The 72,089-nt window shown below is 35.1% G+C and overlaps 2 pseudogenes; both read left to right on the top strand.

Moving 5' to 3' along the window:
• The first annotated feature begins 33,505 nt into the window (after window positions 1–33,505).
• LOC118900527 lies at window positions 33,506–35,504 on the top strand (annotated as a pseudogene).
• A 2,539-nt stretch (window positions 35,505–38,043) lies between these two features.
• LOC118900526 lies at window positions 38,044–54,515 on the top strand (annotated as a pseudogene).
• The last annotated feature ends 17,574 nt before the right edge of the window (window positions 54,516–72,089 follow it).

Raw genomic sequence — 72,089 nt, 5'->3', positions numbered from 1 at the left:
ATTTATTTATATTTTAATAGATATATGAATACATATTCATATTTATGGATTTTAATATATTTATATACATATTTTTAAATAAATAAATGCATATATATATATACACACACAACCTATTGATTCTATTTCTCTGAACAAACCTAATATAATAGTCAATGACAAAATCATTTACAACCTATTAGAAGACATTGATCCAGTAATCTCTTGTAAGTTTCAAAGACTCCTGAACACATCTGAATTAAAATTGGGACCTTTTATGGACTGAATTATGTCTCTCCAAAATTCATATGTTGAAATCCTAACCCTTAGTACCTCAGAATGTGACTGTATTTGGAGATAGGACCTTTAAAGAGGTAACTAAGATAAAATGAAGTCATATGTGAGGGACCTAATCCAATATGACTGGTGTCCTTATAAGAAGAGATTAGAACACCAACACACACAGAGGGGAGGACCATGTGAAGACACGAGAAGTCAGCCATCTAGAAGGCAAAGAGTGGCCCTAGAATTCAACCTTGCTAATACTTTGATCCCAGACTTCTGGCCTTCAGAACAGTGACAAAACAAATTTCTGTTGTTTAAGCCACCCTATCTGTGGTCTTTTGTTATGACAACCCTAGCAAACCAGTACAGGTCCCAAAATCATTTTGGGTAACAGGACAATTATTCCCTGACCCATATCACAGAGCTCCATACCAAATTTAATCAGCAAGAGATGTAGGTATTGAGTAGATCTGAGGCAGGAGACAGATGGGCCCCAAGGGCAAACGGTTTGAGTTGGTTCCTTGTGGACCAATACTCTGAGACAGAAATAACAGGACAATTGAGAGAGGAGGCTGGGCCCTGCTCAGACAGAAGATAAGAGACCACACATTCCTCATTCTTGAAGTCAGGAGACCTCCCCGACTACACATGCGCAGAAAGGCACCTTGGAGGTCAAAAGGGGAGTGATGCCAAGTGATGGCAACTAATGCTCACTACCCATAGGCCTCTTCGGTAGAATCCATCTTGGCTAAGAGATGCGTGTGCACACGTGGGAAAATTCTGAGCTATACCAAATACGGACTTTGAACCAGGAAAATCGAAATGATTGGCCAGAGGAAACCTGAAAGAAATGCCCCATAAAAGTTATTCCAACTGCCATGAGGGTGTGACTCTCTCTCTGAGCCCACCTGTCTGTCTATCCACATGTACTGTTTTCTTTTTTCTCCTAATAAATATTTTACTTGTTTCACTACTTTCCGTCTTTGTGGGAATTCTTTTTCTGCAAAGCCATAGGGCCAGGGCCTTGTCACTGACCACTGGTCTAGTGGCTAGGATTCGGTGCTCTCACCGCCGCGACCCGACCTCAATCACTGACCGGGAACTGAAACCCTGCTCCAAGCCACTGCAGGCCGAGGCCGCCTGAGATCAGATCCAGCAGTAAATAGTAGATTCTGAGGCTGTTTAAATACGCCATTTATTTAAGACATAATATATTTTAAAGCATACAGTTTTTAAGTTAAAGCCTTAGGTAACACGCCAAACATGTTCATGATAACCTCTGTAAGTACAAATTGCATGCAGATTTCACTGCCTTCTCCTTCAAAACATGGTCTTGCAGTTGGACTGAGGTAGGCAGGCAAGGCTACCGAGAAAACGATAAAGGATGACCTGATCTTTATGATCTGCTATTTAAGGAATTGCTACTTATCATTTCTGAAGCAGCCAGTCCTTTTCCCTTTAAGATGAAACAGTAAACATTTGAATCACTCTCTTGACAGCCCTCCTAATATCAAAATATCTTTTATTTCCCCTGGTTACCTGTCCTACTAAGGTTTATAAAATGTTTGAAGCATTTAAAGGTCTCACGTGGAACATACAAGTCGCTCTGTTTGTTGAATGTGCCTAAGAAGACAAGTGATGTATCACTGCAAAAATTTTATAGGAAGATTATTTATTTAATGAAACAGCCCTGAGTGTAAAAGTATCTCTCTCTCTCTCACACACACACACACACACACACACACACACACACACATAGAAATCTCAGTATCACAAGCTGTAGTTCTAAATCAAATGATCTAAAATATATTTAGTGAAAACTTTTTTTTTCATGAGTTTTGAGCTTTCATTTTACTTTACTATTGAGTATAACTTCAATCTTAGGAAATGTTTATCATTTAACTAGTAGCATTTTCAAATAAAGCCATACACAAAATACAGAATTGAACCTGACTTCTTCCAATAATCTTTCAATAAAACTTTTCTGTACTTCAATTTTGCAGGAAATCAAACTAGTTTGCAAATACTGACATAAGTAGCATTATGGAGTATATCCCATCAAAAAAATTTAAGATACCTTTGTGTATTAGAAAATGTACTATTTAACAACATCATAAAACTTTATCGTTTTACTAAACATTTTCATTTTAATTAACCTCTTCTGATTTTTCTAAAATTAAACTTTTCCTCAAGAAGTTTACTGCTTTTCAATATTTCTTTACCCTAAAACTATGTCTCCCACTACATTCTAGTCTATTAAGAATGTTAGTTCGCAACTCCCTCTTAGGGGTTTTTAAGGAAAAAAATGAAATACTTATTTTTGTTTAGATTTTGCATTTAAGTTAAAGACATTTTATATTGTTACAATAAATTTGAAACCTACAGTTCTTAATAGGCAGTCTGAAGTAGGTTTAGAAGTTATAACGTTTAAAGTCTGGTATTTATTTTAGTGTATCCAAACCACTAGACTAGCTTATTCAAATCCTGTATGTAATCAGCAGCATTTTAAATGTAGTGCAGGAAATGACTAGCTTTACAATTTATTGTACTGTCCAGGTTATTGTATTATACAGAATTTCTTTCACTTTTTTTGTGACACTTGCAGATATTAATGACTAATTATTAGCTTCAAAAAATTAGATCCAATACTCACCATCTATGATATTTGCTCTTCTGTGAACTTACTGAATCATTTCGATTAAATCACTTAACTTCTCTGCGCATTTCATCTTACTTCCATAAGAAAACTCCTTAAATAGATTAAATAAATGTGGGTTCATCTGTTTTAAGACTGCCGAATAAAATGTACCAACTTATCCTATATAGAGTTTATAACTAAATTTAAGGTAATTTAATCATGTCTTGTATCAGTTCAAAGAAAATCCTATGAGCAAAAATCTATTATGGTTTTTACCTTTAGTTTAAAAAAATTACATTAAAGATTTATTTATGTAAGTGCTTTTTTTCAATTCCTGTTGACTTCATAGAATCCAAACATTTAGTATCACTAGTTTTGAAAGTTGTTTCAAATCTGTTATATAAATTAATTCTGCAAAATGCATACTAATAATGCAGACATTATAATCTTTGTTAAATAAATGATTAATAAGTGAACTGACAGCTCAATAAATAAGAGGAAGAAAAAGTAAAATCACTATAGAAATGAAAGGTAAATTGAAAGGAGAATTAAGGAGAACAAACATTGCTGAAAACTGAAGTAAGGTAAACAGTGGATAGAAATGAAAGAGAAAGGAATAAAAGTTAAATTCACATGACTAATTTGGAATAATTTGAAAGATAACTATGATACATAAAAGACGTCAAGGATAGAAAAGCCAATGTACTCATAATTGTTATTATGAGATAATCATATTGATGATGAAAAATATTTACAGTTATAATCAAAGAAAATATCCCAGAAATGAAAGAAAACATGAATCTATAGACTAAAAAAGAATATTCCATATGTCAGGAAAATCTGACCATAGGCCAGTCAGAGAGAAGCTATTAACAGGTTGAGAAAATAAGAGAAATAGTATGGCTTGTATGTTGCTGGGAGATGTTGAGATTTCAGTTTGGGAATGAGAAAGTTCTTTTTCTTGATCATAAAACATTGCAGTAGAAAAAGAAACATGACTCAATGAAATCTCCTTACAAATATGCTAATAATATTATTGCCTGGGAAACACGGAGTAGAAAAGTCATTATCTATAGAATGTATTTAGCAGAATGTACTTCGAATGAACTAGGATAGTTCATAAAATTTAACCCTGAAATCTATGGATTTATGGAAAATGACTTCTTGGAATAATGTTATTTAAGGTTTGTTAATTATCAGTGAATAAAATGGGGATGTTTTATGACCAAATTAGTTCTCCTTTGTTCTTCATGTGTAATTTAGAGTCCTCATACATTAAATCTGTGCCAGAATGCATCAAGAAAGACTCTAAAGAACAGCACTGGTGGTCCTGGATATCTCTATCTTGTTTTTTCAAGTACCTATATCCTTGAAATGATAGAGTTTAACACTGGGTAAGATCTCTGATCCATGTGAATATGATTCGACAATCCAGTCTTCATATTAACTCCAGTTGGCACCGGAAGCAGAATTTTCTTTCAGTCCCAGGAATCATAATGGCTAGGCATTTTTGATAAAGAAAAATAAAGGATTTGATGCCAAGATGGCTGTCTAGCTAATCTTTATTTAAAGTAGACAAATTCTTTGTTCAAAGCAGCAAAATCTTTGTTTAAAGAGGCAGAATATGGGGACAAGTCTTTCCAATGGGATTTTGAGGAAACTGACCTAGAAACATGAGACTGGCTTACTGGATAGTTAGAGTGTGTTAGGCAGAAGGAAAATTAGTGAAAATTTCTATTACCTGTCTTTTGCTAGCAGCCTTGATAAAACCTAAACCAAAGAAGTAGGAAGCTGAAGCAGTGGCAAAAATAACAGTAAAGGCATTTTTTTCCTATTTCTGGAAAGTCTTTTCATGCTTCAGTGGATAGCTAGGCAGATGTGATTTTCACTCACAAAATAACTCAAGACCATTGATTAATTTAAAAAAAAAAAAAAGCAATACCAAAAAACTATACAGTTTGTGGTAGCCCCAGCCAAATACCCATGGAATCCTGAGAGTATACTGATAAATGTTAAGATACTTACAAAAGAGATCAACAGAAACTTGATTAATCATTATTGGTACAAGTTCTGAGAATTAATGATTAAAGAGACCATCACAAACTTTAGAGACTGATAAATGACAACAAACTTTTGTGAGCAGATGCTTCTGATGGTATGACAACAAACTTGCTAAAATGAATGAAATAAGGAGTTTGGCAGACTTAACCTGAGAGAGTTAAGTCCCACCTCTTGTCAACTCTAATGGAATATTCCTTCCTAAGCAGCAAGAATATCATGAACACAGTAGATCCTACCCTACACTACAACCAGATGGATGGATATACCTAATTTAGTGCCCTTGATGTTATGATATATACTGTGATAGTCACATCTCTAGAGCTACCTTAGCTACCTGAGTTCATCAAATCTGTGAAAGTCACATCCCCAGAGCTACTTAACTACCTGAGTTCATGAAATAAGCAAGCATGTGAGTGCTTTAGTTTATGCACTAATGGGAAAAGAGAGGGAATAACTAATGTGACAAAGAACTTTCCCAGTGTCAATGGAAAAATAATTGCTTGAAAATGGCCATGGGACGAATTTACCATGGTCAAGGGAACTGGCATATCTGGCAAGTGAATTTTGTTGGCCCTCTATTGCTAGGTTCAAATGACTGCAAAGTGTTAGCTAGGATTAACACTCTAATCTAGGCTTTCCTTACCATGTGTAACAGAAGCAATCTCAGAGAATATTGTCTAACTGCATATATCACTTTTGATGACAATACATAGTTAACTGCTATCAATTTATATAAATGGGCAAGGAAATACATTACACAACCTACCATTCATCATCAGAGCAGTGGTCTCACTGAAAATTGGAATGGGCAACTTTAAAACTAGTTATTAAAACTGGTGATAAAAAAGATCCGAACGTTTGGCTTCATTGTTTAAAAAACTGTCATTAGGTTGAATATGAAGAGAAGTAAGATAGAGACTCCACTAACATGATTTCTAAAAATAAGTAGTAGAAATAAGGGGACTAGGGAGGAGGAAATTGCATATCTTTATTCTCAAGATTCACAAAATCTTTGGCTTTGTTACAGTATACCCAAGGAAGGTGATATAATGGTTAAGACACAATATTCATATCATAAAATTTGATATCAAATAATTAATGTATTTTAGGATGTGCCAAAAATGTTACTCTTTTCACCAGATTAGGACAAATGTTGAACTTATTCTATCAGCAAGCAGTGAGAAATCATCTTGTGAATTTTCCCCAGTCAGATTTAATATCAGCTCAGTGGTGAGGCCAAGGAGAAATGATAGTGAGTCTGCTATAATTGTAAACCCTATTGTTAAGTATTATGTTAAGCTATGCAACCTGACCAAAAGAGAACTTTGTGGCTCAATTGAAAATATGCTGATATTATAGAAAACAGAAGAGGCGCTTATAAGTGGATCATATTTCCTGGGTAAAATGAACTCACACTATTTCTATAAGAATGTTCCAGAGCAAGAGAACAATACTTTTTGCTATATCTCAGATCTGGTACTGATTATTGGCTAAGGTGGGAAAAACAAACAACCTCTCCCCCCGAAGACACCTGTTTTCCTCAGAAAGGTACTGGACTCATACTAATTCATATATTTACCCAAAAAACACATAGAGTATTGGAGAAAAGTAATAACTTAATGATTTCAATAACATTCAATAACTCAATTTACTGATAGCCAAATACAGTAATCATTGGACAAATATTTTATAGGCTATATTTATTATTATGAATATTTTTCCAGATGACCCAAGAGAAATTACCAGTGAATCATATAAGATGGTGGATGTTGAACAGCAGAGTTTCTGAACTTTATCAAGTCATAATTTATGATGATATGTTGCTAAGACAGTAATGATAGGAAATGGATTGCTGCTGCATGGTCAATATATCAGAGCTTGACTTGCTCCTTTTCATATACCAAATGTACATAGGGATGGAATGCATTTAAGGAAGGTATAAATATCACCATGGCATTCCTAGAAAAATTACACATACAGTTAAATATCTACATCAACACATACTAAAAAGTTTGAATAACTACAGATGACGAAAGCAAAAGAATAATTGAGCTGGAATTCTTACTCCGCATTAGGAGTAAGTTGGATAGTTTAAATACTAGTGTTCAATGGAATGTTTGTAAGATTATTATTTTGCACAAAATGTTTCAGAAAAATGGTGTAAAAATTATTAAAATAAACCTGAGAAATATGTAGCAAGGAGATATTGGCCAAGATAAGAGTTTAGACTGGGAAAAATAAGAACAAGACTGCAATTTATTCTTTCCCTTCATTGGAAGACACCTGGGTAAGAAAGAAAGACAACTCAGACAGACCCCTGGTAAACACACTAATAACAGAAACCTCCTGGAAGACATGCTAATTGTACGGACTAGCAGGAGTGCCCTTATCTATGGAATACTTAAAGCAAAAAGTACCTGAGTCCTGGCTTTTGGTAAATGTCACATAAAATACATAACTCTAAAAAGAAGATTACTTAGTGACTGACAGTGCTCCCTTTTAGATAAGTGATGTCCGGCATAATACATTATGGAGAGACCTCATATGTTAAATCCAGGCCAGAGCAATTCTAATGTAGGAAAATGGATCCAAGAAACTCTGTTATGATAACAGATATATCCATGTTTTATCGATGTCTCACCCTAGCAAATTTTGATACTTTGTGAGATCTCTTTTCTTGCGGGTCTGATTTGACCCTCTGATCATTAGTCTTGTGTAATGCTGTGTAATGGGCCAACCTTGTTCACATACCATGCATTCAACTGAGACAAGAAAGGCCATGCCTTGGATATAAAGCTCATGCCCTTGAAGAAGGACTACTCTAGAGTCATTCTTCCAAAATGCCTACAAAACTTAGTTAAAAGGAGTCATTCGTTAGTTACAAGAATTTAAAAGATTCTTGCTTTATAGGCAGAGCCAGCTACATAATTTGCTGGCCTCAGTGCAAAATGAAAATGTGGGGCCCCTTATTCAAAAAGCAGGAAAAATGCCATTAAATGTAATAAAACATGAAACTTAAAAAAAAAAAGAATTTAAAAGATTCTTGTTATTACAAAATCAGGTATTAGTAAGAGCCTTTTTACGCTACATGTTTTGCATCGTATTCAGGTGTTATGGCTAAATGACATTCAAAAAAAATAATTCAGTTCCCTTGTGTGTGTTTTATTTCTAAGTATTTAATAAAATTGTATTGAGATATAATGACACCACTATCATTTTAACTGAAAATCTGCTAAAGATATTTTATAGCATCTTTCTTTCTTCTAGACTTGCTCAGCATAAAACATTACATTTTTAAGCACCTTAAGGCTTTCAACAGCTCTACATCCTTTAGGAGGAAGAAGTGGCCCATTTAGCCTAATTCTATTGATTCACTGAAACCAAGAGAGCAGTGAATCTTGACTTACTTTATGCCATGGTATATATCCCTGCATTACATTACCACCTTTCTGCCAGAGACATAATCCCTCCAACCCCCTGGCTCCTAGACAAAAAGTTCTACAAACACTTTTATCTAAGTAGCAGCTGCTCCCCATTTGAGGTTGTGGACCTCTGGAGTTTATATATGCTGCCACACTTCTTCCCGCAGCATAACAAACAGAGCTGAAGTGCCTCAAAAGGCTCTCAGAACAAGGCAAAATGCAGCTGTTTAGAAACAAAGGGATAACTGCTGCTTTGAATGGGACAATTAATGATCTTCCACTGTTATGTAAATATTAATAAGCCCACTTGCCTAAATAAGTGTTAATTTAAAAACGACAGTCCACACCTCTTTTATTATCTGTCCCCATGCTTCTTATAACTCAGAACGCATGTCCTTCTACTTGTTATGGAGTATTCTCCACTTTAAGTAGCTTATTCTTGGTTTTAACATTTATGAAGTTCCTTTATACATACACAAAACAACCATAAGGAAATGCAATGGCAACAATTACACTGGGTATGGTGCTCTCTAGGTTTTGATCCCGAGTGATCCACTTTATTCATCTGGTATCTGAAAACTCCCCTCCTTTTTTCCAGAAATTTAATCATTAGGACTCAAATCTTAGTCTTTAGTTTAGTGTGTCTTGTGTTACAGACACAAGTTAACTCTCCTCTGCACACCAATTTGGCTAACAAATTACTGAAAAACCAAGTCTTTGAATTATGGTTGACTTTTTTTCACAAGTACTTCCATGTTACCAAAAAAACTTAGCTGGGGATTTTTCAAACCAGCTTGATTCAACTTTAATTTTACATGTATTTTACACTTTAGACTCTAAACCTTTCTCAGATATTTAATGCTTTTCATCATGTGAATGGATGAGGTTTCCCTTGGAAGCATGTTACCATTTTCTCTATTTTTATATACTGTATCTGAATCTGAATCCTCCTCTCTGGAGGCAAAATCATGATTAACCATCTTCAATCTGAGTGTAGTTCTTTGTCTACAATTTTTCTGCTTGTTATTGGGACATTGGTGAACTGATCATTGAACAGATATATTTCGGAAAATTAACCTACAGCAAGACGTTTGATGATATTGCCAAGGGCATATATTATAGTATTAGATTCCATTGTCAAAGAGGGCAAAAAGAACATTCATATATATATACACACAAACACATGTATATACACACACATATAAATAGCTATTTCTGAAAGACAAAAGTCTTTATCACTAGAAAATAATTTATTGGGGCATAATACACATACCATAAAATTCACCATTTGGAAGTGTACAATTCACTGTTTTTTAATACATTCACAAGATGAAACATCTCCACCATCTAATTTCTGAACATTTTCATTACTCTAGAAAGGAACCCTGTACCCATTAGTAGTCACTTCCCATTCCTCTGCTACTAACCCCTGACAACCACTGATCTAATTTCTATCTCTATGGATTTGCTATTCTGTACATTTCATGTAAATAGAATCATACGATACACGGCCCTTTATGACTGGCTTCTTTCATCCAGCATAATATTTATACGGTTCATTCGTGTTTTACCATGTATGAACGCTTCATTCCTTTTTATGGCTGAATAATATTTCATTGTACAGATGTATCACATTTGTTTATCTATTAATCAGTTGATGGACATTTGGATTAGACTGTTTCCACTTTTTGGTAATTATGAATAATGTTGCTATAAATATTTGCATATAAGTTTTTGTTTGAACATCTGTTTCTAATTTGTTTGGATATATACTTAAAGAGTGGAGTTGCTGTGTCATATGGTAATGCTAATCTTTTGAGGAATTTCCAAACTATTTTCCACAGTTTGCACCATTGTACATTCCACCAGCAATAATGAGGGTTCCAATTTCTCCACTTTCTCACCAACATTTGTTATTTTACTTTTAAAAAATTTTATAGCCATACTGGTGGGTATGAAGTGGTATCTCATTGTTGTTTTGATTTCCATTTCCCTAGTGACTACTGATGTTGAGTGTCTTCTCATGTGCTTATTGGACATTTGTATAACTTCTTTGGAGAAATGTTTATTCAAATCCTTTGCCCATTTTATACTTGGGTTATTTGTCTTTTTCTTAAGTTGTAAGAGGCCTTTATATAACTGGCTATTAAACCCTTATCAGATATATGATTTGCAAATACTTTCTCCCATTCTTTGGATTGTCTTTTCACTTTCTTGATAATGTCCTTTAACATGCAAAACTATTATTTGTTATTAAAGTCTAATTTACCTATAGTTTATTTGGTTGCTTGTGTTACTGCTGTCAAATCTAAGAAAGCTTTGGCTAATTCAGGATCATAAAGTTTACCCCTATATTTACCTTTAATAGATTTATAATTATAGCTTTTACAGTTAAGTCTTTGGTCCATTTTGAATTAATTTTTGCATATAATGTGAAATAGTAGTTCAAATTCATTCCTGTGCATGTGGATATCCCAGTACCATTGGCTGAAATACTATTCTCTCCTCATTGAATGGTATTAACACCCATGCCAAAAATCAATTAGGCACTGATGAGTTTACTTCTGGACTCTCAATTATATTCCATTGATCTATATGTCTATTCCATTACTATCATGGAACCATAGTAATTATGACAGTCATGGTAACTATAACTTTGTAGTAGACTTTAAAATTGACAAGTGTGAGTCTTCCAACTTTGTTCTTCATTTTCCAGATTGTTTTGGCTATCCTGGGACCCTGTTTATGGGTCAGACTTTCTTATTTCTTTTCATGTCTCATAATCTTGTTGAAAACTGAACATTTTAAATAGTACAATGTGGCAGCTCAGGAAATCAGATTATCCCTAGCCCAAGGTTGGTTTGTGTTGCTACTTGTTGTAATTGTTGTTGTTTGTTTAGTGGCATTTCTGAACCAATCCTGCAAAGACTGTATATTTGTCAAGTGTGCCACTAGCATCTGTACTCAGTTTGCTTAGTAGTCAGTTAATAATTGGACAGAGATTTCCTTACGTATCTAGAACCAATGAGTTTCTGAATCTTTGCCAAGGGGCTCTGGGTGGATGTTGGGATATGCTTTCCACACTCAACCAGGTAATTAACAATTCTTTCTTAGCCTCTACTTCCTGCTTATAAAGAGCACTTAGGTCAGTCAAAAGTAAGAGCTTAGAACCTTCTCAGATCTTTCCTGCATGTGTACAAACCTATACGTGGACATGCATGGCCTTCTAGATTCCCAAGAATTTTGAAGATTTCCAAGACACCTATGAACAGCCCATTCTCAGTTTAACCTTTTTGGTTAGTGTACTGTTTGCCCCACTCCCTTGAAGGGCTTAATGTCAAAACATTCAACAAACGCCGAAGTAGGAGAAGATTTTAACACAGAGTGAATCTGATAAAGTCAAATAAAGTCAGTTCTTTCATGTGGAAACCTCCAGGGAACTACAGAACAGGGCAAATAATGACTCCTTCCTCAGAATAAGGCTTTGAGAGAGCTCCAGCTGTGCTCTGCTCCTTCCAAGACTGGGAATGTGAGCTGTTATTTTTCAAGGCTGCTGCAGAGCTGAGGAGTGGGACATTGAACTAAGGCAAGTTAAAACACCACAAAGCTCTGTTCTAACCAAAATTCAGCCAGTTTTTTTGATTAAATGGTCCCCAGGCTGCTGCAAGCCTTTCATTAATTTCTAGAGTTCTCTAAAAGTTGATTCTGATCACTTTTGCCAGGTTTATTTTGTTGTTGCATAAAGGAGTGAACTTTCTGGGGTCTTTGCCATTTTCACTGATGCCACCACCTATAACTTTTTATTCCTTAAAATAATGTATATATTATAATCTTTGAAGTCAAATATTCATCTCTTGGTTAAAGACCAACTCAAAAGATGCCAAAGTCTTTTTGAGGGTAGAGTATGCATAATTAAAAATAAATGTTTTTAGGAAATTTTATTCAGAATAAATTTAAAAACTAAAGATTTCTATTAGAATTGTCACCTGAAAAGATAATCTATATTCAGACGGAATTTGGATGATATAGTCAGTGACTCTCAGTAAGAGTCTTCATAAGATGTTTATTTAGTAATAAATATGTCATCAAAGCCAGGCATAGAATATTTAAAAGAGTTGCAGTAGAGCTACATGATTTCCATAGGGGATTCAGAACCTTTTAAGGGTAATTTTGTCTGACATTTTCTCTGTCAAGTTATTATGTATGCCAGATAACTGAAATATTTTACATCCATATGGCCCTCGGATTTTTTTACAAGTTCTAAGTTATTACATGCTGAGTAAATCATCCTTTATGTTAAAGCCAATCATACAAAAAGCATAAAAAGCCCATGTAGAACCTAGGGATTTTCATGCTTAAAACTGACACATTACAATATTTACTGGGAATCTTGAAAAAAATCCAGTTCAAATTTTTTGTCTCTTCCTCTAAATTTAGGCACTATGCTCTACGCTGAGTAAGTAAAGATGATTGATATAGTTGATACTTTCTGAGAGCTTCTAGATGGGAAGACAAAAAATAATGTCATTTAAATATAAATCATTTATTATAGGCATTCACTATATCCTAAGTGATCCCAGAAAAAGGAGTACGTGTCATGAAACCAGGAAAGGTTACACAAGGGAGAAGACATTTAAGCTAAATTTTGCAAAATGAATAGAAATGTGTAATCAAAAATCAAGCCAAGAGTATTCCAAAAACAGGGAACGGTATACATATGTAAAATATTATTGTTTTCTTATGCTGCAACCATTTATTTATTTTCCTCCTGAAAAACCTGATTTTGTTTTCAGATACTTACCCCACTTCCATATTGTCTCATGGGAATCTGAACTAACATGTACCTAGAGAAGTGGGCCTGACTGATCTAAGTTTAATGAAATGGAAAATGTGGCCCAAGTCTGACCAAAGAGATGCAAAAGAAAGTTTAATGAGGGGCTTCTCAAAAAAGTTTGGTAGTTCCTAAGTGAAAATCAAGGGAATAATAATCATTTTTATTCCTCTAGAAATTGTCATATCTGAATATAATGTTTAGAATTTACGCAGCATCTTGCCATGCATCTAAAATTATAGCCAACACTGAAATTGATGAAACTGAGAACAGAAAAAATACTAGATCCTCAATGATATCTTTGAAGCCTGAATCAATCAACACTGAAGGAACCCTATCTCTGGACCTCTATATCTACTACTTGATATCCTCCTAACTCATATATGCTCTGAAATACACACACACAAGGATATATATACACACATAAATAGGGATATATATGCATATATTTAGGGATATATTATGTATATCCCTAAGTAGGTATGTCCACTGGTATGCTAAATGAGGCAAAAGTTAATTATAATATTTTTTACAAAGATAATTTGATTTCACATTGAGCAGAAGTCATAATTAATTTCAATATCCAATGACAATACCCTATTTCTTTTTGAATCAGTATTGGAAAATCTCAGCTGATAACCATCCCCTCTGTCACCTGCTCCCAGCATCATGCTATGACATATCACATGACATATCAGAAAATTGAAGATTTCGACCATCATGTGAGTGACTGAAAGAAGGAAATGCATTATGTAGGTTCTGCATGAGTAATTATTTGATAGAAAATCAAAGATATATAAAACCCTTTGACTCATACCTCCAAATATCCTAAAACTTCTTCCTCAAAAATTTTAAATAACCAGGTAGAGACTAGCCCAGGAAGTGACAGGCATTTCCAAATCTGTCTGACTTCGGCATTATTTTTTAGAGATATGGTGATAAAATACATGCAGATAATGGCTCATGTGTTACAACTTCACAAAATGTCACATTACTCATCAGCCTAATTGATTAATTAAATACTTTCTGTGCTTCTACCAGATATGTGGTATTTTTGCTAAGCATTGGTAATAGAGGTTTCAATAAAATAGTAAAATTCCTGTGATTATGGATTTTAAGATCTAATGAGTAAGATAACCATTAAACAGATAATCACAATTATTTAATTATGATAGTCATGAGTGGCAAAAAATACTTTCAGAGCTTGCTTGTGGTCTTGTAACTAGAAAGGTAAACTAGTTGAAGAAGAAGAGAAAGAGAAGACATTTTCTACTCCCCAGAGTCCTTCAGAATTACATAGCCTGAAGCATAGTGTAATGAGAGCTACAACATCTTCAGTCACTTGAGGATACTTCTGTTAAGCTATTTTTAATATTTTCCTAGCTTACGAATTGTTTATGGAGAAATAGATGGAAGTATTCTCCTGGACTCAGGAGGTATCATAAGTCTTATTAAAATTATCATTTATAAAAGTGAAAAATGATTTATTATACTCTTGGAGATAAGTAGCAAAAAATTACCACCTGGCATCCTTCTGATTTTCCAACTAAGTAGTAAAATTAAATAAAATGAGTCTCTCCATTAGTAATTTTAAATAATCACTTCTCACTGCAGTCCAAGTATAGTATACTATTTACAAGACAGCTCAGATAAAGAACTGATTAAAATTTACAAAGGAAATGAATGAGAAAACAAAGGGTTGTTTTGTTTCTTTCTCTGTTTTTAACAATGAAGATTTTTCAGAAAATGTATCTGATACCAAAATTTTAATCAGATCTTTTTGAAGTAGGACTAATGAACTGAAATGAGAGTCTACACACACACACACACACACACACACACACACACAAACACATGGACACACAAATCCATGGTGTTAATTCTTCTGTGTTCTAAGAGGTAATTAACATAACCATTATTCTATCTTTTAGTGTTATTATCAAGGCTACCCTAAACTCAGAGATAAATAAAGGCAAGTAGAGACTGTGAAAGATCTCCTAGTAGATCTTTCTTGCTTCAAAAGGTCCTATGACATTTCTCATTTATTCTTTAGTGAAACTACCAAACTACTTATGACAAAATATTTTGCACTTTTAAGACTTTTCAATGTCTACTCCTAGAAATCAGGGTGAAAAATGTTTAGCCATTTCAAATGGGCATAGTGTAAAGCCATATACTACTACTCTTGTATGCATTTACTGTTACCTCCAAATTCCTCTTTCCATCTGATAACTAGATGTGGTGGTTTAAGTAGCCTTCAATAGAACTAAATAATTATGCCATTAGGTCATACCATCTAGAATGATTATCACCACTTCTCAAGTGAATACCAAATCCTAGGCATTATCCCACGAATTTTTATAAAATATCTTTAATCCTCCAAATTACACTAGAAAACAAATAATATTTGTCTTCTTTATGTAAATGACAAATTCAAATATTCAAAAAAGCTAAGTTACTCATGGCAACACAGTATAGACCAGAGAAGGAAAAGCCATACTTCAAACGCAGGACTCCCCAAGCAAACTCTCCAAAAGTGAAAAGAGGTAACAGTTTCATGGGAAAAAAATTAAGGATGGATTTCTATTTTTAAAAAAGCACATATGTCTCTAACTCTTTAATCACATTTTTGATATAATGGAACTTTTAAAATGTATCAGAAGTGATTTTCCAAGAAAGAATATAGACAATTTTTCAAAAGTCTCTGAAGTAATAAATAATAGAGAATGTAATATTTAGGATTAAAATGAGGCTAAAAGGTGAAGGAGAAAGTTTTGTTTGATTTGATTTAGAATGAGGATAGTGGCAATTTAGAATGAGACTGGGAAAGCTGGAGGAAACGTTTTAGGTATTTGGATGAAATTGAGAATAGTTATTAAAGAATGTGGAGAAAACTAAAAGGTAGTTTTTAATAATTAGAAATATAAAGCAGTTATATTTTGGATAGAGGGGCAACAGCAACAATACTTTGTGTGGTAAGAAATAGATACATAGTGCCGAATGAGAGAATTCCAAGAGCAAGGGAAAGAGACTAGTGAATAGCTAACATATGACAGAAGCTAGGGTAGCTAACTTTATTGATACATTAGAATGTAGTCATGTATACTTCTGAAGCTTCAGCAGGAAAAAAAAGGGCAGAAACTTGTAAGCAAATAGAATGTTTAAATTCAAAGGCTGACTGCTGTCCAGGCAGAACTTGTAAATCCACTACTAATTCTCTCAGTCCCATGTAAACTAGTTATAAAACGACTATAAATTGCTGCTAAATATTCCCCCTAAAATTCCTAATGAACCTCTAGGCACCCTGACAAAAGGGCCGTCACGGCACACAGCGATACACAGAGCTGTTGAATAGCTACATGACAGGGAAAACAGCAGTGATGACTATTCTGAAAGCTTATATCCATCAAGATTTAGACGGAGCTCTGTAAACTGTACTGCCATTTCAAGAGCAATGTGACACTGAAAACCCTCAAATTAAAATGCTAGGCATTTAGCAGCAATTATCTAATGGATTTTCACTTCCATGGATTTATTCCAAATTTCTTATTTCTAAATGAGAATTGTGTAGCCGGATTTTTCTTTGGGAACTTGTGTGAAGCAGGGGCCCTGCTGTTCTGCTTCTCTGAGCAGAGCTTAGAAGAAAGCATTTCACAGGATGATACAGAAGAGAAGGTGGAAGTGTGCGTGACTATCACTTGTTGTCATCCAAGTTGTATTTTATGTATTAGCTGTGCTGAATAATACACGGTTGGAATAATACACACTGAAATTCTTATAAAAGGCCCTCACTCTGCATATGTACTGGCTGCATTTCAAGAAAAATTAACTGCCCCTCTTTTTTTATTCCCAAGTAGAACGCCTACAAATTGAAATTTGTATTAATGTGGTATATAAACCATATATTCAATTCCATGGAGATTTTTTTCCTTATTAATACTAGAAGCCTTCTCAGATGACTAAATAATTTGGTTTTCTATTTTTAAGAGAAATAGAAAGTAGAAAAATCATAAACTCTTACTAGTCCTGTCTCTGGGTAAGAAAAAGATGAAGCTTTAAATTTAAAAATTTCTTAGTTTGGATTCCAGGGAAAACAGAGCTGGAATGGAGAACAGATGCACTGACACTTTCTTTGGAAAGTGTAAAGCCAGGGCAGCAAGAGTGTGGAAATGGGGAAATGAGGTAAGGGAAGATATGAAGCAATGTGCTACCATGCTGGCTACTGCTTAGCGGGTCACCCAGCAGAGATATACACTTGGCCTCAAGAGTCATCTATGAAAGGAGAAAAGAAATGCATTGTATCTTCCCCTCCCATTCTCCTGTTTCCCACTGGCTGAAGTTGCACCATTGGGAAGTAATTCCCCTACACTTCCATGTTACATCATTGGGCCCTTTCAGCTGCTATTTCAGATGTCAGATATCATGTTCTACAATGTGTTTTTTCATCCAAATCCAAAAAAAGTGGAAGGTGATAGAATCTCAGGGCATGTGGCTGGCCACTGTGCTCCATGGGAGCAGCTAAGAAGAACAGTCAAGCACCCCTAGGGGAGTGAGTGGTCAGCACCACATGGTAGAAACTTTGGGGTTCAAAGGAGTTGGTTAGGCACTTGAAGCAGAGCAAATAACTAAGGAGATGCCAAGGAATCCCAGAAGATGCATAAAATTTGAGTCTGATACAAGGACTAATAAATTACACACACAAAAATTCATTGATAATAATGAGGATCTATATTTGGCAAATAATAAGTAAAATAGAGCCCAGTATTGCTACTTTTTAAGGATTTGTTGAATAAATGACCAGAGTGAGCAGACACAAGGAAAATTGCTTCCTGAATCAGCAATGAAAATAGGACGTGATTTGCTAACTCTTGTTTTGATGTGGAGGAGTGACTGGTTTGGGGTTTATATTTGTTTTATCTTTTGGAGTACAGGAGTTTGATTGAAATGTTTACTGTAAGGAATCATAAGAAAGGATGGAAGGTAACTGTCACTTTACGGAAAATAATAGTTATAAGTAATGCAACTACAGCACAACTGGATTATACTTGATAGCAGATAGTGAAAATAAAAAGTGGAAAGTCACCAGAGGAAACCTCTGTTATAAAAATCTTTCATTTTTATCATTCAACGAAACTGTTTTGAAATAAAAAACCTGCCAGGTTAAATACCTCACAAAATTCTTTTAAGTTTTGGCACTGTGTTGGGATTTTACTTCCACATATAAGTTAGTTTTGTTTTCTCTAGTTGTATATTTCTCCAGAGATAAAGTTAGAGACAGAAAATTTTATAAAGGCCCTCACTTGACTGGCTGCTATGTTGAGCTAAAATATTAAGCATTTTCAAAACATGTATTTGTAATTCTATTAGAATATTTTGGAGGTAGGCAAAATAACTCTCAGAAAGTAGATAATATATCATTAGGAGTTCTGCCTAACATACACTAGAGCCTTATTATTCAGACTCCATATTTGTGAATTCACCAACTCACTAAAATGTATTTATAACTCCAAAAGCAATACTCAGAGCAGTTTCATGGACATTCATGGACATAACACATAGTGGCAAAAATTTTGAATTGCCCGGTGTGTATTTTCCCAGCTGAGGTCAAACAAGGCAACACTCTGCCTTCTTGTTCCAGCTCATTCTGTAAACAAGTGTCCTTCTCACAGTCTATTTAGTGTCACATTTTCCACATTTTTGTGCATGCTGTTAGTGATTTCACTGCTTTAAACGGCCCTGAAGCATACTGCTGACCTACCACCTAGTGCTACTAAGCACAAGAATGCTGTGACGTGCCTACTGGAGAAAATGTGCGTGTTAGATAAGCTTCATCCAGGCATGACTGTAGTGCTATTGGCCTTGAGCTTAACCTTAATAAATCAGCAGTATATATTAAATAAGGTGCCTTTAAACAGAACCACACATAAAATAAAGTTATGTACCGATCAGTTGAAGAACATGTTGCAACCAGAGGCTCACAGGAACTTAACTCTGAATTTCCTCTAGGAGCAATGATTCAGTATTTGATAATTCAGTGTTCTTGGTGATGTAATAGAAAAAAACTCCCAGGAATAATGAAAACTGACTGTATTTGGAAAAGAGAAACAATTGAAAATCTATTAAGATTATTCCACACTCTATTTGAAGACTTGATTTGGGGTGAGATCTGACAGTGACAGGTTGCAGAATGGTAGGGAGCAAACTTTCTGTCAATTCCATTCTTCCTTTGCTCTCTTCCCTACAAAGAGTTCATAAGTTAATCAGTAGAAAATACTTAGGATAATGATAGGGTAGAGAAGGTCCAGTAAATGGCATTCTTCTTCTCAAGTTCAAAACTAATTTTGAGACATAAACACAGGCATCAGATAAACAGAATTCAAAATGTGAGCTTTATTTCTGACAAAACTTATATGAAAGGACACACATTAGATGCTCAGCTAAATGGCTTTCTAATTCTGAAGTCCCAGATTTAGATGCACACACACATCTAGGCATAGGCAGTGCTAACAAATTTCAGGGACCCCTTAAACAGGGTCAGAATCTCTTCTGCAAATTTATAGGCTGAAAGAGAAGAGACGAGAAATGCTCCTCTAAAATAAAATGAGAGAAGAGTAAAAGTCAGAGGAAGGCTGAGCTAATATTGCACTCATCAAACAGATAATTCACACCTTCTGCCCTGGGGACGAATAACTGCTGCAAGGTTCTAGAAATGTCTTCCTCCACATGGAATCAGGAAATGAGGGAGAGGAGGGCTCTTACCACATCAGAAGCCATTTCGCTGCATTGTAAAAACAAGTCACTTAACAAAATTCTGACTGCATGATGGTACCATACAGGTCTAGTGACCTCTACAGAAAAAGCTGGAAATCGTCATGAAAAGAATGATCATTTAGAACTTTAAGTGTCTTAAAATGCCAAGTCACAAATCCATCTAGATAAATCAGATTTACAGGTTAGCTCTAATTATTATAGGATGAAGAATTCCTCCATATTATAAAAATTAATATTACTGTAGTCTAAATATGCACTATGCACCATGAGAATGCACGGTGCAACATCAGTAACTATCATCTAAACTAGATGAGGTTTCGTCCATTCAAACTGACTGGAAATGCATCCTAGAAGGAATTTATTCTGTCCCAATTACTGAATTTTTTTAAGGTCGCAACATTAAAAAATAAAGTATAGTTAGGCACTCATGGTTTTTAAACCACAGTTATAATTACTACCCCCAATACTTTAAGGCTAAATTTTAAGTAACACTTCATAAATGTAATTAACTAATTAATTAAGTAAGTAATAGAATATGGCTTTACTAATGAGTCAGATAGATAAGTGCCTTTTGTACAAGAGTGTAATTGCACTCCTACCTTTTTTTTAAGTGCTACAGCCACGTCCTGATTTAGGACTTCCTAAACCCATCCACAAGAGAGTTGCTGATTTATATAACCATATCTAAATTAGATGTTACATAGAGGTTTTTTTTTAGAGTTCTGTTTGCAATATCTCATATTAAGTTAAATATTAAGTATGTTTTGGTTTACAATGGAATATGCTGTGAAACAGAGATAATTCTATAACAATACTCCAGAATTCATTAGAAGAATATTTTTATTTACTAACTTACCTTTCAGAGTACAATGAAGTGATTGAGCCATAGTATTAATTAAGCTCCTACTCCTTTAACTCTATGTAGAAATAATAATAAGGCCATAAAACATAAGCCTTCTCCTCGTGATATAACAGAGTTGAGAAAAGAGGACCACAATATAGCTGGAGAACAAAAGGAGCAGTGTACTCTAGACACAGACTGGAGTTGCTGGATTTCAATTGACTTCCACCACATTTATATGATATTCATGAGACATACAGTTCACCTCTATCTTTAATATGGCAGCCAACATCACAGAGACTATATAATATCGTCCTCTGAGTACAGGGGTTGAAGAATCGGGAAATTAGTAGTAATTGTTACTTTCTCTTTATTCACATTATCTCAATATAAAATTTTGTCTTCCTTTCTTAAGTGTCATGTGCATTAAAACAAAACAAACAGATAGAAATACAAAAAAAATCCTCAATTCCATTTGAAATACGTAACAGGTCCAGAAAGGAGTTGGATACTTTAGCCCAGAAACTATTTGTGATGCTCATTCTTTGATGTAGAGTTTAGTACAGATTGGAGCAACTTCTCAAATGAAGAAAATGATTGTATTGATCAGAAAGAAATCTATCCAACTATTATTATTTTTGATTCAGATAGGAACTTTGATATTAGGAGAATCTCAGAAGACCATTAAAATTTATAAAGAAATCTCAGTTTATTAAATCTATTAAAATATTATTAATAAGAATGAGTTAAATTATATATTTTAAGTTTTATACATATTCAATGGAAAAATCTATTTTTATATTATTTTGAGATTTTTTGCAAAATTTAATGGAAATATTGAATTGAGTGCAGACATAATTTCCTCACTGCACTGTAGTGAGGACTTTGTCATAAGGCAAATGATCTTAAAAGTGTGCGATTATTTCTGTATTATCCATTCAGTTCCACTGGTATATTTGCTTATACTTACACTATGCAGTTTTAATTTTTACATCTGAGTACATAAGTATTCTAATTTTGTTCTACTTTATCAAGATGGTCATTTTGGCACTTACCATTTGCATACTAATTTTAAAATTGACTTTTCAATATAAGCATGTATAAGTAATCTGAAAACTTGACTAAAATTGTTTGAAATTTATATTTTAATTTTGTAAGATTTGACACATTTAAACTATTGAGTGTTCTTATCTATGAAAACGATATATTCTGATATTTTTGATAATATAAATGATGTTTCTAAGTTTTCATTTTCTATTTGTTTGTTGCAGCATAGAGGATACATTTGATTTTTTACATTGATCTTATATCCATAAATCTTGTAAAATTCACTTTTTAATCTATAAACTCTCTCTGTAGCTTCTTTTAGTTTTCTTTATACATACAATCATTTTCTGCAAAGAATAAGAATATTTAATTCTTTCTAATCTTAATGTCTTATAATGCAATAACTAGAACATCCAATATAATTCTGAATAAAAATAACAATAGTGGACATTCCCATCAAATTTATATCTTAGGAAAAACTTTTACTATCTCACTGCTGTAAAATTTGTACTACGGGGACTTCCCTGATGGCACAGTGTTTAAGAATCCGCCTGCCAGTGCATGGGACATGGGTTCGATCCCTGGTCCAGGAAGATCTCACAGCAGGCGGAGCAACTAAGCCCCTGTGCCACAACTACTCAGCCTGTGCTCTAAAGCCTGCAAGCCACAACTACTGAGCCCACATGCCACAACTACTGAAGCACGTGCGCCTTAAGCCCATGGTCCAAAACAAAGAGAAGCCACTGCAATGAGAAGCCCACACACGGCAACGAAAAGTAGCCCCCGCTCGCCACAACTAGAGAAAGCCCATGCCCAGCAATGAAGACCCAACACAGCCAATAAATAAATAAATAAATAATTGTATGACAAACAAGTTAGAAGAGCTCTTTTGTGATTCATTTTTCTCCACATTCCCTGGAGGGCAGGTAATGCAGGATAAACAATGTTACAATAAGTAAAGATAAAGATTAAAATATCCTGTAAAGACAAGACATCCCTGGTTCCATATTGTTTATGGCAAACTAAACTATTATTTCTAGACTTCTGAGTCATGGATCCCTGTATAATATCATGTAAGCTCTAGATCTCTGGGCTATAAAATAGACATGTATTATAATCTAAATGATCCCTTCTCTGAGGAGTGCCCCATTAAAATTACTTAGTATATGAAAATACTAATATACTGGGCCAAGAGGAACACTGCTCGATGTCCCAGATCTCTCTCTCTCTCTCTCTGCTTCATCTGAACCTCCGCATTGCCTGTATCCTTGAAATGTTTAGTAAAGTTGGTACCGTATAACATTTCTGATTCATCTGAGTGTGATTTGAAAATTTGATCCTGCTTAATGTTAAAATGGCCAGAAAGAAGGAAAATGGCTGTCATAATGTGATGCATTTTATCATAAATTACTTTTTCTACCTCTTTTGGGATAATCATGTGGGTTTCCTACTGTATTCTGTTAATGAGGTGATTTACACTAAATCGTTTTCAAATGTTAAACTGACCTTACATTCCTGGGATAAGCCACATCAGTTGTAATACGTGTGTGTTTGTGTGTTTCACTGCAATCTGATCACTCTGTGTCTCAACTGACATAGTTAATCTGTTAACATTTAATGTAATAACTGATATATTTGGATATATGTTGGGATTTAAATTTATCATCTCATCATTTGTTTTCTATGTCTATATTTTGTTATTTATTTATTTTGGACTAATCAAGTTATTATCATTGTTATCATTACTATTATTATTTCATTTTGTCTCCCCTTTAGCTTCTTAGTTTTACAACCTTTCATTATTCCTCTGGTGATTGCTGTAGATATTTTAGAACACAACCTTTAACTTATTACAGTTTACCTTAAATAATCTTAAACTTCTCAAATAATGCAAAAGTATTACAGCATTTAACTCCATTTACATGATTTCTGCCTTATTGCTATGGTCACCATATATTTTAATTAAATGTGTATTTTAAAATCAGAAAAGACCTTATATTGTCATTGTTTTAAATAGCCAATACCCATTTTGAGTTAACCCTATATTTAATTTTCCTGTTTCTCTTTATTACATTTCTGTTTCTCTTACTACATTTTTGTGTTTCCTGCAAGGCTCATTTTCTTGATTGAAAAAAAAAATCCCTTTAATATTTAATACAAACAGCTTTTCTGATTACATATTCTCTTAGTGTTTCTTTGTGTGAAAATAGAATTCAGGGTTGGATGTTATTTAAGTGCTTTATAAATATGTGATTTCATTAGCTTCCAGCTTTTGTTGTTTATGTTAAATAGTCTTTCATTAGTCTTATTTTACTTCTTTGAAAGTAATATGTCAGTTTTTCTCTGACTGCTTTAAAATTTTTCTCATGGTATTTGGTTGTCAGATAATAAATTTTGGATGCCTAAGTATGGTTTTCTCCATATATATCCTGCTTAGAGTTTAGACCATAGCATATCTATGGATTTGTTTGTTAGTATTAAAAGCTTATGTTTCAGTGCTTATTAAATATTAATTCTGTCAAATTCTGTCTCTTCTGCTTCTAGGCTCTCAAATATACATACATCAGAAATATTCACCATGTCCCATATGTGTCATATTTTATTTTAAGTTTTTTTCCTCCACATTTTTTTTCTTGCTTTCCTTCAACCTGGATATTCTTTACTGACTGAACTTCCTCTTCTCTACTCTCTTCTGTCACATCTAATATTCTTTGAAGTACTTTTGTAAAATGCTTAATTATATTTATTGTATATTTTAGTATTGAATTTCCATCTGATTCACTTTTTTAGGAGATTATAGATCTTTGGTAAAATTTTCCCTATTTTTTTATGCCAGATTATCATAGTTTTATTTTCTGTGAAATAACTTCAATATCTAGATTTCTTATAGATTTTATTTCTTTTTTTTCTCTTGGTTTTGTATCCTTTGGTCTTGTTTATTGTTAAGGTTGGTAACTTTTTTATTGAATTGACAATATTTTGCAGGAAAAATATTATAGAGACTTGATGATATTATCTTCCTTTAGATAGTATTAAATTTACTTTTAGCAGAAGATAAAAAAAAGTAGGCAGATCACTTTGATCTAGCTGTGTTGGCTTTTAGCCTTTCATTGGGCTGCACTATCTCCAGTTTGCACTATTCTCAATGCTTACTCTTACTCCTAAAACACGGTAGTTACTCTGAGCAAAATTCTCTGTGGTCTAAGCTAAAATCTTGAAGTATTTAGCAAGACCCAACCTACATATTACCAACATTGTGAGATTATTTATATATGTGATCATATCTCTAACCACGTACATGGTGATTTCTACTTGTTTTCATACAGTGTTCTTTGCACCTGCAGTATTCCTTGCACATACAAGAAACGACAAACACGCCAGGGAAAATTGTGAACAGTATTTTCCTTCTCTTTGAGATCTCAGCCCCTGAAAATCCTAAATGCCTTCACTGCCTGGAGATCCATGCTCTGTCTCCTCTGGTAAGAATGCTTCAGACCCTAAGCAACATGCTTTTGGATTGACCTTTAGGCCATGCATTAAGAATTATCTTTTCCTGAGGGAAAAGAATATGCGAACGTGAGAATCTGTGAGAAATACATCAGTGTATTTCAAATCTCTCTAGCAGAAAAGAAACCAAACCCTGCCCCCTTCAAGTTCTGTGTGCCTTAGTCAATCTCTTATGCTTTGAAACATTTCTTTTATATTTTGTGTCCTATTGTTCTGTTTTACATTCATGAAAGACCTAATCGGATATAAACTGTTCTGTCATGGCTAGATGCAGAAGCTATCATTATGACATTTTTATTGTCAAATTTCTCCTAAATAATAATACAACCAATGACCTCAGATTCGTTAAGTAAATTAAATAACACAGTAGATTCATTTACCCAAAGGGAAAGCTATAAAAGTCAAAAGTCAATTTTTATTTTTATTTTCATTATTTTTATACTCTCTGATTTCCCAAATATCTATAAACTGATGCCTCTGATTTTTGTGAGGGATGTAGAAATAAAAGAGACCTAATTTTCATCAATCTAATATCACGTCTATTTCAAAAAAAAAAGGTCATATGTTGTATGATTCCATTTGCTTGAAATATTCAGAATAGGTAAATATGTAAAGACGGAATGCAGACTGGTGGTTGTCAGGGACTGAGGGAAGGGTGAAGTGAAGAGTAAGTGCTTAATGGATATGAAGTTTTATTTAGGAATGATAGAAATGTTTTGAACTAGATAGATGTGATGGTTGCATAACATTGTAAATGTACTTAATGCTACTGAATTGCTCACTTTAAAATGGTTAATTGTAGCCAGGTCATGGAAGCAACCTAAATGCCCATTGACAGACGAATGGATAAAGATGTGGTACATATATACAATGGAATATTACTCAGCCATAAGAAGGAACGAAACTGGGTCATTTGTAGAGACGTGGATGAATCTAGAGACTGTCATACAGAGTGAAGTCAGAAAGAGAAAAACAAATAGCGTATATTAACACATATATGTGGAACCTAGAAAAATGGTACAGATGAACCGGTTTGCAGGGCAGAAATTTAGACACAGATGTAGAGAACAAACGTACGGACACCAAGGGGGGAAAGCAGCGGAGGGGGGGCGGGGGTGGTGGTGTTGTGATGAATTGGGAGATTGGGATTGACATATATACACTAATATGTATAAAATGGATAACTAATAAGAACCTACTGTATAAAAAATAAATAAAATAACATTCAAAAATTCAATAAAATAAAATGATTAATTGCATGTTATGTGAATTTTATCTCAAACACATTTTATATATGGACATATATTAAAGCTGTTATTACTTTCAAAAAATAAATAAAAGTGAGTTCTTTTAGAAGCAATAATAATAAATTACCAAAATCTGAAAAGCTACAGTAATCCTAGAACCATAAAGAAAATATAGAGAAAAAAAATTTTAATGAATTTTGTTTGAGGAAAAAGGCAAAGACTATCAAGGGCAAGGTACATAAGGAAAGACTTCTTTGAAGAAAATAACAAAAGGAATATTAGCTTGCAGTAGGACCTTGCATTGCTATTGTGGGAAACAAAGAAAAATATCAGTATTTAATATCATTCTGAGCCTTCTTATCAGTACTAATAACTCATTATAATAGGACAGTTAAGCTTTCTCATGATCCCCTGGTTAATACACAAAATTTCCAGAGAGAAAGGACATGGCATGTATGACTTTATCCATATGTAAAACGTCTTAGTACAAAATGACTATAGAAAAAAAGCCATGATTGAAAATATTCAATCAACAACTTCCACCACTTCCATATTCCATTATCTATCCCCAAATTATCCTCAGAAACTCACAATTTAGGCTTCCCAAATAACCTACACTTTATGAATACTAACATGATTTTTATATGTATGTGCATACCTGATCCCACAGACACAATCAGAAAGCGGCAACATTCATTCCTATTTAAGAACCTTCTAAGCACTATACAAATTGGCTACTTCACTACTTTTATCCAAGAAAAATTATTAAGTCAAACTAGAAATTGGCACAGATGCAGATATAACAGTCAATCCAGAGACAATATATGAGAAGACTTAGGTTAACTCCCTAGAGAGTTTAATAAGCAAGATAAGTTACAGGCTTCCACAGAATGCATTAGAGATATGTCATCCATTGGCAGATGCTTTTAAAATGAAAGCCTTGTTCGAAATGAGGGATCTGTGTGATACTAAAAGGATGCCAAGTAACACCAGAATGTCCTGGAATTGCAGAAACTACTTTTATCTCAACAGTGGGAGCATTTGACTTCTTGGAAGAGCAGTGGTTCTATCAAAAACATTGTTTGAAAATTATGGGAAAAAAAGAGAACAGTACAACATATTAATGCTCACCATATGACAAACCACATGCCATCTACATTCCTCAAGCCATATTTCCAAAGAACACTGATAGAACTAATGCAGAATATTGCAGCATATTTTATTTAGGAAAACTCATAGAACCAAATTTTCAGGTTATTTGTCACTATGGTTAGGATATTCCAGCAAGGCAGAGCAATTTGTCTGGTATAATCTATATACTAAGCATCTAAATATTTTTCATCACAAAAACCAGACCTTATCATGAATTTTAAGCTATAAAAGTGAGGTTTAAAACTAAAGAAAAATATCACCAGGAATCAAGTCATCTTCCTCAAGTCCTCATTTATTTCAGATTCTCACGGAAGTAATTAAAGAAATAAAAATATCAGGGAAAAGTCCGTATGGGCATTCTAAGCTTAAAAAGGGAATTATCCACTTTTCAAACACAGTATTGTATTAGTTTTCCACTGCTGTGTAACAACTTACCACCAATTTAGTGGCTTAAAATAGCACCCATTTGGTATCATATATCTACAGTCCAAGCCTGGCTTAATTGGAGTCTCTGCTTTGAATCTTGCAAAGCTAAAAATAAGGTGTCAGCCTGTCTTAATTCCTTTCTGGAGCATGTGTTTTTGTTTTCCCAAGCTTATTCAGCTTACACCCTTCCTTTTCTATATACTTGACCTTCTCTGTAGGAAGTTCAAAAAAGTTCTCAACATAGCTGCCCCTTTCTCCTAGGTTAGCAGGATAGTGTCTCTCTCATGCTTCAACTTCTTTTAAAGGGCTTGCCTGATTCGTCAGTCTCACCCAGGTTAATCTCCCTTTTGATTAACTCAGAGTCAACTGACCCGTAATGTTGTAATAGGAGTGATATCCCATCATATACATAGGTCTTGCCCACTTTAAAGGGGAGACAATTTTATAGGGTGTGTTCTCCAAAGTATGGGAATCCTGGAAGCCATCTTAGAATTCTACCTACCATAAGATCTTAATGAAGAGTGCCCGGCAAGTAAGACAACATTTAGGGAGGAAGTAACTAGTCTTGGATCCATTGTATTTGAAATAAGTAGAAAGAATAAGTAGTGGCACCCATTATGAAATTCAGTTTGGTATGTAAAGGGACCACATATGAGAATGTTTTAGGGGGCCACTAAAAAGTACACCACGTGATAGAGCTCAGAGCTTGAATACAGAGAGAGACAGGATCTCCCAGCAGAGTTTACAGTTTTACCAAGACACTGGGATTCCCTAAAGAGGACAGGACTGATGAAGCTGGATTACTTTAACATATTCTTCTTCCTTTGCTTAAGAACTGGCCACCATCACCTTACCCATAATTCTAAGAACCCTAGAATTTTATGGCTTAACTTTATCACCAATTTCCTTGCTTTAACTTGTGCAATTACTCTTGCAGAGGGATGGTTAAAAGTGATTTTCCATCTATTACTCATATATTCACTGGTATATTATGCTGAGACTGAATGGGTGAATGAGGATGATTGCTTATTAAGGTTAACTCTAAAATTTCCTTACTTAACATCTCTATATAAACGTTTTATGACTTTAAATTTAGAAAGATTCACTTTCATTCTAAGTCTTTCAAATTTGCCTGGCCCTTGAACAAGCTAGGATCAAATTTGCTATTTTAACTATCTAAATAAATAAGTAGAATATTGGATCCCAATATAAATGTATTATTAGGGTTTAATTTGAGAGATAATTAAGATTTATAGGTAAATCTTTTAAAAATTAAAACCCTTTCATCATTTCCGCTGGAGAGAAAAGAAGAATTATTTTTTCTATCATCTTAAAAATCCCCTTTTAGACAGCAAATATTTGAATTGCTAATCATTTCATTTTTGTTTACAAATACTTCTGTACAAAAGTTAAAATAATAGAAGGATAATAGAATAATCTATTGTTTACATCATCACATTACAGAAACAGAACTACAGTTTAGAATTATTAAAAATAATCTACTTCACATTTCTTATTTGCTATCAGAAAATTTAACATTCAAATAATAATAAGCTCTTCAAGTGAAGGCACTGAGACAAGATCAGTGCACATATGTAGAAATTATCCACATCTAACTTGTCTAAAGAAAGGATCCTCAGGTACAATAAATTACTTAATATCAATAAAATATCTTGAAAAATGTTGATTCCATCTTATCCTACAAGAGTTATGATTTTCTAATTCCATTTGGATCTGGTTTTCAGAAAACCAGAAATCTTGCCCAGTGGAATGTTCAGATGAGTCAAGAGCAACCTAGCTTTCCATAAGTCTCTACCAGTTTGGTCTTAGCATTTAAGAGCTCTGATGAGCAAAAAGAAAGTAAGAATAACTAGAGGGGCTTCCCTGGTGGCGCAGTGGTTGGGAATCTGCCTGCCAGTGCGGGGGACGCGGGTTCGAGCCCTGGTCTGGGAAGATCCCACATGCTGCGGAGCGACTAAGCCCGTGAGCCACAACCACTGAGCCTGTGCGTCTGGAGCCTGTGCTCCGCAACAAGAGAGGCCGCGACAGTGAGAGGCCCGCGCACAGCGATGAAGAGTGGCCCCCGCTTGCCCCAACTAGAGAAAGCCCTTACACAGAAACGAAGACCCAACACAGACAAAAAATAAATATAAATAAATTAATTAATTAAAAAAAAAAAGAATAACTAGAAACATTAAAAATCAGCATAATTCCAGCCTCTAGGTAGTGGCAGAAGTGTACATTGTGGGCCAACAAGCAAAATTTTGCCAAAGCTCCCCACCCTCTGGCTCCAGTTAACCCTGCTAATACCATGGGGAAAAGAGGGGTAGGGGTGGGGGTAGGCTGCGTCCTCAAATACTCTGGACTTTGATGAAGGAGTTGGGCCATGAATGGTCCTCTCATGAAATAATTTTTCGCGTAGTAATTTGATTGTACTTTGTAGAATGACAATTCTGTAAGACAGAGATAGGATCCCAGGCAATAATTCCTTTAATCCTCAAAGGTTATCTGATGTCCTTCAGAGACGCCACTGAAAGGTCATCAGTAGTAATCAAGCTGGAAAGATTACTCTTGACTTTATAGGAAGGATGAATTTCATTTTCATTTCATTTTCTAAATAAGAATCTATAGGACTTAGAAAAAGTCAACTCTTCTGAAGGATTAGATTCTTTTCGTGGTTCTTTATTGACCTCATTTTCAAAAGGCTGTTTGATTTCTAAGCCACAGTTTCTGTATGGTTGTTTTTACGTGCAATGATTCATCAACTGCCATGTGCCCCAGATAAATTTAACAACTGTTCACTATAACAGGCACAGCCTTATTTTTAACAGAAATAATTGAAATGGCACCAGGGGCTTTTTGAGAGCCCTGACTATGCCATTGCAAGAACACCATTTCCTGAATCAAGTCAATAATAGAGCAGCATGAGAAATAGGTTCTGAGCAACATAAGTTTTCAGGGGAACAAGAGATACCATGTAATATTTGGAGTATACTTTGTGATCTTCAAAAAAGGGGAAGTATATAAAATGTCCTTCCCAACCAAGTCCAGTTGTTTACCAGCAACATTTCAGGGCTCCATCTGCCTGTTCATGATTCCAATTATTGTAGGAAAATAACTCATGCCCTGCTCATTGAAATTCCTTGTTTTATTATATAGTGACAATATTATCTACTCTGAGCAATCTACTATTAACCCATACTGATCTGTGGGGCAATGATAATTACCACGGTATGAGAACTAGGTTTTAAAAGGCTTTGCTATTACTTTAAAATACATGCATGTGCTTTTTGTGACTACTTTATTTCAGCTATTCAAGCAGGCAAGCATATACTCTAAATATGATAAGGGGAATGAGTTTATTTGAATGAAAATGTAATATTTTGTAACAAACAAAGCAAAATAATAAGTTTGTTCTTGCACATTTAGTTATTTATGTGAAGAAAAATGCACTCCTGAGAAAACTGGTAATGGGGACAGGCACAAGCAAAACATAATTCCAAAGCTGCAGTTTGAACAGCAGTTATTTTTATTGACTCTTGTGCGTAAAAATATGTAGTTCTTGAATTGTTGAAGATTGTGCCTTGAACCACTTGTTTTGTCACTTCAGTTCTTCATTTCTCTTGCTTTGCTTATGCCTTCCTTTTCTCCTTTTTTTTTTTTTTTTTTCCTACCTAATTCACTGTAAAGACTTATTACTGGGAGAGAAGACTGTAAAATGAAAAGTGGTATTGGTGAGAATAGGATTATTTTTCCTTCCTAAGGCTGAACTGTGACTTCACAGTGGCATAGTAGAAAAACGTAGGAATACCCTGTCCTAGTTTTCTAAGAAAATTGCTTTGGAACATTTTCTAAGATCAATTCATTAATAGTAGAGCTTATTAAGAAACACTTTGCTACCCTTAGCCCATATTCTTTTAAAAATACAAATGAAATGGCCTGTCAGACTTTCCAGTCTGTTTTCTGACCAGATAAAACTGTTAAATTATAAAGTTTCTTTTCATGGTTAACCTGTTTTTGCATGAACAACCTCAGTAAAATGGTTTACCAAGGATATAGTTATAACATGTCCATGGGGGTTGTGAAAATAAAAATACCCCAACTATCTCATAGTAGTCACCTCTGAAATTATACTATTTTATCCTATTAAAACTGTTGCAAATGGGACAAATACACATTTTATTTTAAATAGCATTTTGCATTTTATTTTAAATAGCATTTTTCATTTTATTTTGCTTCTTTATCAATAATTGATAAATTTTGAGTATTTATTTAATTCCTTATAATGATGCCATGGACACACTATCATTCCCAAATTGTTAGTGCATGCTTATATAGAAACAAGAAATAAAATGGATGACGCGAAGCATATTGAAAAGACTGCAAGTGACTTCTTGGATATGTAAATAGGTAGCTGAATTAATTTCTGACCATCACAATGATAAATTATGTTCTTATTTCAAAGGCTTATGTCAAGTAAACAAAATTCTGTTTGCTCCCTTTCTTCTTACACTTTGGCTTCTTTCTCGTAAGTTCTATGTCCTATTATTAGAAGAAAAATTAAATCCCTTGAATCTAAATTAGTCAAGTTATAAATTGTATTTTGTCATGAGTTTTCCAGGACTCCTAAATAGATCTAAAAGTAAGTATATTTTTACGTGTCATTTTATCAGTTATATATATACATATTAACTTTTTGTTGGTAGTTCTCTTTACTATAGCAACAACAGAATCCCTTCTCTTTTTCTTACCAAGTTAACTGTCTGCCTATGCTATTATTCTAGAAATCTGTGCTTAAGCTCAAGTTCTTAATAATTTATTAATAGTTAAAACAACACAATAAAACAACCAATATATGAATATTTCATGTAGTATATAGGCATACCTTGTCTTACTGCACTTTGCTTAACTGTGCTTCACAGATATTGAATGTTTTACAAATCGAAGGTTTCTGGCAAGCCTGCATTGAGCAAGTCTATCTGCATCATTTTTCCAACAGCATTTGCTCACTTCATGTCTTTGTGTCACATTTTGGTAATTCTCATAATATTTCCAAATTTTTTGTTATTGTTATATTTGTTATGGTGATCTGTGGCCACTGATCTTTGATGTTACTATTGTAATTATTCTGGGGCACCATAAACTGTGCCCATAATAAGACAGCAAACTTAATCGATAAATGTGTGTGTTCTGACTGCTCTACCAACGGGCTGTTCCCCCATCTCTCTCCCTCTGCTCAGGCCTTCCTATTCCCTGAGACACAACAATACTGAAATTAGGCCAATTAATAAACATACAATGTCCTCTAAGTAGTCAAGTGGAAGGATGAGGTGCATGACTCTCACTTTAAATCAAAGCTAAAAAGGATTAAGCCTAGTGAGGAAGGTATGTCAAAAGCTCAGATAGGCTGAAAGCTAGGCCTCCCTCGTGCCAAACAGTTAGCCAAGTTGTGACTGCAAAGGAAACATTCTTGAAGGCAATTAAAAGTGCTACTCCAGTGAATGCACAAATGATAAGAAAGCAAAACAGCCTCATTGCTGGTAGAAGAAAGTTTTAGTGGTCTGTATAGAAGATCAAACCAGCCACAACATTCTCTTAAGCTGAACCATGATCCAGAGCAAGGCCCTAACTTCTCTTCAGTTCTATCAAGGCTGCAAAAGGTAAGGAAGCTGCAGAAGAAAAGTCTGAAGCTAGCAAAGTTTGGTTTATGAGCTTGACGGAAAGAAGCTGTTTTTGTAACATCAAAGTGCAAGGTGAAGCAGCAAGTGCTTATACAGAAGCTGCACCAAGTTATTCAGAAGATCTAACTAAGATAATGAATGAAGGTGGCTAGACTAAGCAACAGCCTTACATTGGGAGAAGATGCTATCTAGGACTTCCATAGCTAGAAAGTAGAGGTTAATGCCTGGCTTTGAAGGTGACTCTCCTGTTAGTGGCTAATGCAGCTGGTGACTTTAAGTTGAAGCCAATGCTCATTCACCATTCCTGAAAATCCCAGGGTCCTTAAGAATTATGCTAAATCTACTCTGCCTGTGCTCTATAAATGGAACAACAAAACCTGAATGACAGCACATCTGTTTAAAACATGGTTTCCTGAATATTTTAGGCCCACTGTTTACTGCTCAGGAAAAAAAATCCTTTAAAAACATTACTGCTCACTGACAATGCACCTGGTCACCCAAGAGCTCTGATGGAGATGTACAATGAGCCTTATGTTGTTTTAATGCCTGTTAACACATCATCCATTCTGCAGCCCATGGATCAAGAAGTCATTTCTACTTTCAAGTCTTATTACTTAATAAATACATTTCATAAGGCTATAGCTGCCATAGATAGTGATTCCTCTGATGGATCTGGCAAAATAAATTGAAAACCTTCTGGAAAGGATTCACAATTCTAGATGCCATTAAGAATATTTGTGATTCATTGGACGAGTTCAAAATATCAACATTAACAGGAACTTGGAAGAAGTTGAAACCAATGCACATGGATGACTTTGAAGGGTTCAAGACTTCAGTGGGGCTTCCCTGGTGGCGCAGTGGTTGAGAATCTGCCTGCTAATGCAGGGAACACGGGTTCGAGCCCTGGTCTGGGAAGATCCCACATGCCACGGAGCAACTAAGCCCGTGAGCCACAACTACTGAGCCTGCATGTCTGGAGCCTGTGCTCCACAACAAGAGAGGCCACGATAGTGAGAGGCCCGCGCACCGCGATGAAGAGTGACCCCCGCTTGCCGCAACTAGAGAAAGCCCTCGCACAGAAACAAAGACCCAACACAACCAAAAATAAATTAATTAATTAATTTAAAAAAAAAAAAAAAAGACTTCAGTGGAGGAAGTAACTGCAGATGTGGTGGGAAAAGCAAGAGAACTAGAATTAGACGTGGAGCCTGAAGATGTGACTGAATTGATACAATCTTATGATAAAACTAACAGATGAGGAGGCACTTTTTATGGATGAGCAAACAAAGTGGTTTCTTGAAATGGAATCTACTTTTGGTGAAGCTGCTGTGAATATTGCTGAAATGACAATAAAGGATGAAGAATATTATATAAACTTAGTTGATAAAGTGGAAGCAGGGTTTGAAATGATTGACTCCAATTTTAAAAGAAGTTCTATTGTGGGTAAAATGCTACCAAATAGCGTTACATGTTACAGAGAGATCCTTTGTGAAAGGGAGAGTCAACTGATGCCACAAATTTCATTGCTGTCTTGTTTTAAGAAGTCGCCACAGCCACCTCCGGCACCTTCAGCAACCACCGCCCTGACCAGTCAGCAGCCAGCAAAAAGATTATGACTCCCTGAAGGTTCAGATAACAGCACTTTTTAGCACTAAGGTATTCTTTAATTAAGGTAGGTACATTGGTTTTTTTAGACATAACACTATTGCACACGATAGACTACAGTACAATGTAAACATAACTTTTACATGCACTGGAAAACCGAAAATTTGTGTGACTGGCTTTATTTTGATATTCCCGTTATGACATATACCTATAAACATCTCATTTGAACCTCATAACAACCACAAAAGTTAAGTACATATTATTATTAAACCATTTGATAGATAAGAAAAGTGAGGTTATAAGGGGTAAATGTTATTTTTCTTAATGTCACTTAGCTGATAAATATCAGAAGAAGAACACAAATGCAGGTATTCAGACTCAAAATTTCAGTATGCACTAGTCTCTGATAGGATTTGCAAATATAAAGATGAATGAAATATGTCCTGTCCTTCAGGAGCACACAATCTGTTGGCATATAATTATGCTTAGTGTTCTGTGGGTGGGGGAAATGGTGGAAGCTTTTAATTCAGTTTGACCTAGTCTGAAAGAATTACTGAAAACTGTCATCCTGAACTGAGCCTTTAAGACTGAATAGGAGTTTGCCAGATAAAGTCTATCGGAATGGGATAGGGATATTCTTTCCCAAATAACAAAACAACATGAGGCAGGAAGGAGAGTAGACTCAATTTCAGAAAGATAGAAGAGGAATGAAATAGCAAGTGTCAGTAGATGAGCTGGAGAGTTAAGGTAACTGAGGAATTTGAATGAAAGGGTTTTTATCTGGTATGTTATAAGTAACTATTAAAGGGCTTTAAGAAAGTAAGGATGACATTGCATTTTTTCAATAGATTTCTGGTAAGTGTGAATATATTTGAGGAAATGAGCCTAGGGGCAGGAGGTCCAGTTAGTTGTCTATAAAAATTACCCAGTAAGAGATGTTAAAGGCCTGGATTAGGATAACAGGAGTAGGATTGGACAGGAAAAGATATTTGAACAAGATTAAGTGGGTAGGAGTTTACAAATGATTGGATTTGGGAATGACTGATTCTAGGTTGATAGAGTGAATGGAAGATAATGAGATCCCCAACTGAATAAAAGAGCACATGAAAAGCCAGTTTTAGAAAAGAAAAAGTGTTTAATTTGGGACAGAATTAGTGATGTTAAACATGTTCTTATGAATTTAGACCTTCAGAACAGCAGGTGAAAAACTTGGTACTACATAAATTTGGGAGTCCCCTAAATATTTGTGAACATTAAAAATGAGAGTAAATTATATCTTCCAACAATTGCATATCACGTGAGAAGGGCAATGAGCAGAAAAAATAAATCTGAAGAACACTAAGAATTAAGTATCAGAGCAAAAAAAAAATCGGAAAATATGAGGAATAAATGGCACGGTATCAGTAGAGTTTCAAGAAGAAAGGGATGGTCAACAACTTCAAATATAGATAGTTTCAGTAACTGAAGGTGATATTTGGATTTGGCAAAGGTTAGAACTTTTTTGATAAAAAATCATCTTCAGGGGTTTCCCTGGTGGCGCAGTGGTTGAGAATCCGCCTGCCAATGCAGGGGACACGGGTTCGAGCCCTGGTCTGGGAAGATCCCACATGCCGCAGAGCAACTAAGCCCGTGAGCCACAACTACTGAGCCTGCGCGTCTGGAGCTTGTGCTCCACAACAAGAGAGGCCGCGACAGTGAAAGGCCTGCGCACCGTGATGAAGAGTGGCCCCCGCTCGCCACAACTAGAGAAAGCCCTCGCACAGAAACGAAGACGCAACACAGCCAAAAATAAATAAAATTTAAAAAAAAAATGGGACCTGGAAGGCATATTTAAAAAAAAAAAAAAATCATCTTCAGAGGTTTGTTCTTCCTTTGAATCCTCTGGGGAAATTCTTCTTTTCCCTAGTACTACAGAATGGTGATTGTTTTTCTTGCTTTATTAATTCTGCAATGAGGTGCAGAGAATGACGTCAGTAAGATAAGGATTCCCTGGCCCCCTCACTGTCCACTTCCGTCTTGGCAGTTTCCCCTCTCAGTTTGAATCCCTGAATGGAAATATAATGCTCAATAAACAACTTCTGACTGTGGGATTCTTAAACCAAGCTAGTAAGTCAGATGCAGTCTGTAATTCAGCTCTGTATGAATGGAGGACTACATATCCCAAAACACTGCTGTACGTAATCCACACACTCCTTTTGACTTTTTGCTTGTCGACAATGTTCTCTCTGCGTAGACTTTTCCTCCTAGGAGGTACTGCCATTATATTAACACCTATTTCTGTTCCTGGTGGTTAGTGCAGTGAATATACACTATTTTTTTTTTATTGCCTGGCACCTAAAGCCCCTCTTTAAAATGGAAACTTCATCACCTTTTGAATCCTGGTGAGAGGAAGAGTTCAGAACTTCTACTGAAGTTGACAGTTTCAGCTACTTGCTCTCCCTGTGTTCAGATGACTTGCCTGATTTCTCTCAGATCCATTTCCTTCCTTCCTCTGCTCAGCTAGCTCTGTATCACAAGAAACTACAACAAACTTCTGGAGAGGTTAGGCCAATGGAAGGCACTGATGGATGTTTGGAACTTGGAAGGCATGCAGAAGCTAGACAGGGTAATTGTGTCTCTATTATTCTGTCTCAGGCAGCATCTCTGTCACATCTCGTCCATAGCTCAGTCTCCTGGGACAATTTATCCCTCAGGGTCTCAACTTTCTCCAGGCATTCCTTAATTTATTTTTAGTTCCAATCAAATCTCCCTCTCTTCTGAGCTCTGGTAACACCCATTTTTCCTCTAGCCCCAGGAGTGTTACTAGTTTCCTTTTGTTCCTTAATTTCTGGATGGGCTCACTGTCTTCCATTTGGCTACTCAGCTCTTCCAACTCTGCATCATAGATCCAATATATTTGTAAGACGAAATGGTTTCTTGCTCTTATAACTAGACTAGATCCTGACTACCTCACTCAGCCTCCTTTGTAGCTGGGGTGCAGGTCTGTGTCTCAGAACCCATCAATCATATGCATTTACTCTGGACTTTGGAAAGGTTGCTGTTGCCATGATAAAGAGACAACTAGACGGAGAACCCTCTCTGGCTGTTACATGAGTTTCAATGTTGGCTGCAGTGTTAGTGATGCTAGTGATGGTGTCCACTGCCCCATTCCATTATTTTCAGGGGTACAAGCTGCAATGTCCTGTGGCTTGGAGCATTGTTACCTCCTCACCGAGTTTCTCAGCCTTCTAGGAAATTCTATACACTATGCTTCTAAGAAATTCTTTGCCTAAGACAAGAGAATTAGTTTCTCTTGCTTGCCACTAAGAACACTGACTGATACATATTGAATTCTAGGAGTTACAGTCTTAAAACCAATATAGAATAAGAAAATGTAGGCAATTCCCTGGTGGTCCAGTGGTTAGTACTCTGCACTTTCACTGCCCGGGTTCGCTGGGGAACTAAGATCCCGCAAGCCGCACAGTGCGTCTAAAAAAAAAAAAAAATGTGAGAGAAATAGTTTTAAGAAATGAGCCTGATTCTGGCCAGCTCTGACAGTTCCAGTGCAATTCTACCTGACAACATCCTTGAGTCCCAGATTTAGGGACAGCAATTTGGGATGTTCTGGGTCAGAAGGCAGAGCAGGTATAGTACAGAGGTATCTGTAAATCTCTCCAGACACCAACTTAGTTCTTCTCTTTAGTTTGTAGCATTGTTGCCCAGATTTGTGTATCTACATTCAGGGCTATTTCAGTGGAAATTTAGGAGATGACTTGGCATTGCTCATTAGCCAAAATGTCACCGCAGTGCCCAGTCCCTGTAAGTCATGCTGCAATTGATTGTTTATTTGGCTGTCTCTCTAATGGGACAATGAGCTCCTTAGCAACAAACATTGTGTCACTTTGCTCCACATTCTACGACCTAGCAGAGAACAGGAAAGATATTCAGCAAATATTTACTGAACAAATGAATGGATTCTGGAAAACCAGACTGAGAAACTAAAATTTTGTTCTGTTTTGTTTCTGAAAATACAGTCACTGAATTTAGAACATTGTGTTTGGAAAGAGTACACAATGCTTTTTAGTTCAGCTATTCTCCAGACTCCTCCAGGCTACCTCCCTCATATTTCTTTACAATATCCCTCTTGTGATTGTTCAATAAAACGTCATCTTCATGAAAATCTCCTTGTAAAGTGTCAGTTATTCCTTCCTCTGTGGTACAATATCACTTTGTACTTATGCTGATTATAAGAAGTGTTGTATCAAACTGTGTAATTCGTCTAATTGTCTGTATCCTCTATTAGACTTGGAATATTTCAATGACCAGAACCATGGTGCAGAACCTGCATCAATCCTTTGCACAATCTCAGGCATATTTTAGGACCAAGGTTCTTCATAGATTAGTTGGAGGGATTCAGTGAGACTGATTTTCTTTTTAATGCATGCAAAATTTCATGCAGACACGTGCTTTTTTTTGAAGAAAAGGTCCATTTAGTGTTTTTAAATGTTTGTTGTATTTAATTTAATCAATCTACATATCAAATATGTTTTTGTTTGATTCTATTTTAATTTTTTCAATACAAACTGCAATACATTACAACACTAAATCTGATACAGTGTTGTTTTCATGGGCATTCTTTCCATAGTAAAATGTAAAATGTTGGGATAAAAGAAGAGAAAGAAAAACAAGGAGAAAATAATCTGTTCTCTAGATTATTGTTCTACAGATTATTACTTTTATTATAATGTTCTACCCCATCTCCTTTCTCTCCACTAGGCAAGGGATTTCTCCACACTGTGCTAAGATGTTACCTATTATGAAATGAAATGGAAAGAAAAGCACTGAAGTAATAGTTCTGACTTGACTCCATTGAGGCATTAAAGTCATTTCAACTAAATACTCAATTTAAAAATATATTGCTGATTTTTCTCACCAGAGTTTTTCAGTCCACAGTTCTTTATTTGAACTACCTGAGGTCAGATGGGTTTTCAAATGCTGTATTTTTTCTAAATACTAAAAAGGTAATAAAACGCATTTACTGCCTATTAAGCAGCACCCTAGCAGAATCTGGGACAGCATCCCAAGATCCAACACACTAAAAATGCTGTAGAAAACTGTATGGATATTCAGACTGAGAAAGATAAGTAAAGACTATAAATAAACCAATGTCATTCTTTGAAGTCAAATTTTGAAGCCAAATTAGGTCAGGTTTTGCAGCCAAAAAAAAATTAGTTTTCAGACTTATTTGGATCTTGGAAATCAAGGTTTGTATTCAACTTGCACTACTGGGCTCCTTATCATGAATTTTTCAATTGAATTATTTTTCTTAAACTATATCAACTTCAAACTCATAATGGAGCTTATGGAATGCTATCACTGCCAAAAGAATAGTAGGTGAAAAATAATGAGTTATAGGGAGTGTGGAGAGAAGAAAACTCAGCATCTTAAAATGTTAACTACTACAAAAATAATTCAGAGTTTTAGAATTTATGTATGTCACATACCTAAATACACAAACATGCACACACACACCAGATAAGCAACAGCAAACATAGAGCACTAAATGGCATACAGGCATGGTCAAGGTTACTTTGGATGCTGTATGTTAGAGGTTGAATGAGAAAGTATGGGGGAAAAATGGGATATGCAACAAGGAGACTGTCATGGTCCCTATAAACTTACCATAAGGATATCAGACTCACCAAGCAGTTTAAAAAAAAGAAAGGGCCAAAACCTTCTGAATATTCACAAATGTTCAGAACAGAGATATTCACAAAACTTCTGCTTATTGTGGACTTAGTGGTTAAATAGTCTTTAGCAGGAAGTTAAGGTGCAGTTTCTGGGTCAGTCATTCTAGGTAAAGTATCTCTTTTCCCTTGATTTTCACAGAAGGACCCGCTCTGAATGATGTTTTTAAAAACTATTGGGAAAAATTTCGCTGAGAAATTAAGAGATAAGCAAAATAAGCATCCTATTAAAAAGTAATTTCAGATGACTAGAAGCAAAATATACAAAGACGAGGATGTGAAAAACGAAAGAGCGTTCTTTCATGCCTATCATGAACATTTTAAGTTAAATGCTTTTTTAAAAAAAATTTAATTGTACTGTCAACAATAAGGAGCTTCTCAAGAGCATATTAATCAAAACATGAGGACCTAGTGCACTCATTAAAATGTTTCATTATTCAGACAACGTGTGTCACCTATTGATTATTATCAGTTACAATTCCTAACACAAATAAAACTTAGTCACATTTAAAAATCAGGTTTAGCAAAGTCATTTTTGGTAATAATGTCCTTAAAAAAGTATTTCAAAATCATAAATTTTATACATATATATATATATCCCTTCAATGGTATTATCTGCCTGAACTCAAATTATCAGGTGGATGTAACCAAACTAGCATGGGACATAATCAAATTCTACTTGCTCCTTACAGAGAGGCGAATCATACCGCTGGGATCTGGGATGCTGGAGACCATATTCTCCACTGATACAATTTTCCCCCAAATATCCATTCTTTTATTAAAAGAAACCCCTCTGAGGAAACAGCAGTACCTATCAGATCACTGATGTGACGGCTTGAGCAGAGTGACAGATGGCACATGTGCTTTACACATTCTCAGAGTAACATAATTATAATCGATGATTGTCCTATCTTCCACATTTCCCCCAGGGAATACTTCTTTCCTTGTTTGATTTCTTGTTTGCTCAGCCTCTCTCTGAAATTTTTACTTTTTCAATTCCCTGACTTCATATTGTTCCTTAATTCCATACCCCTTGTTCTTCTGCCTCCTTAGGAGTCCAGTCTAAAGCAAGCATATTAGAACAGGAAATTTAAATACAATGGCATTAGAAGATAAATAAATAAATGAATATAGCCTTTTTAAATGACAGGATTCTTGACTGAGAAACATTCTAAGATAAAATGCAGCTTAGTAATTACCATAATTATGTTGTTTATATACATTAATACATGTATACAATGCGTGAAAGACTTTACTTGAACTAGCGTTCACCGTAAGCAAATATTAGTCAACACTTATTTTAAAAAGAGCTATATTAAAATTTAAAATGAAAATTAATACAAAACAGAAATAGAAAGAGACTCAGAAAAGTAAGAGAAAGAATGTAGATGGCATTTATAGAGAAAACAGTATCAATGAAATGGTTACTATATTGTATCATTTTGAAATCATAGTAGAAGATGCCACTGATGACTCCACCCCCACAAGTCTGGGAAACAGAAATAACACAGATGTTTTTCAAGTAAACTGATGAAACACTGAAGCTTCTGAAAATTTCTGGATAGGAATGGTTTGTGGAAGTGGTTGCTCTCACCCTTTCCCCACCACTCTCAACACACACATCCACACACATATATACAACATGAAGTGTCATCACACCATATTACAGCATATCAAGAAGCCACTCTATGTTTGTTAGCTTAAACAAATGTATCATTGAACTCATCATTTTTATTATAAAATAATTCATCTCTCTTCATAGAGTTTCTACAGACGTTCATGAAATTTCTATGGCAAGAATTCAAGAATTTAATAGGCAACTCAATGATAAAAAAAATGAAAAGCGAAGATAAACTTTTTTTGAGAAGCATAAAAAAGTACTAGTCTAAATTAATAGAGAAATTTCTACCTGCTGTGATCAGATTCATCTATTTAAATATTACTTAAGAATTCATTTTTAAATTTCTATTATCAGGATTAGTTTCATTATGTAAACGCATAGTTCTTCTCCTAAGAAAAGGTTTGACATTAGTGTATACAGTTCACAAAAGTGTTTGCTAATGATTCAGAATTTGCATATAAATATGCATAGTGTTATAATGCTTGGGGAAAGGAAAAAGTGAAAATAAGAATACAGCTACCAGGGACTCCCCTGGTGGTGAAGTGGTTAAGAATCCACCTGCCAGTGTCGGGGACACAGGTTCGAACCCTGGTCCAGGAAGATCCCACGTGTCGTGGAGCAACTAAGACCGTGCACCACAACTACTGAGCCTGTGCTCTAGAGCCCACAAGACACAACTACTGAGCCCGTGTGCCACAACTACTGAAGCCCACACACCTAGAGCCCATGCTCTGCAACAAAGAGAAGCCACCGCAATGAGAAGCCCGCAAACCACAAGGAAGAGTAGCCCTCGCTCACCACAACTAAAGAAAGCACATGTGCAGCAATGAAAACCCAATGCAGCCAAAATTAATTAATTAATCAATCAGTTAATTAAAAATAATACAACTACACATATTCTACTTGATATAAATCTCTGTAGATTCAACATTGTCTTATCAACTGATAGATGATAATGCCTTTGAACACTTGACAAGGTCTATAGGCAATTGAGGGGGGCACACTGCAGAAAGTTAAAAATTGGTCTAATCCTAATTATTTTGATAGTTCAGTTGTAACCAATGCTATGTAGATTCCAGACAAGCACATGAAAATGAAGTGATGTGGAATATGTAGATAAATTGTCATGAAAAACCCATTAGGGAAAAAAAATAAGATTACAGTCTCACCAAACACTGGCCCAAAAGGAGGGAATTTAAAAGAAGCTATAAACCTCCAAGTATTTAGACAAGTTATAAGTAAAAGTTTATGGTGTGTTGGGTGAGTATCAAATAGGGATCACCACAGTAAGCAAGTCGTACATTTAGCACAGAACTTTGAAGTCATGAAAAATGGATATTATGTACTATCATTCCTGGTTGAAATTATTCCTGATAATCTGGAAGGTGAAATGAGTTTTTTTCAATTAGAATTTGTTGAAGCACATTTGACTGTGACAGATAAACTAGTATCTTTTCTTTTAATCTCTCAGCTGAACTCAAAATTCATCCACTTGAAAATTATCTTCCACTAAAAATCTATGCCTCTTCCTCCATCTTTCTATCCACCTCTAATGTTCTCCACGTCAGATTTCAGCACTATCTTCAGACAAGTCACTGTAACCCCACATCACTCTCTTTTAACAAGCTCTGCTCTGTCTTATCTATCTATACCAAATGTTTGAGGTTTTTCTGTAGGTTTATATTCTAGTAATTAGAGAAGAATATTAAAGATTGAGCATCTAAAAAAGTTATACAGTTGCTAAAAATAATAAAGTTCATAAATGAAGTTAGCTCATTATTTCCTTCCTTCTCCAACAGCATCTTAATTTACGTTGGAGCTACTCCTACATAGCACATTTCTCTGTCTTCACTCACAGATGTTGCATAGTTTTCCCTACATTCGTAGGTTCTCACCCACTTCTCATATTCTCTCTCTTTCAGAACCAGTACACACTGAGGTTTATTAATAATTGTCATAGATATAAAGTATAAAAGGCCTCAAATGAATTTCAGCATCACCTTTTTGCAAGAAGGACAGACATCTGAGGTCATTCCAGCAGAGATCCTAATTTACTTCATAAAGAAGAGTAGAACAACTGTCCTCTGGCATAATAATGTAATCTAATCACTGGAAATTCTGTTTTCCTCAGTTTCATCAGAAAGACCATTTAACAAACCTGAGCTTAGCTCACTTTTTTAAAATATGGAAAGGAACAAATATAAAGTTGGAAGCAACAAAACTATAAGCATTGTTAACTTATAAACTTCAAATGAAAAAAAGAATGTAAAAAGATTTCAGATTCTGACATGTTTCACATTCAAAAAGCAATATATATTTCTACCATAATTAATATTTTTATTGTTGAAATTTTTAGACTTTAAAAAATCAGATACTCCAGTATAGTTTAACTGTCATTGTTTTTGCTTATAACTAGATATTAATCACTATAAAGTCTTTAAATTTTTCCATTTAGTGGTATGATTTTAGATTACTAAGTTAAAGTGGCTCTTTTACATGAAATCCTTAAGAGAGGAGATTATTAAAATATGGGTTAACTCATGTTCTTCATAAGTCTAAGAAGCAAGCAGAAAGAAGAGCAGGATAAAGTACACTTACAACATGAAAGAGCTGGGAATTATGAAGTGACTTGTAAGGGATTTTAAATCATACTATAAAAGGGACCCTTGACTTAAGAAAAAAATTCAAATTAGTTATCCTATTAGAGATACAGCACAGGAAAAGACTGCAGATAGGGCAAATATTTTATTCATAACATGCTAACTAAAATTTTAAAAGCTGAAGTAATATCTTATACATATGCCTCAAAGATAAATATTAATGAATAAAAGAAATGTCCATACTGGTGAATGGGAAAAAAATCTATAGTAGCAAATCAGCCTATGGGGTTTTTTTTGTTTGTTTCCTTTTCTTTTGTCTGCTATGTGATTTCAATAAAATTAAAACTCTTTGAGCATTTTTCCTACGCTCATATTTTATGACAATGTCTAAGTGAAGCGCAGCTGGCATGCTCCAAGTTCGCAGCCACCACTGATCACACCAATGGATCTAAACAGTCTTTCCTCTTCTCACACATGAGTAGAATCTCACTCTTTAGTGGACCAATACAACAACTGATTAACACATTTCTAATGAAATTTATATACCATTTTTATGTATTTATCTCATATCCTATCCCTGTGTATTCCCTACTGCCAAGAACAATAAGTTTAATTTAGTAACACTAAACTCAAGTAAATTAGTATGTCTAATTGACTCTAAGTTCTGATTTATAAAAAAAGCCTCTTCACTAACTGAATGTGTTTGTGTGTAGAACTTTTTGGGACCTCGTGCAAACTAAAGTCACAATGCTATTTCCTATTACATATTCCTGAAAGGAAGCAACCTCAGTGATAAGAACAGAAGGGTCTATAAAGAACATGCATAATGCTTGAGCAATGCAAATGAAAAAAAGTCAGTGTCACAATCTCTAAGTATTTATAATTTTGTGTGGAAATTATATTACTGTTAAGAAAACATTTTAAAATACACTGCCTGGTATCAAAGTATGTTTGATTAAAAGTGTTCATATTTTAGACTCAGAATGATGGATTCAAAAAGCATTTTATGAAGCACAATTTTTTTTTATTTAAAAGAATAAGTAAAACATAAAAGTTTAAGATATATGTTTGTTACCACACTGCTGCTTTTTATAGGGGATGAGTTGTGAGCTATTTGGATTAAGCTATGGAATGAATTAAAATTTAAAATGTCATTTTCAACCAATATCTTATTTATATTTACAGTCCTTCTTGCCCAGTACATAGCATAGTGTTTCTTTTTCTTTTTTTCTTTTTTTTTTGCCATAATCGGTACCTCTAAATATTTTAAAATTAAACTCTGTTTAGGGAGTAAGAAAAGTTCATTTATTATAAATGATCAGAGATGGAGAAGTTTTAAAGATAGCTCTGTATCTATGTGACTGGGAAACAGAATCATCTGAAAAAAATAAACAAAAAAGTTTCTGGTGGACTGATTATTGACTGAAAGGCAACTTTATGTACTCTGCTCTGTGACTCCAGGGTTGAGAATTTGCAAACTGTATTTCCCAAATTCTCTGAAAATAGGAACCACTAGAAGGTATGCTGACTTTCTCCCCATGGTTTAAGATGCTCAACAAAACTGTTTATATTCCATCCCACTTAGAGAAAAAAACTTCCTTTTAGGGATGTCAACTAAATATTTTGCCTATTTTTGAACTTTATATAAATGTTTTATGGTTTGCTTCTTTAGCTCAACATTATGTTTGAATGATTCACCTATCTTGTTTTACACATAGCACTAGATTATTACTTTTCACATCTTTAAAAGATGTCATTATATAAATACATCACTAGTTTTTTTATTCAATGTAATGTTGATAGTCATTTGGGTTGTCACCAGTATTAAAGTATTCCAAACATTACGTCTATGACCATTTGTGTTCACTGTTTAGCAGACTCTTCTACAAAGTGATTGTACAAATTTGCACACCAACTCAGCAACATATGAAAATTCTAATAGCTCTATATCCTCTATAAGACTTTTTTAAATGTTGGTCAAATTTGTAAGTGTGTAGAGTTATCATATGATAGTTTTAATCTGCATTTCCAAAAATATTAATAAGATTGAGAACTTTTTAATCATCTATAAGAAGTAAGTTGCAAGTTCAAGGGGACTAAATATATTAAACATGTTTAAAATTCTTGAGCTGCCCAGGAAGAGATAAAAGTACTAACTCACATATGAAAATTCAAGAATGCATACTGTAATTTGTACATATAGTAAAAGCACATACAATTGCTTGGCTGCTAGAAGAAAAATAGAATAATAAAAATAATCAATTCGAAATACGTTAAGAAAGGTGAGAAAAAGGAACACAGCACAGGTGGGAAAAATTCAAAAAATTGTACAATGGCAAATTTAGATATTAAATACCAATTATTCTACTAAATATAAAATTCTATATATTCTAATTAAAATGCAAACATGTTAATAAAAATTTATTAACAATTAATGAAAAATAGTTTCCACAAGACATATAAAATGCATGGATTTAAAATTTGAGAATAAAAAGATAGAAAAACATATACCAGGTATAAACTAACCAAATGAAAGCTGAAATAGCTATATTAGTATCAGTGAAAAATAATTTCAAGTAACAGTGTAATAATATAAAGTCCTAAAAATAAATTTTATAATATAAAAATTTAGGGCTTCCCTGGTGGCGCAGTGGTTGAGAATCTGCCTGCCAATGCAGGGGACACGGGTTCGAGCCCTGGTCTGGGAAGATCCCACATGCCGCGGAGCAACTAAGCCCGTGAGCCACAACTACTGAGCCTGCGCGTCTGGAGCTTGTGCTCCACAACAAGAGAGGCTGTGACAGTGAGAGGCCTGCGCACCGTGATGAAGAGTGGCCCCTGCTCGCCACAACTAGAGAAAGCCCTCGCACAGAAACGAAGACCTAACACAGCCAAAAATAAATAAATAAATAAATAAAAATTTTTTAAAAAAATTTAATTCACCAAATATATGTAATATCCATAAATTTGTATGCAACTAATAGCAAAGCCTCAAAACATATAAAGTAACAAAATAGAACTTTAAGAAATGGCATAAATAATTCCACAATTACACAAGATATTTTTAACCCATGTTTCTCAATAATTGAAAGGATAACCAGACAAATAGTAGTAAACATATAAAAGATTTGAAAAGTACTATTAACAAACTTCATCTAATCGACATAATATAGAACACTATTGGTAACAACTGCAGAACAAAATTTTTTGCAGAACAGAAATTCTTGCCAAACAAAATTCTCAAGTGAACATTAAATACTGATCAGATCTGAGCACATGCCTCACCAAAACCAAGTATCAATAAAAACTAAAGTACTGAAATCATCTGGAATATGTTCTCTGGCCAAGTGCAAAGTTAGATAACTTTTAATTCCTCATAAGTTTGGATATTAAGAAATGCACTTCTAAGTAATCAACTGGGTCAAAGAAAACATGACAAGAAATAATTAGGAAATAATTTAAATCACATTTTACCATTTTCCAATGTATGCAGGTATGTGAAAAAATAGGGTATTAGATTAAAAAAATTAAAACAACCATAATAAATATGTTTGGACCCTTAGGGAATTAAAAAAATAATATTATATTCAACAATACTATTACATAAATAAATTTTAAAAATTATTTCATGGATATGATGATGTTTCAGTTAAATAGGAAAATATTCTTATTATTAGAGGAACATAGCTTTAATTTTTTTCAGAGGGTACTGTCATAAAATTTAAAATTATTTTCAAATAGTTCAGAAAATAATAGACCTATCTACTGATGAGAAAGAGAGGACAAATAAGACAAAAAGTTAACAATTTGTAAAAGGATACCTCTACTTCTTGTACTATTCTTTTAGTTTGCCTCCATCTTCACAATTTTTCTTTTTTTTTTAAAGATTTTCTTTTTGATGTGGACCATTTTTAAAGTCTTCATTGAATTTGTTACAATATTGCTTCTGTTTTATGTTTTGGTTTTTTGACCTTGAAGCATGTGGGATCTTAGCTTCCCAACCAGGGATCAAACCTGCACCCCCTGCATTGGAAGGCAAAGTTTTAACCACTGGACTGCCAGGGAAGTCCCCACAATTTTTCAAGTAAAATTTTAGTGAAATTTTTGAGGGATAAAGCTCAGGCTGTGGTCAGAGGCAAATTTATAACCTTCAAATAGAACTAGTGATGAAGAATAAAATGTAAAAATCTCAAGAATCTAACCAAGAAGTTAGAGAAAGAAAAGCAAATTATACATAAGACACAAGCAGAGATGAATAACTTAGAAAGCAAATATCCAAGAGAGGGTATAAACAAAGTCAAAATATGATTCTCTGAAAAGATTAATAAAACTGAAAAACCTCTGACAATATAAATAATATAAATGTAAAATGTAAATGTAAAACATAAAAAACCACCTTAGGAATAAAAAAGGTATAACTGTACATTCTACAAATATTAAAAACTAATTATTAAGGATAATTACAGATATTAATTCTACAGATATTAAAAAGTAATACTGTTATGGATTGAACTGTGTCCCCCGAACTTGATATGTTGAAGTCCTCTTTGCAGGTATAGTCAAGTTAAGATGAGGTTATTAGGGAGAGACCTAATAGAGTATGACTGGTGTCCTAATATAAGGGGAAGTTTGGACATAGAGACAGACACTCACAGAGGGAAAATAATGTGAAGAAACAGAGGGAATACCACTTACAAGGAAAAACTGAGCTACCAGAAGCTACTAGAGAGGCATGAAACAGATTTTTTTCTTACAGCCTTCAGGAGAAGCCGATCCTGATAATGCCTTGATTTCAGACTCCTAGCATCCAGAACTGAGACAATAAATTTCTAAGACACCAAGTTTGCAGTACTTTGTTATAGCATCCCTAGCAAACTAATACAGGTTGTATAAACATATTTTGCCAATAAATTTAAAATGTTGATAAAGTTGACAAATTCCAAGAAACAATAAAAATTAAAACAAAAATAAATATAAAATTAGAATAGTTTAATAATTTTAAGGAAGTGAAACCCAAAAATAAAACCTTCCCACAGAGACATTTTAGGGCTTAATCAGTAGATGGATTCAGTAATAAATCCCAGGAAATATTTCTGGAAAAAAACTATACAAATTTTTGTATTTTCAAATGTGATATGTTTTTTGCTCCCTAATATGTTGATATTGTGAATTACATCATTTGTTTTTCAAATGTATATCAGGCTTGAATTACCAGGATATATCCCTCTTTGTCATGATATATGATCCTTTTATATATTGCGGGGTTTGATTTGCTAATATTGCACAAAGGATTTTTTACATCTAAGTTTGTGAGGGACATTGTTCTATTAATCTTTCTTTGTAATGTCTTTGTTTGGTTTGGGTTTTGGCCTGATAAAAATGAATTGCAAAATGTTTTCTCTCTTCCTTTTCTTGGAAAAGTTAATGTAGAAATAGTAATATTTCTTTTTTGAATGTTAATTAGAATTTTCCAGTGAAGCCATTTGGTCCTGGAGATTTATTTCTTGAAAAACTTTATTTATTAATTTGGTTTCTTTAATAGACATACAATAATTCACATTATTTAATCTTGAGTAAGGTTGGTTAGTTTGTGTCTTTTAAGGAATTTGTCCATTTCATCTAAATTGTTAAATTTATGAGCATAAAGTTGGCTATAATATTTTCTTATCTTTTTAACATCTGTAGGATCTATAATAATATCCTTTTTTCATTTCTCATTTAATAATTTGTGCCTTCTCTTTTTTTATGGTTATTCTTTCTAGAATTTTATTAATTTTTAATATTTTCAAAGAACCAGCTTTTGTTTTTTTTTAAATATCTCTTTTTTTTTCTGTCTTCAATTTCATTAATTTTTATTTTGTTATTTCTTTCCTTCAGCTTGCTTTAGGATTAATTTTTACCTTCATTCTTCTCACTCTCCAAAATTGTGGGCCCATCTTCCCTTCATGCGCTACTGTAGGTAAGGCAAGATTCAAATAACATCTTCTCTTATAAGAACCTGTATTTTCTTATACATCAGGGTAGCTGCCTGCCTAAGACCTCAGTTTTCTGATGGGTTCTAAAGTAATGACTTTGTAGATTATCTGGAGTGATGATGCTCTTTCCAGCTTTCTACATTCTGGGAAAAAGTCAGAAACTCTTTTAAAAAGTATTGTTCTCACTCCTTTTCAAATTAGATAATTTCTATTCATCTCTCTTCAGGTTCACTGACACTTTTCTTTGTTACCTCTATTCTTCCATTAAGTTCATCCAGGGAATTTTGAAAATTTTAAATATTATTATATTTTTAAATTCTAAAATGTCCATTTGTTTCTTCTTTATAATTTCTACTTTTCAGCTGAGATTTCCTATCCTTTAATTTATCACAAGCACATGCCATATTAAGCACAGTTAATTTATATTCTTTTATGATAATTCCACCATTTGGGATATTGCAGTTGATTTTCTTCTCCTTTGAGAATAATACCATTTTCCTGGTTCTTCTTATGTTACTTAATTTGGAATTTATCTTGGACATTGTGAAAACTGTGTGGTGGAGAATCTTGATTTTGTTATATTCTTCTGACAAGCTCTGATCTATTTTTTAGCAAGCAATTACCTTGATTAGGCTCCAATTGCAATCTCTGTCTCACTTGAAATAGGTAGCAACTCAATTTTTAGTATAATTTTTTTTTTTTTTTTTTTTTTTTTTTTTTTTCCTTTTAGCCAGGATGCCTGCATGTGCTATTTTTAGACCAGGTAGAGACTTAGGTAGTGATTGTACACAGAACACAGGGTTCTCCTTCTATACTCTCTCCTTTCCAGGACACTCTTCTCATTCTCCAGCACAGGCAATGCACTTTTTATTACAAGTTCAGCTGTCTTTCTCTGTGCTGTGAACATGGCCCACCCTCAAGCCAAATCCACAAAAATGGACTAACCTATGTCAGGACTTTTCTTCAAGTATCAACTTCCCTCCAAAATCTGCCTTTTTTTGTTCACTCTCTGGAGCCCTCAGAGTGGTTGGTTTTTTGTATTAGTCCAGAGTTGATTCATATCATTTTGGAACAATTAGAATGGTAGAGGTTTACTCTGACAAATGGTCAAAGAACTCCACAAATTCTCTTTTTAATGCAATCTTCTATTTAGCCCATTAATGCATTCTAAAATTTGATGATAATCTCTTTCATTTCCAAATCTTTTGTTGCTTTTTCTTGTTATTCTTGTTGTTCTTGTTATTCTTTTATGATTGGGCTGATAATTTTTGATGGTTTCTTATTCCTTTTTATGTTTATGGTTTATGGTTTTTAAATCTATATTTTATTTCTTGAAGCAATTTTAAAACAATTATTTTATATTTTGTATTAAGTAATTCCAATATCAAGAGTTCTTAGAAATATACGTATGCTGTTTTGTTAATTTTGTTCACTCTTACTCATAGGGGCTTTATTCCTTGTACATTTGGTTAACTTTATTATGTGCTCATATTAGGCTTTTTAAAGGGAGATCATTTGCATTTGTTTCTGTCGCATGTCTTCCAGTTTTATAAACTCAGGGCCACTTCAGTTTTTCAGCTTAGGATTCTCTGGACCTTGAACTTAGAGTAAATTTAATTTACAATTAATGTAAGGAAGTCCTATGGTTACAAATTCTCAGAGTTTTTTATTTTCCCATTCTGAATCTGCGTAAAATAGACAAGTTATCTTGTCATTTTCCTTTGCTGGCAAGTTAGATTTTCTATCACCCTTTCACTGGCATTACAGCCATTTGAGAGTTCTTGCTTTATATGTGGGTCTCGATTCCAACTCGTCACTTTGTAAGAGTCCCAGACATTGTATTAATTTCATCAGAGTCTATAAAAATCAAGTCTAGTTCTTAGCAAAAGTAAATGTCCCAAAGCAGCCACAGATTCTATGTGTCCTTACTATTTTGGTTATGTTTCTCAACTTTTTAATCTCAGCTATCAATTTTATAGCCTATTTGCATTAATTTTTCTGCACCTAAATGTTTTATGATGACAGTGTTTTTCAGAATATCTAGTCACCCACCATATTGGTAGAAAAAGAAATTCTATACTTGGCTGCCGGTGCTGGAGCCGCCATTGTAGCCGGCTTGGCTTGCGAGCTCCGCTGAGGAGCGGGAGGTTGGGCCGCAGTTACAGCGGCGTCGGCTCCCGGTGCCTGGCCCTTCGGCGGCACGGCGTGCGGGGCGACGTGGAAGCAGCCCATGGAGTTCGAGGCGGCGCTGCTGAGCCCCGGCTCCCCGAAGCGGCGGCGCTGCGCCCCTCTGCCGGCCGCACTTCGGGCCTCAGGCCCCCGGACGCCGAGCCGCCGCCGCTGCTTCAGGCGCAGCCCGCCCTGCCCGGCAGCGAGCGGCGCCTTCCAACTGCGGGGCAAATTTGTCAGAACATAAAACAAGAATATAGTCGTTATCAGAGTTGGAGACGTTTAGAAGTTGTTCTTAATCAGAGTGACTGACGCTTGTACTTCGGAAAGTCAGCCTCACTCAGCGCTCACAGCACCTAGTTCTCCAGGTTCCTCTTGGATGAAGAAGGACCAGCCCACCGTTACCCTCCGACAAGTTGGAATAATACGTGAGCGTCTCTTAAAAGACTATGAAGATAAAATTCAGGAGGAGTATGAGCAAATCGTCAATACCAAACCAGCTGAACAACATGAATCTTTTGTGAAATTCACACATGATCAGATTATGTGACGATATGGGACAAGGCCAACAAGCTACGTGTCCTGAAGCTTTCTTGCATATCTGGGTACCAGGTTTGACCTCAAGAGATGGCTGCTGTACACTTTTTGCAACTGGTTTGATATCACATTTCAGCTCCAACTTTGCATCCTGAGAACACTTAAATGTTTCTGCAGGTCCATTTTATACAACTTGAAAGACCTTAAAACTTTCCGGTTGCCACAAGCATATCTTTCTTTTCTGCTCATCCAATAAACAGCTGTGCCCTACTGTGATAGATTTTCCAAACAAAAATACCTGGAGCAGCAGTTTAGCAAAATATGCCCTCAGTGGCACTCAACAAATGGAGTTTCCCCAAGTACAGTTCTGTAAGAAGTGTGTGTGAGTGTGTGTATGTGTATTTTAAGTTATTATTTGTACTGTGCAAATTTTTTTGATTTGGGGGATTCCGGCTGTGAATTTGATGCATGACAATTATGGTTAAAAACATTTCCTTGGTCTACAGAAGATCATTAATGTTTTGTGACCATATAAGTTGTAACAGTGGATTGTTTTATGTGTAGGTATTATTGTTAAATACAGGGACTGTTTCCAGGCACAGAATTTGAGTCATAAGTTAGGATGGACATTAGATGTGATTATGACGACATAGCAAAGGTCTGTGATCCTAGGTCTACAAATGCGTGGTGAGGAATTAGAACAAACCCTAGACAGGCCATTTGAGACATGACTCTGCCTAGCTGTGTTAGAACATTACTTTGACTCCAAGCCTTAAAATACCCACGTGGAGTCTGTGCTCACCTCATTCACACAAGGAGCTCCCTGGACACTGAACCTCTAAGAAGGAAAGGAGTCTCCTCTGGAGCAGGAGAATCAGGGTTTGCTTGGGATCTTGACAAAGGTGAGCATGGGGCTGGGCCATGCCCTGGAGGCACTGCTACTTGGGAGGCGCCACTTCACCTTTGTATCAGTTATTAAAAATAGAATTTGGATCCTTTGGTCAGGTTCCCCCAGATTCTTTTAAGAGATGTCCAGGTTCAATTGCTTGAGTTTGTTTGGGCAACCCCCTGCCCGAAGTTGCTTACAGACTGTTCTTCACCTTATTTCCAAGGCTGAGGAACAGAAAGTAGCCTCTGTGGCTTCCCTGGTGGCGCAGTGGTTGAGGATCTGCCTGCCAATGCAGGGTACACAGGTTCGAGCCCTGGTCTGGGAAGATCCCACATGCCGCGGAGCAACTAAGCCCGTGAGCCACAACTACTGAGCCTGCGCGTCTGGAGCCTGTGCCCCGCAACAAGAGAGACAGTGAAAGACCCGTGCACCGCGATGAAGAGTGGCCCCCGCTTGCTGCAACTAGAGAAAGCCCTCGCACAGAAACGAAGACCCAACACAGCCAAAAATAAATAAATTAAAAAAAAAAAAAAAAGAAAGTAGCCTCTGTTTTGAGCAGGTGGAAGTTAAGTACACATTTATTTTTTACTGTGACTTGTTCAAGATCATGTTTTACAAAATCCCTTGTTTCCTTTATTATTTTTTCTGGAAAGGAAAGTTCTATTAAAATTGTTTTAGTTTGAATATAGAATAGATTTTTAATTAAGGCTTATTTTGAAAACAACTGAGTTTAATTCAAATGTATGCCAGTACCTTCCAAAGTAAGGTAATATTCAGAAACAGTTGTCCTGATCAGATGGCTTAGAGAAGTTCCTGGAATATTCACATTCGAAGATTCCTTATTAATGAATATCTTTGACTTAAATCTAGTCAAAAACTGGAACATTATTCTTTGTACATTTTTATTATATAGTGTTAACAAGCTTAGTTGCAAACAAATAAAATACTTAAGCTATTAAAAAAAATTCTATACTTAAAAGAATTCATGATTCTCTGCCTACTCTTTCAATTTAGTATTTTCCTTATTCCCTTTAAATTAATAGAAAACATTGTGAAACTAGACAAATTGGTCTTACTACAAACTCTTGCTAACTCATCAATGATTTATTCATATCTACCTGATTGCCTTTTCTACTTTCTTTAAGTTCCCTATTCTTTTCAGCAAATACTCTAGTCTATTATTGTCTGAGGCCATTCAGTATTGTTTATTCTTCCAATTTTCCTGCCTCAAAATATCTGTATTTTGACACATTCTCTTTTCTTTACCTTCACTCTACAAGATTGACACTTGTGCCCTACTTTCACCCTCCCTATCATCTTCATAACCATTATGCTTTAAAGAGTATTTTTGCCATGCTTTTGAATATTCAATATTTCCAAGGTATTTCACTATACAATATAATCCTTTTTTAAATTAATTAGTTTATTTATTTATTTATTTATTTACTTTTGGCTGTGTTGGGTCTTTGTTGCTGCGCGTGGGCTTTCTCTAGTTGTGGCGAGCAGGGGGGCTACTCTTCGTTGTGGTGCGTGGGCTTCTCACTGTGGTGGCTACTCTTGCTGCAGAGCACGGGCTCTAGGCACGCGGGCTTCAGTAGTTGTGGCACGCAGGCTCAGTAGTTGTGGCTTGCGGGCTCTAGAGCACAGGCTCAGTAGTTGTGGCACACAGGCTTAGTTGCTCCGCGGCATGTGGGATCTTCCCGGACCAGGGCTCGAACCCATGTCCCCTGCATTGGCAGGCGGATTCTTAACCACTGCGCCACGAGGGAAGTCCTACAATATAGTCTTCACTCTTCTAGATCTCTTCTTGAACTTACTACCCCTTCAAGCAATACATTCCCCTTTCTCTACTTCAAATGTTTTGAGAAAGTAGTCTTCCCTTCATAATCACCCACTTCATTTGAAATTGTATTGACACAACTTCACCAATGATTCACTCCATCCAAGTCCTTTGGCCTTTTTCTCATATCCTTAGTCTTGCTGTAAATTATCGTACATAAACCTCATGTCACTAACTCTTCTACATTTTAGAAATCTCCATACTAATCTAGTTTCTCATTCTTGACCTTGTCTGAAGTGTAGGCATTTCTCAAGTTTCCAGGTTTTTTTGTCAAGCCCCTATCCCCATAACTGTCTATACTACATCACTTATTGATCTCTTATCATCCCATACTTCAAGGTATTACCTCCATGAAATCAATTTCTAAATTTATAGCCCAAGGTGCCCCCTTTTCTGGTAGTCATTTAAGCAGAAACTGCCTAAGACACTGTTATTTCTCCCTCTTTTAACATTGCCATCCGAGCAGTTGCCCCACTGAGACAATTCTACTTACACAAAACATTTTTCATTCCTACTGTCATCACTTTACACCACAATCACATCACCTAATCAGTCTCTCGTCTACTTCACTCTCTTCCCTCAATCCATTCTGCACATTAAACCTGAGTTAACTTTTCAAGGATATAGTGCTGATGTCACCATCATCATGCTCAGAAAAATTCTTGCATTGTTCCCAAAGTAGAAAAACTGATTGGCATCAGGGAATTCTATAATCTGAGCCCCATTTATCTCAAAAACAGTTTGTACTGATTCACTTTAGGCACTCTGGACACCAATCAATCTAGACTCACCATTTGATCATAATATGTTTGTCAAGACTCTGATTTCAAGGAACAAAAACCCACTCAAGTAGTTCAAATAAAGGAGCATCTATTGAAAGGGCATAGTGTCTTTAAATAGCACCAGAACAGAGTTAAATCACAGGAAACCTGGAGATGAGACTTGGGAAACTACTCAGGATTGAGGCAACCTCTTGAAACTTTCTTTGCTTCTCAGCAGCAAATATACCAAACATAGCTTTCACTCTCCTGACTCCACATGATATTTTTATGAACTCATCTCTATCATCCTACCTCAGTACCTTTGTTTCTTAGTTTTAAGTTCTGCAGGACAGACTCCAGTTGGCAATTGGCCAGCCAGCAGCATGACTCTAGATAGGTACTATGTCCAGAGAAGGAGTCTTAAACTGTGCAGGCAATCAAAAATATGTTAATTCAAGAACATACACTGTGTTTCCTGTTCCTGAGCTATTTTTTATATATGCCTTCTACTTGTGACTCTATGTACTCCCCCAACCCCATCTTTCCAAATACCCAAAATTACTCATCCTCCAAGACTTCACACAAATACTACATCCTCCTTGAAGTTTTTCCTGATTTCTCAACTGAAAGTAATCGCTCCCTCCTCTGAACTCCCATAGCTCTTCCTCTGACTCTCTGTTGTGGCAAGTCTCATCTCCCAAATTCAGCTGAAAGCAGAAGCTATAGTATTCCCCAACGATGCTTAGATCAATACAAGAAACACAGTAACCACTCGATAAGTGTTTGCTGAACAGCAAAGAGTATTCTAAAGGATAATTAAAGGCAAGAAGTACTTCTAAACCTTAAACTGAAGTCTTTTTCAGAAAGTAGGTCATGTACTGTCATAAATATTCTTACAAGAGAGGAAATATTGATGGACGTTAGAACATATCCAAAACCAATTCAATCTTAGTTAAAAGAAGATGAGACTGCATTTATGTCCTAGGTGGGAGACCCAAATGATAGATTTATTTTTAAGAAGAAAAACAAGAACAAACAAACAAAAAACTATCCAAACATTCAATAAGAATTCGCTGTATACTTAGAGGACACTACTCTTGTGTTGACACCTTACTTGTGGTAGTAACATTCTTTGTTTACCAGCAACAAGCCTATCATTAGTTAACCATTCTATTACCTTCCCCTAAATAGAACAGTTGTTAAACTCTGTTGGATTGCTAATCAGTATATTATCTTCTTCAGAGAGGCAAACTGAAGCAACAAGATATATATTGCAATTCTTTAGTCTCCGCTAGTCATTTAAACTCTAAAGTATACACTTACTACTCACATTATCTAAGGAGAGAGATCCTGTGCTAGCTAGGGACTGCAATATATCATTAAGCAAAGGCTATGGAGCTACTAAGGCATCTCTGTACCAAAATGCTAAGATTCATTAAAATATTAAAGTATTAGCTATTATTGCACATGAGAATGGGGATAGAAAACCTCTCTGCTTCAGAAGAGTTGCTCAGTTCCTCTATAGGCTAAGAGTTTGGTGGAGTATTCTGTTGGCTTTTAGGATTAATAGTTCAACATGACTTGATCTCTGCAAAGTTCATTCTGCTCATTCTGCTATTTTTACTCAATATTTTACCTCCTTATCCAGGTCCCTCTCTGGCTTATTAAAGCAGTTCATCTTTCTCACATATTTTGAATGATAATTTTGAACTGTACACAATGAAATGTATTTCTGGTTTCTGTACTCAAGGGCTTTAACTGTGAGACATCTTCTCTATGATTCTTAGGTAAATAAAGATAAATAACCTCTCAGGGCATCATTCATTTGTAAATTATAGTAGCCCTTCTGTTTCTAGGAATCCTCAAATAAATTGATATTGATGTCTATTCTTGCAATACTTCTGCTGCATATTTGTGTTTCCCTATCCAGACTAGAGTACTGTTTAGCATTATTATTTAAGGTGTTTGTATTTTGCCTAGCCAATATTTCATCATGGGATCCTTTTAATTGGATTTGTCCTAGGCTTATTGAATAAAATTCCAATGTAATTTTTCTTTGATTTTTTTCCCCCCGAAGTAAATGTTTTGATTATAGTCAATGATGTCACCAAAGAATGACTTTAACCCCATAAACATCCATCAGCCTCTCCAAAGTTCCCTCTCCCAAAATAAGTATACAATATAAGTATAAATGACAGTTTTACTATGCAGATGCAGCTTCCAGAAACAACTCCTCAGGATGCGCCCTTTCCAACTAGATTATCCTTATCCCCTTCATACATATGCATCCTCTTCTAATACAGCTTTATACACACTCTTTCTTTTGAAGAATATGAAGAGACAGCATTTTATCCAAGTTCATGCCTATCCTTTAGCATCACTCAGTGTCGAGCACATATACCAGATACTCAATAACTGTATGTTTAACAAAATTATTTTTGGAGTTCATTTTTCCCCCCTGGGCTGAAAAATTTTGTATATGGAATGGTCCGTGTATATGTTGTCAATCTGACCACTGAATTGTACAATTAGATGTAATTACAATTTGATTCTATTACAATTTGATGTAATTAAACATAGAACAAAATTTTAAACTTTTCCTTTAAAATAATGCTGAAATTAATTGTTTTCCCTAAGTGTAGCATACATAGGTCTTGGCCAGATGTAACATCTTTTCCACCATTAATATGCAAAGGTACTAGTGAATCTTTAAGAAATGTAAAAAAGCATATCTTGCTTCAGGATTAATTTAATTACATTGCTTCTAGTGACTTGGTGTTATTAGTCCTTTAATTTTTCAGGTTAGGTCATGATATAAACCTAAATGAATGCCAAACAGAACCTTAGGATCCTGAAAATTCCCCTCAAAAAATAAGAGTTCCATTGTCATTGGTTGACCCTCTTGTTACATGTATAATACCCTGTTTCTTCCTGCCTGCAGTGCTCTCTGCTTGCCCTTTTCTTTGTGAGGAATAATTTAGCCATCCCATTCTTAAATAGTTTGAGACCCTGTTTAAAGAAGACCTACCCTAATGAGCTTTTCTTAACTCATTATTTTCATCTTCCCTTGTCTTACCGTCACCAATTTGTGACAACATATATATTTTATTAAAGTTGTTTTAGATATCTGTCTCATTAAACCAGAAACTTATTGGGGTTAGTGACTTAGTTTTATTTTCTTTGTATTCCGAAAGCCTTGACTAATGGCTGGACAACAAAATGAACTCAATAAATCTATGCTGTAGGCATATCATTTTACATGTGTGAATATTTTAGAAGGTTGAGCTAATACTATGTCTATATTTAAAGCATATGCATATATTATAACAGTGATCTTTTCAAATGTCATTTTAGAAGCACCATGACAATAAGTGTCAATGGTGAATTGCTAGTTCAGGAGTAATTTCTGATTTAAAAATAAGATCACTCATCCTTGTCATCATTGTAAGGTAATTAATGTAAATTTCATTTGCATATTCTTGGCTCATTTCTTTTCACTCTTTAATCTTGTAATCACTCCTAGTAATACTCTGAAAAGGTGACCTTAGGAAGCAATTAACATATTTGTTTAGAATAACAGAATAATTGCTTGTTTATTAGTGTAGTGTTTGAACAAATAAACAATAGATTAACTGAGGAAGAATGGTTCTCAAACTAGAAAATTGGTGGACAATGCTAATACATGTCATCTTTTTAAAGAACAGGTAATGAATTTATTAAAATACTAAAGGAATATAAGCTTTTGGTAGAAACTGACAAATATTTAATGGTTAGACTTCAATACAGCATTTCTTTATCAACTTTTGTTTCTTTATATTTTTCCCTTCATTTTCTTCCTTGATATTTGTATCATATATTTCTGAAAATACTCATTTATACCTTAGGCTCACTCCTGTGACTTTTCAATGTTTTTTGCTATAATACTTCCTGTTTCCATAGATTCTAAAGTCTCTCTTCCATCATTTTCCTCTTTCTCATTTCTTCTTGGTCTAGTTCTTATAAACTTCTTCCTCATTTTCACTTCCTATAACACTTTTCATTTTTTCTTGCATCTTCCATACCACTTGTCATATCTTCTTTTTCTCCTTTCTCTTGTATCACACTCTTCGTTGTAACTTGCAGTTATTTTCCTCTGTGTTGCATGCTTTTCTGATTCATCTGAGCCTATTATTCCTCATACTCAAAAACTCTACTTCTTTTTAGGAATGACCCTAATTCAGTTTCCCGTTCTTCAAGAGGCCACATCTAATTGCACCTGTTATTGACATCAGAAGAGATTCCTTTGCAAAGGAATCTTTCACATATTTCACAGACTTGAGTTTTTTTTCCATTTCTAGTGAAAATTCAGTTAATGAATTTAAGAAGATTCATCTGGAATTGATGATACATATCCTATCTTCAACAACCCCCATCCTATCTCAATCATTTCCATTTTAATGCCCAGAATATAACAATCCCAATTAGAAAGTTGATTTTTTTTTGTTTATTTTAAATTCAACAATAAAATACTAGTTAACACCAAACAATTAAAAACATCCCAGACATTTTTTTATTCACAGCTTATCCACTTTTATGAAAATCAAAATATTGGTATTAAAAACACATGTGGTGGGGCTTCCCTGGTGGCGCAGTGGTTGGGAATCTGCCTGCCAATGCAGGGGACACGGGTTCGAGCCCTGGTCCCGGAAAATCCCACATGCCGCGGAGCGGCTGGGCCCGTGAGCCACAATTGCTGAGCCTGCGTGTCTGGGGCCTGTGCTCCGCAACAAGAGAGGCCGCGATAGCGAGAGGCCCGCGCACTGTGATGAAGAGTGGCCCCCACTTGCCACAACTGGAGAAAGCCCTCGCACAGAAACGAAGACCCAACACAGCCATAAATAAATAAAAATAAATTAAAAAAAAAAAAAAAAACAAAACACATGTGGTCAGGTACACACTTCAATGTCCAAACGGATGCCACTTAATTCTTCTCAATGGGCTATAAAATGGCAATAGTTATTTTCAAAAATAGCTTACTTTAACAGAACATTTGCTATTTGCCAGGTGCTATCCTAAAAGTTTTAAATGTAGGAACTAAGTCTTCACTACAACACTATGAGGTATATGTTATTTTTATCCTTGTTTGTACATATGAGAAAACTGAGATACAAAGAGCCTGAGTAACTTCTTCTGGGTCTCAGCCCAGGGTCATCCCAGACCCAGACAGCTTGCATTCAAGGCTGAATACATGAGATGCTCAGATACATGCCCGGCCTCCCATGTAGTCTATAGAGGTTGACAGGTACTCTTCATTCAGTGAATACTCACTATGAGTAGACACAGTAAGTGACTAAAGTTAAGAATGTAGGTGAACATAAAGAGGCAGGATTGGTTGGTTTAGCTTTTCTCATCATGGTTCACAATGGCCAATTGTTGAATGCTGCTGAGGATCTCTCACAGTACTAGAACAAAAATATTTGCATGCTTTGTGGGAATTTGTTGACACAAATCATGTAAACACATATATAAATTAAATAATCCAAGATAATCAATACATATCTAAGTCTGAGTCATATACTGATTCAATGAAAATGTTAACAAAATTACAATTTTGCATTGATTGTAATGTTAAATGTTCGATTATATACACACATATTTACACAGAGGATTTTTCTGCATTAATATTTGTTTACATAAAGTTAAAAAAATAAATCAATTGCAAATATTTATAATTTTGTGTGTTGTTTTTTATTTTGGATTTCATGCAATTCAATGCATAGCCAATTCAAAATCAAATATATTATTCCTTATTGATGAAATATAACTGAAGATATCAAATAGAGAAGCCTGTGTTTACAACATATTTGTAAAACTGGTATATTTAAGTTTTTACTTATACAAATACACAGATTTTTAAATTGTTCCTTGCATGCATTATATAATCTCATTCCTAAAACAACCCTTTGGGATAGGTTCTATTTTTATCACTGCTAGGAAGAATATTCACAATATTAAATAACAGCTATAGCAAGAGTATGGACCATTTAGAATGCAAGCCAACCATGATGGAGCAGGATTCTGAAGGATTCTTACTGAGTCCAGTTCTGTGTTGGGGAGGACAAGGGGAGGGCATTCTTGAGGAGAACTTAGGTAGCCAGAGAAGTGGTGGGGGGAGGAGGCACTTAGAGGACTCAGGGCATTAATTGTAACTGGTATGCCTCATAAAATGATTTTAATTTGTTCATAAAAACCTTGCCATTAGTTGCAAAGCTATTAAAATGTATATATTTCCATTAATTTTAATGGGAAAAATTATGATGCATTTCATCCCAACCCAAGACACTCAAACAACTTTCAAAGATAGAAAAATACGAACAATTTAAATAACACAAAATATTATTGTACTAAACAAGGAGGAAAATATGACTCAATAGTAGGTGGAGCTAAGTGGAAAAGGATACAAAGAAATCATACTGGGGAAGGAATGAAGAAATGAAGAGCCAGGTGATTGACTTGGACCCAGCTAAGCCTTTTGGGAGGTACATGGTTATTCTGCACTCAAATACAATTAAAAATAGTTACAGTACAGAAAAACAACAACAATAAGAAGCACAAAATAAAAATAAAACCTGAGAGCATTTCAAAATAAATCAAATTTGTGTGGGCTCACAACAGAGAGACTGAGGTGTCAGAGAAGCATCTACCTCTTCATATCTCTCACTTGTGCTAATTATACAAAGCAAACATGCTAACACAGTGACTGGATATTATTTTGTACTATGTTCTCTAACCAAAAGCTGATGTTTTTTTTAAAAATTAGTACATGTGTCTTTGCCTGAAACTAATGTGTCAATATGGTAATATATTTATTTAGTAAAGTGTGGGATGGAAAAAGTATTATACTGAAATAAAGAGGTCATCTGAACAGTGGTGTAACTTTTTAAGAATCATTAAGACTCTTAAATGATTGAAGAGTTAGCAATCAATACAGCCATATGGGGCATAAAAGCTGAGTATTAGACCTGATCATTTCCATTCTCCATTGCAGCAAATGAGACTGAATTAGCCAAACCTCCGTCACAAAGGTAGTAAAATACAGAGTCAGAACTTCACCCCAATTCTGTCTCATATCAAAGCCTATGTCCTAAATAATTGTGTTACGTATGAAGAATTTCCTTGTTGATGTCTATTGCCAACATTTGAATGATAAAAAAGAATTATACAATTTTTTATCAAAAAGTGGAGTAAGAAAATGATCAGATTTGCAAGGGTCTGCTTTGCAAATCTGATCATTTACAGGTGACGTCAGTAGATTTTTCCTAAAATATTTCCACTGCTAAAACTCTGTTGCTAGTGACTGAAATTCTACCATTTGATAGTCTTTCAACTGGGCTTAGAAATTGTCCCTAACACAATGTATTCTGGGATAAAAACTAAAGGAAGCTTTTATCATACATAAATACCACATGAGATTTAACTAATAAGTGTCTTTCCAGAGTAGTGCCATGGAAAGAATGCTGACGTACGGTTTTAGTTCTCTCTTGGCCACTTACTAACTGACTGGCATTGGTGATGCCACTTGACCTTTCTGAAGTGAGTTTGTTTATGTACTGGAGGTAACAATGCCTTCCTAATTATACTGCAGCTTTGCTGCAGAATATTCCATGTAATAAGGCAAGTTAATGTATTCTTAAAGCTACTTATCCCATCAACACGTAAGCTCTCAGTTCTGTTGGATGGAAAGGGGATAGATTCATATTCCACAGACAAAAGCTTTATTTGAAATAGTGAAATAAGAAGAAGCTGAAAAGGGTCTCTGGGTACCTGGTGTCAGGGTGGGGAGTGGAGAAATAGAGAGAGAGGTGCTAAAAAACAGAGAGAAGAAGGCAAACTTCATCTATTTTACAATTTTGTTTCTAGATGGCCATGAGATTTAATGTACAAGAAAACAGAAGTAAAACTAACTAAATGAAAAATAAAATGCAAGTTCTTTTTCATAGCCTATCTACAGCTAAGTCTCTTGTTCCACTTACTCTGGAAATGAAAGCTCCTTTAAAATGGAAATCATTCTTGCATATTGTTTACAAATATAAATCAATTCTAAGATACAGTCTAGGTTGGTTCTACAAAGAAAGAAGGGGGAAGGGAGGAAAGAAAGAAAGAGGAAAGGAGGGAAGGAAGGAAGAAAAAAAGGAGAGAGGGAGGGAAGGAAAGAGGAAAGAAGGAAGGGACAGAGGGAAGGAAAGATTTAAGTATGAATGCTATGAAATAGGCAATTTCTTGTTAAGAGTACCTCTGTGGACTCTGGCTTTAAATTTCTGCCATCACATTATTCCTCCTGTGTTATGGAATTTAACTTATCAACACTCATCCTGAATGCTGAGCCATTTAGAAATCATTCATTCATAGCTTAGAAAGCAAATAGGTCAGAATATTTTCAGAGTACAGATAAATTATGACTACCAACTTACCAAAGCCATCTCAGCTGGACTGCTGAATGGATCTAAATTAATCTCTGTCAATTTTAACCCATAGAAGATATGACCATTAGGCTTTTCTTCAATAAAAATCAGTTGCAGCAAAATAACTTTGCTTCATTAGTAAACAGTCATAACTTGAGCGCTATCTAGCTGCTAGTTAACAAGCAGTGTCTCATCCTAAAGGTACCCAGAGCACAAATCATAAAATATTGCAACTTATATTCTTCTAGTTTTATTTCAACATATAACTAAAGTTAATTTTAAGGAGACCATATAACATAAACACAGCTATCACTGTGCTGTATTTACTATATCCAATGCTTTTACCTTTACTTTAATATCAAAAAAATTCCTTAAACTTGAGAAATGACAATCGTTTTTCTAATCATGAAATGTTAAAAATACCTCTTTTACAACTCATGATTCTAGTGAGAAATAAGAGAATATTCTATTCATTGTACTTCCCATGTGCTATTAGTAATTTATTGATCAGCCATAATTTTAAATGTCTGTAAATAGTAATACCTCTGAAAACTCCCACCACTTTTTCTCTCCCAATTTGTTTAAAAAGTTTACAGATCTAAACATGAAATAATCTTTAATCTTTCTTCAAATTTCAGCCACATGAGTAGTACTCAGAGAGAGAAACTTGAGAACACTCCTTATATCTAATAAGAAACAATATGGAAAATTGATAACTCCTACATAGCCATTGTTCCTTTAGACAGGAAGGAGACATATGTGAGAGAAAAAGAGAGAGATTTTTGTTGTCCAAAAATGCCAGTAGTATATTGTATTAGTAATGAATACATGAAAGAGTAATTGACTAAAAAGGCCAAGGCTCTGTCCCAAAAAACATCTTTACATGACCCCCAAAACTAGAGGATGCTAAGGGAGGCCTGGACATCAGGATATCTATCGTGTTCAGACTAGCTCTTTCTTGTATCACAAGCCAATAAACCCACCAAAGCAAGCAGCCATTAATAATGCACGTAATGTGTTCCTTCCCTCAGTACCAGACTTCACTTACCCATTTGCATCAGTGTATTTCCAGGAGGGGGAAACAAAAACTCATTGATGGCCCAACCACAAAATCAGAATCTCTCTTGAAGTAAATGTGGGTATATCCCACAACTTAACATGAAATTCTTTTTTTCACATAAAACATATTTCTGAAATTATTATTCATTTCAAAGTAAAAAATTTGAGTCTACAAATATAAAACTCCTGTTTATTTGCCTTTCAATCATATACATGTGATGTACATATGTATGTATGTGTGTATAAAAACATATGTATAGCTCCTCACTCTCATCCCCCATGTGAGGGGCAGGTGCTAATCATACCACAGAAGACCGGGTACCCTGGAAATGGCTGAGTCACAGGGTAACAGGAACCTGAGTGCCCACATGGCCATGTGGAAGGCCACTGTCAACCTGCAATATTTTCACTGGATTCTGAGTGAGCAAGTGTGGAGCTGTAACTCTGATTTCTCAGGAGGGGACAGTGGCCTGCAAAGCAGTACTGATATCTCTGGGAGCTTGATGAGGCTCATTCTGGGAAAGAGGAAAAAAACTGGAAACCGGAACCAACTGCTTCTAGAACTAGCTGCTCCCACCAGTTGTTTCCACGACCCTGCTGACAATATAAAATTTTGGCAAACTGACCTCCTTTGAAGAAGACTGGTTGCTAAGGAGTCTGGCCAAGGACAATTTTCGGATGTTGTAAGCAATCAAATACGTCATGCTGAGTTGAGGCTCATGGATAGTACAAACACAAGAAAACTCTGTTGTTCCCTTGTGAAGATTGTCTAGGTGTCAGGAGAAGTCTGGAGGACAGAGAAAAGTTTATGAAAGTTCCTTTTCACAGGTCTCATCCAGTGATATTCTTCTATTCTTATGGACCTTGAATCCTTGTGATACAGAGCCAGGTATCACTTGGCTGCCTTCATCTGCATCAAAATCTTGCTGATATCAATTGCCAGAATAATTTATCTCTGAAGACAAACTGAATCCCTCAGGAGAATGTTCCTACAGTTTTTGCTGTAGGCTCAGAAATGAGTCCAGGAGGGACCTTCAAGATGGTGGAGGAATAAGACATGGAGATCACGTTCCTCCCCACAAATACATCAGAAATACATCTACATGTGGAACACCTCCTACAGAACACCTACTGAATGCTGGCAGAAGACTTCAGACGTCCCAAAAGCCTTAGAAGCAGCAGACTAAATCTCCACAATCAACCTGATGTACCTTGCATCTGTGGAATACCTGAACACACAACGAATCAACCCAAAATTGAGGCGGTGGACTTTGGGAGTAACTGCAGACTTGGGGTTTGCTTTCCGTATCTAATTTGTTTCTGGTTTTATGTTTATCTTAGTATTTACAGCTTATTATCATTGGTACATTTGTTTATTGATTTAGGTTGCTCTCTTTTTTTTTTAATATATATATATTTCTTTTTTCTCCTTTTGTGAGTGTGTGTGTGTATGCTTCTTTCTGTGATTTTTGTCCATATAGCTTTGCTTTTACCATTTGTCCTAGGGTTATGTCTGTCTGGTTTTTTGTGTGTTTGTTTTTTTTTTTAGTATAGTTTTTACCACTTGCTATCATTGGTGGATTTGCTTCTTGGTTTAGTTGCTCTCTTTTTTCTTTCTTTCTTATATTTATTACTTATTTATTTATTCATTTTTAATAATATATTTTTTTATTTCAATAACTTTATTTTATTTTATTTTTCTTTCTTTCTTTCTTTTTTATTCTCCTTTTTCTTCTGAGCCACGTGCTCAGAAGCACATGGCTGACAGGGTCTTGGTGCTCCGGCCAGGTGTCAGACCTGAGCCTCTGAGGTGAGAGAGCTCAGTTCAGGAAACTGGTCCACCAGAGACCTCCCAGCCCCATGTAATATCAAACGGGAAAAGCTCTCTCAGAGATATCCATCTCAAAGCTAAGACCCAGCTCCACTTGACAACCAGCAAGCTCCAGTGCTGGACACCCTATGCCAAACAACTAGCAAGACAGGAACACAAACCCACCCATTAGCAGAGAAGCTGCCTAAAATCATAATAAGGTCACAGACACCCAAAAACACAACACCGGACACAGTCCTGCCAACCAGAAAGACAAGATCCAGCATCATCCACGAGAACACAGGCACCAGTCCCCTCCAACAGAAAGCCTACACAACCCACTGAACCAGCCTTAGCCACTGGGGACAGACACCAAAAACAACGGTTAACTACAAACCTGCAGCCTGTGAAAAGGAGACCCCAAACACAGTAAGTTAAGCAAAATGAGAAGACAGAGAAACACACAGCAGATGAAGGAGCAAGGAAAAAACCCACCAGACCTAACAAATGAAGAAGAAATAGGCAGTCTACCTGAAAAAAGAATTCAGAGTAATGATAGTAAAAATGATCCAAAAACTTGGAAATAGAGTGCAGAAAATACAAGAAACGTTTAACAAGGACCTAGAAGAACTAAAGAGCAAACAAACAGAGATGAACAACACAATAAATGAAATTAAAAATTCTCTAGAAGGGATCAATAGCAGAATAACTGAGGCAGAAGAATAGATAAGTGACCTGGAAGATAAAATAGTGGAACTAACTACTGCAGAGCAGAATAAAGAAAACAGAATGAAAAGAATTGAGAACATTCTCAGAGACCTCTGGGACAACATTAAACGCACCAACATTCGAATTATAGGGGTCCCAGAAGAAGAAGAGAAAAAGAAAGGGACTGAGAAAATATTTGAAGAGATTATAGTTGAAAATTTCCCTAATATGGGAAAGGAAATAGTTAATCAAGTCCAGGAAACACAGAGAGTCCCATACAGGATAAATCCAAGGAGAAACACGCCAAGACACATATTAATCAAACTATCAAAAATTAAATACAAAGAACAAATATTAAAAGCAGCAAGGGTAAAAAAAAAAGTAACACATAAGGGAATCCCCATAAGGTTAACAGTTGATCTTTCAGCAGAAACTCTGCAAGCCAGAAGGGAGTGGCAGGACATATTTAAAGTGATGAAAGAGAAAAACCTACAACCAAGATTACTCTACCCAGCAAGGATCTCATTCAGATTTGACAGAGAAACTAAAAGCTTTACAGACAAGCAAAAGCTAAGAGAATTCAGCACCACCAAACCAGCTTTACAACAAATGCTAAAGGAACTTCTCTAGGCAGGAAACACAAGAGAAGGAAAAGACCTACATAATAAACCCGAAACAATTAAGAAAATGGTAATAGGAACATACATATCGATAATTACCTTAAAATTAAATGGAATAAATGCTCCAACCAAAAGACATAGACTGGCTGAATGGATATAAAAACAAGACCCGTCTATATGCTGTCTACAAGAGACCCACTTCAGACCTAGGGACACATACAGACTGAAAGTGAGGGGATGGAAAAAGATATTCCATGCAAATGGAAATCAAAAGAAAGCTGGAGTAGCAATTATCATATCAGACAAAGTAGACTTTAAAACAAAGACTATTACAAGAGACAAAGAAGGACACTACATAATGATCAAGGGATCAATCCAAGAAGAAGATGTAGAAATATAAATATTTATGCACCCAACATAGAAGCACCTCAATACATAAGGCAAATACTAACAGCCATTAAAGGGGAAATCGACAGTAACACAATCATAGTAGGGGACTTTTACACCCCACTTTCACCAATGGACAGATCATCCAAAATGAAAATAAATAAGGAAACACAAGCTTTAAATGATACATTAAACAAGATGGACTTAATTGATACTTATAGGACATTCCATCCAAAAACAACAGAATACACATTCTTCTCAAGTGCTCATAGAATATTCTCCAGGATAGATCATATCTTGGGTCACAAATCAAGCCTTGGTAAATTTAATAAAATTGAAATCGTATCAAGTATCTCTTCCGCCCACAATGCTATGAGACTAGATATCAATTACAGGAAAAAATCTGTAAGGAATACAAACACATGGAGGCTAAACAACACACTACTTAATAACCAAGAGATCACTGAAGAAAGCAAAGAGGAAATCAAAAAGTGCTTAGAAACGAATGACAATGAAAACACAATGACCCAAAACCTACAGGATGCAGCAAAAGCAGTTCTAAGAGGGAAGTTTATAGCTATACAAGCCTACCTTAAGAAACAAGAAACATCTCAAATAAACAACCTAACCTTACACCTAAAGCAATTAGAGAAAGAAGAACAAAAAAAACCCCAAAGTTAGCAGAAGGAAAGAAATCATAAAGATCAGATCAGAAATAAAGGCAAAGGAAATGAAGGAAATGATAGCAAAGATCAATAAAACTAAAAGCTGGTTCTTTGAGAAGATAAAGTTGATAAACCATTAGCCAGACTCATCAAGAAAAAAAGGGAGAAGACTCAAATCAATAGAATTATAAACAAAAAAGGAGAAGTAACAACTGACACTGCAGAAATACAAAGGATCATGAGAGATTACTACAAGCAACTCTATACCAATAAAATGGACAACCTGGAAGAAATGGACAAATTCTTAGAAATGCACAACCTTCTGGGACTGAACCAGGAAGAAATAGAAAATATGAACAGACCAATCACAAGCACTGAAATTGAAACTGTGATTAAAAATCTTCCAACAAACAAAAGCCCAGGACCAGATGGCAGAGGCAAATTCTATCAAACATTTAGAAAAGAGCTAACACCTATTCTTCTCAAAGTCTTCCAAAATATAGCAGATGGAGGAACACTCCCAAACTCATTCTATGAGGCCACCATCACCTTGATACCAAAACCAGAGAAAGATGTCATAAAGAAAACTGCAGACCAATATCCTTGATGAACATAGATGCAAAAATCCTCAACAAAATACTAGCAAACAAAATCCAACAGCACATAAAAAGCATCATACACCATGATCAAGTGGGGTTTATCCCAGGAATGCAAGGATTCGTCAATATACGCAAATCAGTCAATGTGATACACCATATTAACAAATTGAAGGAGGAAAACCATATGAT

This window comes from Balaenoptera musculus, chromosome 9 (assembly GCF_009873245.2).
Source record: "Balaenoptera musculus isolate JJ_BM4_2016_0621 chromosome 9, mBalMus1.pri.v3, whole genome shotgun sequence".
Lineage (NCBI taxonomy): Eukaryota > Metazoa > Chordata > Mammalia > Artiodactyla > Balaenopteridae > Balaenoptera > Balaenoptera musculus.
Note: the sequence above shows the minus strand (reverse complement) of the source record. Positions and strands in the feature narration are given on the sequence as shown.